Raw genomic sequence first — 71065 nt, 5'->3', positions numbered from 1 at the left:
ACAGTGAACCACACCATGTCACAGTGAGCCACACCATGTCACAGTGACCCACACCATGTCACAGTGAACCACACCATGTCACAGTGAGCCACACCATGTCACAGTGACCCACACCATGTCACAGTGAACCACACCATGTCACAGTGAGTCACCATGTCACAGTGAACCACACCATGTCACAGTGAGCCACACCATGTCACAGTGAGTCACCATGTCACAGTGAACCACACCATGTCACAGTGAGCCACACCATGTCACAGTGACCCACACCATGTCACAGTGAACCACACCATGTCACAGTGAGTCACCATGTCACAGTGAACCACACCATGTCACAGTGAGCCACACCATGTCACAGTGACCCACACCATGTCACAGTGACCCACACCATGTCACAGTGAGCCACACCATGTCACAGTGAACCACACCATGTCACAGTGAGTCACCATGTCACAGTGAGCCACACCATGTCACAGTGAGCCACACCATGTCACAGTGAGTCACACCATGTCACAGTGAGTCACACCATGTCACAGTGAGTCACCATGTCACAGTGACCCACACCATGTCACAGTGACCCACACCATGTCACAGTGAACCACACCATGTCACAGTGAGCCACACCATGTCACAGTGAGTCACCATGTCACAGTGAGCCACACCATGTCACAGTGACCCACACCATGTCACAGTGAACCACACCATGTCACAGTGAGTCACCATGTCACAGTGAACCACACCATGTCACAGTGAGTCACCATGTCACAGTGAGCCACACCATGTCACAGTGAGTCACACCATGTCACAGTGAGCCACCATGTCAGAGTGAGTCACATCATGTCACAGTGAGTCACCATGTCACAGTGAGTCACACCATGTCACAGTGAGCCACACCATGTCACAGTGAGTCACCATGTCACAGTGAGTCACCATGTCACAGTGACCCACACCATGTCACAGTGAACCACACCATGTCACAGTGAGCCACACCATGTCATAGTGAGTCACCATGTCACAGTGAGTCACCATGTCACAGTGACCACACCATGTCACAGTGAGTCACCATGTCACAGTGACCCACACCATGTCACAGTGAGTCACAATGTCACAGTGAGTCACCATGTCACAGTGAGTCACCATGTCACAGTGAACCACACCATGTCACAGTGAGCCACACCATGTCACAGTGAGTCACCATGTCACAGTGAGTCACAATGTCACAGTGAACCACACCATGTCACAGTGAACCACACCATGTCACAGTGAGTCACCATGTCACAGTGAGTCACCATGTCACAGTGAGTCACCATGTCACAGTGACCCACACCATGTCACAGTGAACCACACCATGTCACAGTGAGCCACACCATGTCACACTGAGTCACCATGTCACAGTGAGTCACCATGTCACAGTGAGTCACCATGTCACAGTGACCCACACCATGTCACAGTGAACCACACCATGTCACAGTGAGCCACACCATGTCACAGTGAGTCACCATGTCACAGTGAGTCACCATGTCACAGTGAGCCACACCATGTCACAGTGAACCACACCATGTCACAGTGAGTCACCATGTCACAGTGAGTCACCATGTCACAGTGAGTGCTAAGATTAAAGGTGTGCACCACTATTGCCAGTCTTTGTTAGTTTGAAGAAACCAAAACAAACTTCTAGAAATAAATGATAAAATAATTATAATAATGAAAATTCAAAAAAAAATCTTTAAAGTGGATGGAGCATAGCTTAAAAGAGAAAGGAAAGTCTGGAAGAGCAGGGAATTATAGTTTAATCTCTACATGTGAGCACCCCCAACACACACACTCACGCACGTGTAAAAACTTCCAGCCACGTATGGTGTCACACACCTTGGAGGATTGCTGTGAGTTTGAGACTAACCTGGTCTACATAGCAGGTTCTAGTCCAGCCAGGGCTACACAGTGAGCCTTTGTCTCACACAGCAATAAGAACCTTCTAAAATAACACAAACAAAGGGTATAAGACAGAGAGAATACGCAAGAAACATGTGTTGTTGGCTTAACTGGAAGTGTGGGAAAAGGGGCGAAGTCAGAGGTAGAAAGCGCCCCCCACGCCCACCAGACATTAATTTCCTGATTCAAAGAGTCAGATTAATCCCACTAAGTATTTTATGTTGTTGTGATAGATGCACCATGCCCATCGGGATTGCTGATGGGGAGGAAGGCTGCTCGCAGTGGGCCATGGGAAAACTCTGCCCTCTCTCCCTTTAAACATTCCTGCACAGCGTCTGTTAATGAAGAAAAATGCACCTAGACACATCAAGGCGAAACCATGAAATACTAAACACAAAGCAAAAATCTTAAAAGTGTCCAGGAAACAAAAAACAGATTATCTCCAGAGACACAGAGATTTTGAACAGAGGGGTTAGCCACCTTGACTCAGTGGACGGAGTCCAGATGCAGATTCTCAACCTGATGATTTACGAGCACGAGACTGCACTCGGTAGCTGTGGAGAAGGTCAGCAAACTCAGGCTAGAAACTGTCTGCACACACTGAGCTTATGTGCACAATTCGGCTCAACTAGAAAACAATAATGGAGTACTAAATACTTGTAAATTAAGCAATGAGCTGTTAAATAATGCATGACAAAGTCAGGAGAGAACTTCTAATTAAGATGGATATGTGAAAACGAGGGCTGTAACTAAGGCAGGCTCACAGGGTAGTGCAGGCTTTGCTGATATTACGAAAGAGAAAATTGAAAACGGAGTGGCAGCCCCAGCAATGTAGGGAGGTCAAGGCAAGCCTGGGCTATATGAGACTCTCTCAAAGGTTAAATAAAAAGGCTTCAAAAGGAGATATAAAGCACAGAGTAAGTGGAAAGAGGAAATACGCTTTAATAGGAAGAAGCAGGACGTGTTGGCTCACACCTGTAAACTCAACACTTGGAGGGCTGAGACAGGAGGCTTGCCATAAATTCCAGACCAATCTGAGCTACGGAGTGAAATCCTATCTTTTTTGTTTGTTTGCTTTTGGTTTTTGAGACAGGGTTTCTCTGTGTCCTGGCTGTCCTGGAACTTGCTTTGTAGACCAGGCTGGCCTCAAACTCCCTGAGATTCACTTGCTTCTGCCTCCCACGTGCTGGGACTAAAAGCATGTGCCACCACTGCCCGGTCTGAAATCCTGTCTTTAAAAAACAATAAAATAAAGAATTAGTTAATTAACCAGTAGAAAGTTTTAAAGTTCTTTAAATATAACTCATAATATAAATAAACCTCTAACAAGAATAAAAAGAGAAAAAAATCAGGGGGCTGGAGAGCTGACTCAGCAGTTGAGAGCACTTACTGTTCTTGTAGAGGACCTGAGTTCAGTTCCCAGCACCCTCTTCTGGACTCCTTGGAAACCACCCATACATGTAACACACACACACACACACACACACACACACACACACACACACCACATAAGGAAATAGGATGAACTTATGCCATATGATGAAACAACTTAAATGAAATATAATCAACACAGGAAGAACAGAATACTCAAGTCAGCCTTTTATCCATCAAGGTCAACCCAGCTCAAATGACATCACTGGTATTCCAACACTGAAAGAAAAATACACCAATCTTATACAAACTCAGAATATTGAAGAAGGAGACTGTTTCTCAAGATAATCTAACCATTATTTTCAGACCACAGGCCAATATCCTTCGTGCACGCAATGACAGAAATCTTTAGCAAAATGTTAGAAAAAGCGAGTTATTAATTCAGAAACAAGAAGAGAGAACAGGAGGAGATGGGGTGTGTCCTAGACATCTAAGACTGTGGACTAGGGAGAGGGCTCCATGGATCTAGGTGCTTGCTGCTAAGCCTGACAACCTGAGCTAGATCCCTGCGCTGACAGCTGAACTCAGCTTTCTCTGCCTCCCAGCTGAAGTCCAGCGGCTCTTCCAAGTCTTCCACACCAGATTGGAGCCACTGAGGCATCTGATCTCTTTGGGCTGAACCTCTCCAGTGTGCAGACAGCCATTGTTACACCACCCATCCTGTATCATGAAGTCAATCTATTAAATCCCTCCTAATATATATTCATTTTATTGGCTCTGTACCTCGAGAGAACACTAATATACTTGGGGACCACAAGCCCAGCTTCCAGCTGTGTGGGCCATCCCAGCTGACACCAGCCAGACCTGTGTGTTAAGTCATCTCTGACCCATCGCCCGATCGACGCCCGCAGGTGATTGCAGCCCATGTCATCAGTAGTACTGACCCAACTACCTAGTTCCTATTACAGGACAATGAGGCAACACTTGCCTTTATTTGGAGTGTTTTTGTGAGGGTTCCACGGGTTGTTTAAACTATGTCCGACCTTTTGTAGAAAATGCACAGATGGCCAATCAGGACAGGAGAAGGAATTAGCCAGTTGTTCGTTAGGATATTTCCCTCCCTCCCTCCCTCCCTTCCTTCCTTCCTTCCTTCCTTTGTTAGGATATTTCAAATCCCAGAATTCCAGTACTCAGGGGTCTGAGGCTGGAGGATTGCAAATTTGAGGAAGTCTAGGCTACATAGTAGGACCTTGTCCCTCCCAAAAAAAGTTTATCTAAATGATGCAACAAGCATTACTTTAAAAAGTACGACGATTTAGTATTTCATAGAACTAAAATGGCTAAAAAGAAAAATAGCAATTTTAACTTAGGAGCAATTAGAACTTTTGCACATCACCGACGGGAATGTAAGTGCAGACTGGTAAACAGATTCTTAGGAAATTCAGTGTTTATCTGCCGTACTAACTAGCAATAGTCATCTATAGGTACTTTGCAAGGTCCAGTTTCAGATCTGCAGTAAGAAATTCACAATGAGAGAGGAGGGAGGGGAAGCGAGGGAGAGCCAGAGAGAACAAATCCAAGGGTTTCCTGATGCTGAACACGCATTCGTTGCTTAGGCTTGTCAAAATGGAAAAACATATAATCCACAAATGGGATTAAGCCTGTAGTAACTACGCACCAGTAAGCAGGGAAGTCGGTGGGGAACAAAAGCCCTGCGCTGTGAGGTTGCACTTGGCAGCGATGGTGGGAAATCCTGACTAACGGCCTGCTCTCACTAACAAATGATTTACAAGAGGAAGGGAGCTAGAAAGGGAACCGAAGGCTAAACAAGGTGCGAAGATACATCAAAGCAAACACAACGCTGACTGTTCATGATCACGGGGGACCTGGTTCTCTTGCCTTCTCCAGGGACTGTTTAAAATGCGCTCTAGTTTGCTCTCAGTTACTGTGAGCAAACACTGAGCAAAAGCAACTTGGGGAGGGAAGGGTTTGTTTCAGCTTACACTTCCAGGTAACCACTGAGGGGAGTCAGGCGGGATGTGGAGGCAGGGTGGGAACAGATACTACAGAGGAACACTGCATGCTGGCTTTGCCTCCTCTGATTCATGCTCTGCTCCACCTGCTTTGTTAAAGAACTCTAGCCTGGGGTGGCACCGCCCACAGTGGGCTGGACCTCCCATCAACACTCAAGACTATTCCCCACAGTCACAGACTAACCTGATCTAGGCAATCCCTCGATTTAGACAGGTCACAGGTCACTCTTAGTTGTATCAAGCTGACAGCAGGGACTAGCTAAGACAGCTGGGATAGGAAAGTGTGGCTAAAAGTGGTTTCTTTGTGGTGGCTGGCTGGATGAGCGTAGGTTGGGAGGTTGAGGGTGTCCTAAAACTGATCATGTTCTTTCCCATCATAAAAATTAAAATACGACCCAGCAATACCACCCTTGGGAATATACCCAAGAGATGCCCTATCATACAACAAAAGTATATGCTCAACTATGTTCATAGCAGCATTGTTTGTAATAGCCAGAACCTGGAAACAACCTATATGCCCTTCAACGGAAGAATGGATGAAGAAAGTATGGAATATATACATATTAGAGTACTACTCAGCAGAAAAAACAATGACTTCTTGAATTTTGCATGCAAATGGACAGAAATAGAAAACACTATCCTGAGTGAGGTAAGCCAGACCCAAAAAGAGGAACATGGGATGTACTCACTCATATTTGGTTTCTAGCCATAAATAAAGACATTGAGCCTATAATTCATGATCCTAGAGAAGCTAAATAAGAAGGTGAACCCAAAGAAAGACATATAGTCATCCTCCTGGAGATTAACTTTCATCGGGCGATGAAAGCAGACAGAGACAGAGACCCAAATTGGAACACCGGACTGAAATCCCAAGGTCCAAATCAGGAGCAGAAGGAGAGAGAGCACGAGCAAGGAACTCAGGACCACGAGGGGTGCACCCACATACTGAGACATTGGGGATGATCTATCAGGAACTCAACAAGGCCAGCTGGACTGGGTCTGAAAAAGCATGGGATAAAACCGGACTCACTGAACATAGCGGACAATGAGGACTGCTGAGAAGTCAAGAACAATGACACTGGGTTTTGATCCTATTGCACATACTGGCTTTGTAGGAGCCTAGGCAGTTTGGATGCTCACCTTACTAGACCTGGAAGGAGGTGGGAGGTCCTTGGACTTCCCACAAGGCAGGGAACCCGGACTGCTCTTCAGGCTGATGAGGGAGGGGGACTTGATTGGGGGAGGGGGAGGGATATGGGCAGTGGAGCGGAGGAGGCAGAAATCTTTAATAAATAAATACATAAATTAAAAAAAAATAAGATACAAATTTATGTCCAAAAAGAACCCACAAGAAACAGGTGAAGTGGAATTGTGAGGATTCATGGAGGGTTTCAATATGGAAGCATCTAGGGTCTCCTAGGAGATGAGCTCTGGGCATGTCCACAAAGGAGTTTCTAGATTGGGTTGAGGTGGGAAGACTCACCCTAAATATGAGGAGCACCATTGCCTTAGCTGGGGTTCTAGACTGAATGAAAACGAGAAAGCCAGCTGCACAGCCGCAGTCTGTCTCTCCCTGCCTCCTGACTTCAGGTGCAGTGAGCAGTTGCTTCCAGCTCCTGCCACCATGTCTTCCCCGAGTGATGGGTGGTGGCCTCAAACTGTGAGCCAGGTACATCCTTCCTTCCTCAAACTGCTTTTGTTTTGTCCCAGCAGAGAAAGTGACTAACACAGAAATTGTACAAAACAAAACCAAAACCATACACAAAACAGAGGCAAAAGAGAATTTGGAGGGATGGTTTCTCTATGGGTACAGGGGAGAGAGTCAGGGAGGAACACAGGGTGAGCATCTGGGGCAAACAGCAGTGGCCTTCAGACCTGAGCAGCTGCAGGAGACTTTTTTTTTTACTGTGATTTTTTTTTTAAAGATTTTGATTTTTAAAGTGCATGCATGCCGCCCACACGATGGTAGGAGAGAACCAACCCCCACAAGTTGCCCTTTGACCTCCCAAATACATGTCACGGTATACGCCCACTCCTGACAAAATAAACAAAGAAATAGAATTTAATGTTTAAAAATAAAAGTTCCATTTGTAGGGTTTTTTGCTTTTTACTTTTTAAAGATTTGTTTTTATTTATGTGTATGAGTGTGTGTGTGCGCGCACGCGTGTGTGCACACACTACACACGTGGAGTGCCTGCAGAGATCAGAATAGGATGTCCCTGGAGCAGGAGTTATAGGGAGTTGTAAGTCACCTGGTATGGGTTCAGGGAACCGAGTTCAGGTCCTTTGCAAGAGCAGTGTATAGTCTTGACTGCTGCTGAGCCATCTCTCCAGTCCTTAGATTTTTGTTTTAAAAAGAGTCTTCCAGACTACTTGTTAAGCATGCAGTCTCCTGTCTCAACTCCCAGAGACTCTGATACAGTGAGTCTGAATGAGGATTCCAAGTGTCAACTTTAAGAGACTAAGATATTTGGTAGATTGTAGGTGCTGGAGACCGACCTACAGGGTCAGAAAAGATGTCAAACTTCTGCTAAGTAGAGAGGTGGCCTTAGGGATGGGAGAGGAACACAGATTCAACAGATGTTAACAGGGGTCTGTTCAAAAAGACCCCCAAGGGGCTGGAGAGACAGCTCAGTGGGTAAAGATCAGAATCTGGATCCCAGTACCTGGGTTAGAAGAGCCAGGGTGGTGGCTTGTACTTGTAACCCCAGCACTGGGGTGGGGGTCATGGAGCTCACTGGCTGCCAGTCTAGCCCAGTGCAGTGAATGAGTCCCAGGTTCAGAGAGAGACACTGTCTCAAAAACCATAGTGGAGAGTCACACTGAGGAAGACAACCAGTGTCACCTCTGGTCTTCACATGTATGCACACACACTCTCACATGAGCACAGGAGCACACACACATGCACACACAGGAACACACTCAGAACACACACACACATACACACACACACACATGCATGCACACACACAGTCTTTAAATTCCCAGAAGATATTAATTGAGGGATTCACGAACAAGAAATCAGGATTGTAGGTAAGTCCCAGGAATTCTTAAGACAGGCTGTATGTAATATTGGGGAAACAATTGACCGCAACAATAATAAATAGCAAGCTTGCTGAATGAGAAAAAGAAATAAAAGGGAAAGGAACATAACTGGTCCTTGGTTTCAGCACCAAGTGAAACAAAAAAATAACAAACAAACCAATAGAAAAGGAAAGGAAACAGGACTGCTCCTAGGTACAGCGGAGGAGAAGGTTTATTGTAGCTATATGGAAGAGGATCTCCAGAGTCAGGGACATCTGGGAGAGTCCAGAGTGGATGTGACCAGACTGAGCTAGGCCACGTGGAGAGAGGGGGAGGGGAAGGGGAGAGAGGGGAACCAGGTGCAGCAGCCCAAAGGTACAAAGAGAGTGAGTAACCAAAATGGTTAGCTTACATAGGGAAGAGCAGGTCAGACCCTGGGCTTGAGAGTACAGAGTAGGGGGTGGGTGTACCAGCCAGGAGGACCCTGTAACAGGTAGGGACTGAGGGATGCAGGGGGAACCGGGTGGCCAGGTCCACTTTGATAAGTTAAATAGTCACCTCAGGCATTTGTCCTAAGAAACTTAACTCTTGCTAAAGAGTTTTCTGACGAATCCTGGTGCCCACAGCAATGTGGCCCGAGCTGAGTGTTCAGTAAGCATCATGAATGAGTTGGATTAAGTGGAGAAGACAGACAACTAAAAGACATCTCTCCAGGCTCCTAAGTAGAGCTCTTGCCGAGCATACACAAAACCCTAGTTAGAACCCCAGAACTTGGGGGCGGGGAAGGCAGGGGTTGCAAAAGAAAAAGAAAATAAAGAGCCGCGGGGTGGCAGGGGGGGGGATATCTACAAAATGGATCAGGGGGGTGGAATCCTGATGACAGGAGCTCAGTTCCCAGAACCCACATGATGGAAGGGGAGAGGACCAACTCCTTCAAGTTACTCTCCTCTGATCGTCACATGATCGCCTTGGCACGCGCGTGTCCCCTATATACACACTCACGCACATACAAAATAATAAAAAGGGAAGAAGAAAAAGACAAAAGAGCATCCTCCCAGCCTTTTTCAGTCGGCCATTGTTAGCTGGAGCCTGGAAACCATAGTGGCGCTCAACGCAGGCTCTACTCCGATCACGGTCAGTAGGTGGCAGAGAGGCATCATGGCTGAAACCTAGTTTAAAACCGTGCGCCGAGTACCCGCGTTTACCCAAGTCACGCTTCCTGTGCGCAGGCCTTGCTGCGGGATGGAGGGCACCGAGAACAGTAGACTTTAGTGCCTGGCTTTGGCACTGGCTAGGTGACCCACGTGGGTAGAGCCTGGCTCTGCAGAGATCCTGCGCCCACCTCAGGCTCCAACCATCTCCCTGTCCTTGCACCTCCCGCAGCCTCCACCCACTCTGCACCTGTGCCCACGGCAGGCCACGGGTGAGGGCGATACGCCAGCTCGCTGACTCCCGTAGGTCTCCAGCTGTCCCTGCACAACCCGCAGCGCAGCGCGGCTGCATCCTCTCCCAGCCTTGTTCTGGCTGTCGCACCTGTTCCCTTCTGGGAACACAAAACTCCTCCTGCCCCCTTCTCTTCTCCGTGACCTTGGTACTTGAATCCCTGGGAAGTGAAGCTGAAGAAAATGCCAGTTTCCCTCGACCCCAGATTTCCTCAGCCTGCTCTCTAAAGAGCTCTGCACAGGCGCAGATGCATCGCGCGCCCTCCAGCCTGTCCTGCCTGGCTTGAGGGCTCACCACTCCCTGCAGGACTTCTAAAAGTTCTCATCCACAATTGGTTTTGCTCTTGAAATTCAAACCGTGGTTTCCCGCCCAAAAATGAACCCTCAGTCTCCCCTTGGTCCCCGCCTACCTGCAGCCCTCGCTTCCTCTTTCAGGTCGCCTCTGTAGCACACCTGCTGGAGAGATGGCTTGAGCTGGCAGCCCCTCCCCCACACGCCTTGGACCCTGCAGCCCTCAATGGCATCAGAGTTCTTCACTCTCGTCTCACCTCCTCTTACCTCAGCAGCCTTGGACACAGCTGAGCATCCTTCCCTTCCTTGGCCCCAAGACTACGAAGGCCACCAACACTGACCCCTCTCACTCCGTGTGTTTCTCCCCTTGACCTCTCCTCAGAGATCCACTTGGAGGCCTGGGCGTCTTATAAAACTTGAAGCAGAGTCTTGATTTTTACCCTCCTAGCCCTCTCAAGTACCCTGTCCATGAAAGGGCAGGGCTGACCCTAAACCCCCGAGGTCCACTTTTACTTCCCCTCATCCCCACTCCTTCTTTTCCAGGGCTGCCAGGAGCCTCCCTGCGGCCTCTGTATTCCCCTGTACTCTGCCTTCACCTGCTGGAATTAACATAAAAACTCTGACTTAGTGAGATGCTTGACGGGCCAGCCTGGACCCCCTTCCCCCTCTGCTCCCTCACACGGTCTTCCAACCTTTACTTGACGGTCATCATCCGGACCTTTGGACTTGCTGTTTTCCACGGATGCGCTACTACACTTCCTTCACCCAGCCCCTGTGCTGGACACTGCTGCTCGCTCGCTCACTCCTCCCCCTTTCATTTCCCCTGTGCTCCCATGCCACTTTGTCATCTACCTATGTGTTTCTTTATGCCGTTTCTTACCTGCAAGGCGAAGCTTTTCCTCTCGTGTTGAACATGGGTCCCTTGGGGCTAGAACAGCACCAGGCAGGTGGACAGATGGATGGATGGAAGGATGGATGCATGGGTAATGGACAGACGGATGGTAGATTGATGAATGGTGGATGGACACATGGATAGGTGGGTAGATGGATGACTGATGGCTGGTGGATGGGTGGGTGGAGTGATGGATAATGAATAGAGGATAGATGGATGGATAGATGGATAGTGGATTGCTGGACGAATGAATGGATGAACAGGTGGGTGGATGGTTGATAATGAATGGATAGATGGATGACTGATGGCTGGTAGATGGGTGGATAGATGGATGATGGATAATGGATGGATGGATGGATGATGAATGGATGGATGGATGATGGATGGATGGATGATGGATGGATGGATGGATGATGGATGGATGGATGATGGATGGATGATGGATGGATGGATGATGGATGGATGGATGATGGATGGATGGATGATGGATGGATGAATGGATGATGGATAGATGGATTGATGGTGGATGGATGGATGGATGATGGATGATGGATGGATAAAGGATGGATGGATGATGGATGATGGATGGATAATGGATGGATGATGGATGGATGGATGGATGGATGATGGATGGATGGATGATGGATGGATGGATGGATGATGGATGGATGGATGATGGATGGATGGATGATGGATGGATGGATGGAAGTATAGTAGGTTGATGGATAGATGAATGGATGAACAGATGGGTGAATGATAAGTGGATGGATGGTTGATAATGAGTATTTGGACAGTGGATATGGAAGCATGGTAGGTAGATGGATGAATGGATGAGAGACGGATAAATGATAAATAATGGGTGGATGATGGCTGACTGGCTGGTGGGATGGATGGATAAATGGATGGATGGTAGATGAATGAACAAATAAATATGAATATTCATAATTCTAAAGAATAAAACCCACAGAACAAGCAGAACACACCAGGTCTTGCATCTTAACACAGTTTTATTATTTTCACCAAAGCCAGGTCATATTTGTATTTTGAAAACTCCTTTGATAGGTAGAGATCAATGTTTCCACTCCCAATTTGCAAGCTCCAGAGAGGTCCAGTGAGTAGCACACTATCCTGAAGGCCGAGCCTTTCCCACATCCATGGGAGGTGTCTGCAGCCCACACCTTCCATGGGCTGTCTGGGGGGAGAATTCGCTTCAGTTCAAGGATGCTGGAAGATTCATTCAGATGACGGAGGTAGGTTGTGACATGACTCTGGCAGGTTGGGAAAGCCTTGGCAGAGACTGTGGGTCCCAGAAATTCTCATCAGGCAGAAGTTTGGAAAGTACACAGGAAGTGGTGGCTTTGCCCCTGAGGACATTCTCCTCCCCCCATGCTCACCACAAAAAGTGGTCCCGAAAGCACTCCTAGGTACCCTTTTGCTGGTGTCCTCCCTCAGAAGACACAGTCTTTTTTGAGGTTAAGGTGCCTAGCCCTGAAGGGGATACTCCTGTGCCCACACAAGTCCCACCGTTCCTTTTTCCCTCATTCCCCCAACACCATGGGGATATTGTTGCCTAGGGGGATAGAGAGCCAGAAGGGATGCCAAGTCAGCCACCTAGGACATCCAGCTGGTACTTCAAGCCTACTCAAGAAGGACAACTTTCAATGTGTAATAGGGTCTCACTAATGCATAAGAGGCCAGGCCTCTGTTTTCCCCCAAGGGCCTATTCCACCACCCTCTGATCTTAAGTTTTCCTCATAGCATACCAGGTGTGTCTCCATTCTGGCCATGTGCTGGCCTAAGGTGCTGTCTCCAGTAGGCTCCTGTAGAAAAGTTGCTACAGTTCAAGAGGTTCATAGGACTCCCCCTCTCTCTCTGGTGGTGAGTCCTGAGCTGGGTAGAGCAGGGGCTCTGACAATTGGGGAGCTACTACTACTACAAGCTGCTAGAGCCAGCAGGTTTTGGGCCATGGCGCTAAGGACTAGCTGGGTCCATCGGCTGCTTGATTCTACTCCCACTGAGGCATCCATAAGGTGCAGCTGCCCAGGCAACCTGTGACTTAACCTCAGGAGAGGCTGAGACCCCGTCAGCCCCGCAGGCTCATGGCAAAGTGAGGTGAGACCCACTACTAGGGTCGTGTGAAGAGCAGTGTTTCCTAAGCCCAGGGCTCCTAAGTTCAGCTACCAGCTCACATTGCCAGGCCAAGGGTCTGGAGAAAGCACCCCACATCTATCCCTCCCATACCTTTCCCCTTGGTCACCTGAGCTGGGGGCCCACGGCATCGTAGACCGTTATGATCGGGAAACCATTGAAGGTGGAACTCATGGAGATCTTGTATGCACCCGTGTCAGGGAAAATCAGCCAGTCGCCCACATCCAACTCCGGCAGCTGGACCTCCTTCAAGGAGAGCTTGTCAAAGGCATCACATGTGGGGCCATAGAGGGTGCAGGGGAAGAGGCGGGGCTCTGAGGGGAACTCCTGCAGGGAGAAGGAGATGGGGTCAGAGAAGGAAGGGTCTTACTAGGATGTTAGACATGGTTCCAGGAGACGTGGTCATCCAGTAAGGACAGTACCATTCAACCGCAGTGAACAGTGACAGAGTGGCTGTTCTGTGCCAGCCTTGAGGGCACACCCAAAGGCCTTTCCTGGAGCTCGCATTGCATCGGGGCCATGTCTCAGCCCACTGGCTCACAAACACATCACGTGTACATGCTGAGGACCCGAAGATGGGGTCTCAGAGTCCACTGCACACTGGAGCCACCTGGAGAGTTTTAATGATGAATGGATGCTGGATCTCACCTGGGGCTTTAAATCTATTTTTATATATGAGAGCATGGCCAGGCGGTGGGGACTTTGACAGCTTGGCAGGTGGCTCTAATGTGAAGGGAGCTTGGGAACCAGTACTCTCCAAGTCTCCTGCTCCTCCAACATTCCAGAGTGCATGCGCGCGCGCGCGCACACACACACACACACACACACACACACACACACGGAAGCATCCAGAGCTGATCAGACCCACGCAGCCTCCACAGACATGCACAGTCATGAGTCACCAGGTGTGCACCAGGAAACACAAATGTGTACGTGCTATGCCTCACACCCATGCCCAACATGACAACCTGCAGAGCGTGGGTGACCTGAGACCCTGCCTCTCAGGTCAGCGACTGAAGTTGATGGTCTCAGGACACAAGGTCCCCTTACCTTCACCACAATGGGTATCCTGGGGACAGGTTCCCTGAGGAAGATCCGGAAGGAACCATAATAGCCCTCATTGAGATAGTATGCCATCTTCCTGTGGCCTCCTGGGGACAGGGAGTGGACAGGATGAAGTGTGTTTGGTTATGTCTCCCTGATGAGTCCCAGTTCCCTTGGGAGAAGTGGCTGCCCAGTGAGGCAGAATTCCTGCCTTGTCCTAAGGGTCTTCCCCAACCCACCTTCTGTCATGGCTAGGGGCATGGCACTAGGCCCCACTGCCCTCCGCTCCCCACATAGGAACACTGAACAGCAGTAACCGGCGTGGGATGGTCTGTTTTAAGCTCCTCATGTGTGGAGTACATGGATGCTCTTGCCTGTACTTATTGGGTATCATAAGCCCTGCATTACAGTTGGAGAAACTGAGTCTTGCCAGAAGTCCACAGGAGTAGGCAATGCCCTCGGATCATCCCCAGACACAGGTTCAAGCGCTTGGAGTAGGTCCCCGAGTGCCTACTGTGTGAGACAGGGCAGGAGCAGTGGCTGTTTGATGTTCCGCTTCAGGGCGCGCCGGTGGGTGCATTGCCTTCCTTTCAGAGATGCCTTTGTTCGCTGCCCTTCCTTCCTTCCATCCTTCCCTCTATCCCTCCCTCCTTCTCTCCCTCCTCCCTCCCTCCATCCCTCCTTCTTTCTTTCCTTCTTCCTTCCTTCCTCCTTCCTTCCTTCCTTCCTTCCTTCCTTTCTTCCTTCCCTTTCTGCTCTCTTATTTACAGGGTGTTGGTGGATTGAACCCAGGGCCTTGCTTTTGCTAGGCAAGTGTTCTACCACTGAACTATATCTGCAGATCTTGGCTTTTGAGATGGGATCTTACCACGTTGCTCAACAAGGCACTGAAGTTGTGATCTTTTTGCCTCGGCCTCCCGAGTGCTGGGATTGCAGACATACGCCACCGCACCCTGCTTTATCTTAGGCTTGTGTTTGTTTGAGATAAATTCTCCTAGCCCACACTGGCCTGTGTGGTGTAGACTTCTCTTGAACTCATGATCTGCCTCCTCAACCTAAGTGCTGGCACTACAGGTGGGTACCAGCTTGACACTCTGGCATCTGGGCTCTGCAGACACAGAAGAGTCTGACCTTCCCTGGCTAGCTAATTCCTAGAGGCAGTAATTATCCCCCAAAATGGCCTCCCTCATGTACAACTACTACCTTGACTGTAGGCTCTCAGTCAATAGAACCAATCCTGAGGGGAGATGTCACACGTACTTTGTAGCCTGCTGACCTCTAAGGTATTGGTCAGAGACCACACTAGATTCTAGGCCTTTTGGCTATAGAATCCCCACCCCCACGGTCACGTGTGTTTTGTACAGGAGTTCCTATGTAGTTACACCCTCAGCTTTATCGTGCACCTGGAATTATGATGATGGCTGCCTGGAAACCTTTCTTCCAAATAAATTCTTTTGTGTTTAAATATGCCAACAATAAACTGCCCACCATTAGCCTCCCTGAAGCTTGATCCAGGCCGACGACATCAATCTGAACCATGTTTTCATTCTCACCTCTTCAAGATTGCTTCGCTGCCTGCCTTGACACCTGCAGAGACCCCAGCACATGGCAGGAGCCAGGTCAGCCCAGACTACACAAGACCCTCTGTCCACGAACATCCCAGTGAAGATGCTGACCTACTCTCCCTTCTCACCTAATCCACTCTGTGTAGATAATTCATGCAGAGTCTCTTGTCTCTGGGAAAGTGTGTGTAAAAATTTATCTGAGACAGCTGTCTCCATGTAAGCAAGCCTTGCCATAGCTAATTAGGACAAATCCTTAAGACAAATCCTGAGTGTGCTATAAAACCTTGGCCAACTCCTACAGCACCAACGACTGCAGATGGCTCCCTCCCTCAGAACATGCCGCCCCTATTGATACTGTATTGATTACTCATTTAAGCAAGTGCCAGCTTTCCCCCAGCTCCTTCACACTCTTTTCTATGACTCCCAGATCCTGCAGATACGAAGGCCTACCAAGCTTGTCCTTCACAGCCATCTTAGCCCGTCTTCACATCCTTGCTCCTGAACCTGCACGCAGAATTCCAGTCAGACTCTGTCAACCTCTGGGCGATCGGCGGCCATTTGGAAGCTGACTCTGAGTACGGATTTTTTCACCTCTGGTTTTCCTTCTTTCTCTTCCCTATCTCCTTAACCCCAATTCCAGTGATACCCAGATCAATTCTGGATTGAGTTCCTCGTGATGCTAGGGATGAGGGGTACCAGTCCTGGAGTCAGGAAGGCATAGGCTGGTTTATCTACTGACTAGTTGTGCCACCTCGGACAGGGCACTGCCCCTCTCTGAGTCTCCATGTCTACACGTGTTCACTGGGGGTGACCCAAAGCGGCCTCACGGGATCGGTGAGCAGACCTGAGGTAAAATATGTGTTTCAGCTGTCGCTGACTTGCGCAGATTAGCAGCTCTTGCTTTTGTTTATGTAATGAATAACAAAGCTCCCAAATCCTTGTGATTGGCTGTGGTGAAATGGGTGAGGACAGGTGCGCTCCACCCCAGCATCCTCCGGTGAGGCGCTTCATCAAAGGCGGATAAGGGAGGGCATCAGAGTGACGGTAAATATTTACCTGTGGGTGTCACTCAGTCCCGAAGATCAAAGAGGGCTAGTTCAGTGGATGCCGACCTGGGAATAGTCTCAATTTTGCCATGAAAGCATCTCTGGTTCATTCTCTGGGAACATGGCCACCCCAGGTCCCTCCCACACTCAGAGGCAAAATAGCTGAAGAACTCCCCTGGGAGGCACGGTGACGCGTGTCAAAAGGTCCTGTCACCGGAGGATGTCAGCCTTAGGGACGTGTCCTATCACAGCAGTCAGCCCTGCTTTATCTGCTGAGGGAGCTTGTGCTGGAGTTCTCCGTCACTGATAGAACCTGTCACCTCCTGCACCCAAGGGTCTTGACTAGGCTTAGTAATGGGTATGTAGGGCCCTGGAGGCCGAACCTTGCAATTGCTCCCTCAGGCCAGCAGACTTACCCACTACCTAGAAGGGCACGTTGGCCTCTGTCCTTCACCTTCCCCTCTTCTGGGGCACAGTAAACAGTGCCCAGACAGGGCCAATCCAGTATGCAACTCTGATCTCAATTGCTACAATTAGGCACCCAGGGTATACCCCAGAATCATGCTCCAATCTCTCCCCAAGTCCTGGGACATCTGGACAGTGGCTACACCTGGCACCCACCTGGCTCCAGGGAGGCCTTCTTGGCTATGATGTTCACAGCAGCTGTGCATACGGACTCCGCATAAAAGCGGCCAGGCTCTGCGATGACCTGGACACCAGTCCCCTCCGGGAAGTACTGGGTCCGGGCAGCATTGATCACTGTAGCTATCTGTGGAGACAGATCCAGCCTCTGCTGTATCCTGAGTCTATGCAACTGCCATGACCCCCTTTCCTTTGACCCTATAATAGCCTTTCAGATAGCAAGCTCACCTCCTCTTACTCAAGAAGAAACAGGTAGAAAGGAAGTCAAGACAGGCCAGAGCACACAGCCAGTGTTTGGGCCCTGGCACCCTGAGGATATGACCTTGAAAATAATTGACACATGGTCAGCAGAGACAGAATGTCTTCATGGTCCCCTGAAGCTAAGGGACCATGAGTGTCTACCAGGGTTAGGGTCTACGGCTAAAGGACATGGAGGGGTTGTAGGGATAGCTGGGGGGGGGGATATAACGCCTACCTCATGAGAGGCTGGAGATGAAAAAGAAAAGGACAGGAAGAGGGGGAAGAAGGAGCATGAAGAAGAGGGATGGAGGTGGAAGGGGGACAGGAGGGGAGGAGGAGGAAGAGAAGGAAGAAGAAGGGGAGGAGAAGGAAAAGAAGGAGGAAGAAGGAAGAGGTAGAAAAGAGCATTGTTGGATGTGACTCCTGATCTTGGACCAGAGCTGTGAGGCAACAAAAAAGCACAGCAAGCAGGTGCACACACTCAGACACACTCGGGTGCACACACTCAGACACACACTCAGACACACTCAGGTGCACACACTCAGACACACTCGGATGCACACACTCAAACACACTCGGGTGCACACACTCAGACACACTCGGGTCACACACTCAGACACACTCGGGTCACACACTCAGACACACTCGGGTGCACACACTCAGACACACACTCAGACACACACTCAGACACACACTCAGACACACTCGGGTACACACACTCAGACACACTCGGGTCACACACTCAGACACACTCGGGTGCACACACTCAGATACACTCGGGTGCACACACTCAGACACACTCGGGTGCACACACTCAGACACACTCGGATGCACACACTCAGACACACTCGGATGCACACACTCAGACACACTCGGGTGCACACACTCAGACACACTCGGGTCACACACTCAGACACACTCGGGTGCACACACTCAGACACACTCGGGTGCACACACTCAGACACACTCGGGTCACACACTCAGACACACTCGGGTGCACACACTCAGACACACACTCAGACACACACTCAGACACACTCGGGTCACACACTCAGACACACTCGGGTGCACACACTCAGACACACTCGGATGCACACACTCAAACACACTCGGGTGCACACACTCAGACACACACTCAGACACACTCAGGTGCACACACTCAGACACACTCGGATGCACACACTCAAACACACTCGGGTGCACACACTCAGACACACACTCAGACACACTCAGGTCCACACACTCAGACACACTCGGGTGCACACACTCATACACACTTGGGTGCACACACTCAGACACATTCGGGTGCACACACTCAGACACACTCAGGTGCACACACTCAGACACACACTCAGACACACTCAGGTGCTCACACTCAGACACAGTCACACACATAGTCAGGTGAAGATGTCTGTCAGACTCAAACCACAGTGTCTGCAAACAGACCCAGTTATGCGAGGTTCTATGTACAAACACACAGGCATGCGCACACACTTGTCCCCCCACCCCCACCCCCACCCCAAGCTGCTATACTCAGACTGCCACTCTTACTCTGGGGCCATCCAGCTCACCTCCTCAAATTTAGCTTCAGAGCCCTCAGTTCCAGGGAAGCCTCCTCCGAGATCCAGGAGGCTCATGCAGTGACCCACCCTGCGGCCCATCTCAAATACACGATGGCAGTCAGCGATGGCCTGCCTGTAGCTCTGGGGTGCCTGGCAGTCGGAACCCACGTGGAAGCTGAACATGGCCGATGGTGTGGAAGACACAGATTCAAGTCAGTGTGAGGCCAGATGCACTGAAGAACACTCACCCAGGGGCTGCAAGACCAGTGCCAGCCTGTGCCAAGATGACGCTGGCCCACTTGGCACCCGTAGATGTATGTGGCCTTGGTCATACCCGGTGTCCTCCTGGACACGCATATCCCATAGTCACCCAGTCAGGGATAACGACAAAGTAACATTTTCTTCCCCAGCCGCCCACTCCCCATGCCTTTGTTGAAGGGGCTCTCCTTCTCTTACCTAGAACCCCACAACCCACTGCCCCCTGCAGGTAAACAGAGAAACCAGTTCAGGTTAGAGGGGATGAGGTAAGCAAGAATTTTCTAACCAGATACAAAGTCTGGCTGGTCAGATGGCCCAGAGAGTAAAGGCACTTGCTGCCAAAACCCACTGAGTTCAATTCCTGATCCCCACACAGTGAGAGAAGAAAACTGGTTCCTAAAAACTGTCCCCTGACCTCCACATGTGCACCATGGCATGAGCACACACACATAAATATAAAAAAATAATTGTTCCAGGGCAGGCTCCTAAGCTACATTAGAAACCCTGCCCCCCCCCCAAGAAAAAAGAAAAAAAATAGTATCTCATATAGCGCAAGCTAGCCTCCAACTCATTATATAACCAAGGATGACCTTAAACTTCTGACCCTCCAGCCTCCATTTGTAGAGGGCTGGGATTGCAGGGTACTTACTACCCTGGTTTTATTCGGTGCATACTAGGCAAGAACGCTACCATTTGAACTATGTCCCTAGCCCTGCTCCTCCTCCCCTTTTTTTGGAGTCTGGGTTTCCTGTTGTTCAGCCTGCTCTTGATCTTGTCCCTGTCCTCCTTCTGCCTCCTGGAGTGCTGGGATTACAGCTGTGTGTCCCTACACCCAGAGCTCAGAATCCCTTAAAGAGGAAAATGAATGCACGTCTCCTGGAGGGATGAAATGTACAAAATTCCCACCCGAGACTCGATCTGTAAAGTGATTAGTCCCCAAGGGAAGAAAGGGAATCAGCGACAGCGATCCTGACTCCATTTAAAATTCCAATTTTTCTCATCATGGAGATTTTTGGATTTGTTTTGATTGTTTTAAATACTGTTTGAAAATGTTGCATATCTAGAGCGTTAAGTTTCTGATGTTTACTTCAATTTGTCCCCTAGGCTATTCGTGCCTCCCGTCCTCTAGGCCTGGAAAACACACAAAGCAGAGGTGTCCCCGAGAGTCCGTGGCTGCCTAGGGACAGCAACAGAAATCAAGACAGAAAAGGCCAGTGCTCACGTACGAGGCCCCCACCACGGCCAACCCCAGCTCTCTGGCAGCCTGAAGCAAGTGTGTGCATGCCTCCAGCTGAGCTCCAAATTTGGCATTCAGTGGAAAGGTGCTTTGACTGTCCCGGGCCTGTATCCGGAGGACCAACCTGGAAGAGGAAGGACGGAGTGGGGCATGGGTGCACCGGAACCCTGAGGTACTCCAATCTTCCCACTCACCCCTGCCTAGCTGCTCCCGACGACCCAGCATGAAGACCAAGTGTGTTCTGTAAAAACACACTTTTTACAGAATTTTTCCAGGCAAGAACAAGTGGGATAGAATCACACAGTTAAGCTTTCTAAAGAATCTGAGGTATAGGCTGGGTGGTGGTGGTTCATGCCTTTAATCCTAGCTTTTGGGAAGAAGAGGTAGGCAGGTCTTTGAGTTCGATACCAGCCTGGTCTACAGATAAGTTCCAGGACAGTCAGGGCTACACAGAGAAACCCTCTCTTGAAAAACTAAACAGAGATGTCACATGCTTTCTTAAGATCACACAGCATAGGGGTAATGAATCTGAAATGTGAGCCTTGGTATGACCTAGTATAGTTTTTCTATGACGTCATGGATGCCAGACCTTCTCATGATGAGCTCGGTCCAGTGCCAGAGCAGTGTCAAGGTCTATTTGGTACTAATATGATCCTAAGAAAGCACTGGGCCTCCTGGCTCAACCCTTGTACCTGTAGTCCCAGAGGTTTCGAGACCCAGATCCATCTGTTGGAGTCCCTTGGCCCACTGTTTCCAGTTGTATGTCTGCCATCTTACCTGGCCCCAGGGTGGTGCTGGGCCACCTTAGCCAGTTCCTCCTCACTGTCGAAGGTCAGAAGCTGCACCCCACGGCGGGCTGCATACTGGATGTGGGAGATGGCCTTGCAGGGGTTGGCGAAGATGATTCGTGAGGGGGCTACGCCCAAGCCCAGCACTTGCTCCAGCTCCGCCTGGTGTGGGTGAAGGTCAGAGCTGGGGATGCACTGCAGTCCCTGCCTTCCCTGACTCTTTGGGGATAGAGCCTTAGCCTGAACTAGTGGGGATACCTTCTAGTGAACCCCTTCTGGGACCAGATCCTTCACTGAGAGAGTGTCAGGTCCCAAAGAAACCTGGGACAAGTTTCACTCCTATCGGTAGCTCATCCTGCCCCCTACCCTGAACCTCTCCCACCCTGGGTCTGAGCTTTGCTTCCCTTCCCCCAACTTCTGATTCCTATGTGTCTCAGGCATTTTGCCTATTTGCCCTCTTGGTTCCCATGTGCCTCTTGGTCCTCTTCTCTTCTCTTCTCTTCTCTTCTCTCCTCTCCTCTCCTCTCCTCTCCTCTCATTTTCTCTTCTCTTCCTCTCTCACTCCCCCTCCCCTCATGGACAAGTTTATTCTGCTGGTCATGTTCAGCCTTAACTCCTCCAGACCCCGCTGACTGTTCTCTTCCTCATATCTACAATAAAACCTTCTCTTCAACCAAACCTAGGAGCCGTCATGTCCTCATTAGCACTCAGTGTTGGCCCCATTTGAAAGGGGGGAGAAGCTGAGGCTCAGAAGAGTAACTAGCTATGCTAGGAAGGGACCCGGTTCCTTAGTTCAGGTTACGTGGTCTTGTCACATAGCCCCGTGCAAGGCTGACCACAGCATTCGAGGGACCGGGGCTACCACTCGGTTGGTAGAGAGCTTACCTATCAGGCACAAAGCCCTCCATCCAACCAGCACCGGGTAAACCAGGTGGTCTGTGCCTGTGATCTCAGCATTGGGAAGGTAGAGGTGGAAGACCAGAGGTTCAAGGTCATCCTCGGACCTGGCAGTGAATTCTGAACTAGCCTGGATTCCATTAGATTCAGAGCAAATAAAACCACCAATGCAACAACAAAAAGTCTTGAGCCCTCCACATGCCAGTCACCATCTTGGGGGCCAGAGTCCCCATTCCTGATCTCCTGACCATCGGGCAGTATTTCTCCAGAAAGTGACAGGCCGGTGGGGAAGATTGGCAAGCTGGCACAGGCTCACCTGACTGGCACAATCAAAGCCAGTGCCCAGGGCAGCCAGGATGAACAGCACCCAGGGGCTGCTGTTGCACTTCACTGCATAGAAGGGCTGGACTTGGGGCAGGGCCTGGAGGAAGGTCTGGTGGCGGCGGGCCAGCACATCCAAGTCAGCCACCATGAAGGGGTCTTGGCGGCCCTGTTAGGGCAAGAACAAGAGAGCGAGGTGGGGAGAAGGTTAGGTCCTGGGATCCTCTCCACTCTATGACAAAACCATTACTGATCCTCTAATTTTCTTTCCCTCTCCTTCCATTTCACTTTGTGGGAGTTTTGTTTGTTTATTTTTTTTGAGACAGGGTTTCTCTGTGTAGCCTTGGATCTCCTGGAACTTGCTCTGTAGACCAGGCTGGCTTTGAACTCACCATTGCCTGGTGTTGTTTCTTCCTTCTTAAAAGCCAGGGAAAACAAAGGCTCAGTTAGAAAATCGATGGCTTGAGGTTACACAGCAAGAATATGACAGAGAATTTGATTTTTTGTTTTGTTTTGGTTTGGTTTGATTTTGGCTTTTCGAGACCAGGTTTCTCTGTAGCTTTGGAACCTGTCCTGGAACGAGTTCTTGTAAACTAGGCTGGCCCTGATCAATTTTATATTTTTAATTTAATTTTTTTTTTGAGACAGGGTTCCTCTATGTAGCCCTGGCTGTCCTGGAACTTGTGTAGACCAGGCTGGCCTCGAACTTAGAGATCCACCTTCTGAGTTCTGGGATTTAAGAAGTACACCACCATGTCTGGTAAAGAAAGGATTTGAACTCTGGTTTTTATATCTCTTTAAAAAGGTGCAGGGAGGCAGCTATCTGTAGACCAAAGCCAGAGATAGGATGGCTTCAGCCCCAGACAATGGTGTGGTTGAGGGTAAACCCAAGTGCCGAGGGAACAGAACAGCAGAGCTTGCTCAGGACCCCAGCACAGGCCCTGGGAAAGCCTAGTCTGATGGCCTCCAAGCTGTAACCAGGGAAACATTCATGAGTACCATCAAGGAAGGGGTGGGACTCACCCTCCCTCCTTACCGCAATGGTGAGTTCCTGGATCTTCCTCAGGACCAGCTGCCGGGCAGATTCCTCTGGCCCCAGAATAATGGGCTCTGATGGCCACAGGCTTCCTGTGGTTCCCAGCTGCTCCCTCGGGCCCCCAGGGCGGGTGCTCATTCCTGAGACAACAGCTGAGGTGTTCTCTGGGCACAGTTCTGGCACCCTAGAAAGGACAGCTCTGTGGGCCCAGTCTTTTCCTTCCTCATCTCCTGCTGTCCCTTCCCCAGCCTCAACGGCCAAATCCTTGAAACCTGCGAACCTGCGTCCCATTCGGCCCAAGAACTCCACCAAACCCTGTGATGGTTTACTGATGGCACATGACCTGAGGCACAAATGCAGGTGACAAGCAAGGCCATTCCCTCGGAAGGGAAACATAGGACTCTCCTCTAGGCTCCTTCCCACATGCACCCCATTCAAGATGAGAAACTGAGACTCAGTCAAGCAGTCCAACTGTGTATCATAGAACATCAGAAGTGAGGCCCGTGTCCACTCCCACGGGGAGAGAAGGGAACTCGCCTCAGATTGAGTAGTCCCCTGGGTCCCCTGGAACAACCAGAAAGCCCTCAGACTAAAGTGGAGTCACCGGCATCCCGAGAGTATCCGGTCCATAAAAGGGACTGTGTCCATGACCCTTCCACGCAGGACTCACCTTGCAGCCATTATGACCTGCTTCCTTGAGTACAGCACAGAGCTCTGGGGTGATGCCAAAGTACCTGTGGGGAAATCTGGTCCCAACAAGACCCCAGGGTGCAGGAAGCCTACCTTCAGATCAAAGAGAGATCACACCTTCCAAGGTGTTCAGGGATGGGGACACCTGTCGAAAGCAAGCACTGGCCACCTCTAGAAGCTGGAGAGCCAGACAGGCAGTGGTGGCACACACCTTTAATCCCAGCACTCAGGAGGCAGAGGCAAGTGGATCGAGACCAGCCTGGCCTAGAAGAGCTAGTTCCAGGACAGGCTCCAAATCTACAGAAAAACCCTGTCTCGGATAACAAAACAAAAAGAAGAAGCTGGAGACCCTCCCTCTTCCCCAGAAGTATCCAGATCACTCCAAAGAGGGGGTGCGTCTGGGAGTAGAATCAAGTCTCAAAAACTTATCAGGGGACCGTGGAGCTGCGCTTGGCTCCCAAGGCACGTCTTCTCTCTGCGGCCAATTTAACTGGGACGATGAGCCTGTCTGGGTTACTCCATCTTGCCCCACCCCACCTTACCCTCCCTTTCTGAGGGAGCCTCTAAGGCCTCCCTGTGACCTGATGACCCTCCCAAGATGGAACTACCATCTTGGGGTAGGACCAACTCTAGGGTGTCAGCTGTCACTTTCTGAAGGCTTTCACCCCCACCTTCAAGTACAACCCAAGTAAGTCAAATATTGTTTCAGTAAACAATGACTAGGCTCCTGTTTATTCTACCCTCCCTTTCTGGGTAGAGTGGATACACCAGGGGCTAGTTACGCTAGAGACGTGATCGGTCTTAACCCGGAAATAAACCTACTCAGCAGTCCCTTCCTACAGTTCACTTCTTCACTTCTTGCCTGCAGCCCCTTTGTGGTCCTCCCTCCCCAAGGAAGCAGATGACAAAGCTGCCTTCTCACTCTAAAAATGTGGCCACGGGTACATCAGTTAATTGTTCTGAGCTTCAGTTGCTTCGTCTAGAAAATGGGACCTCAGGGGACAAGGGAAGGGATTGGTGAAATAAGAAGTATTCAAGGCCTTGCTGTCACTGCTACTATCCAGATGCCATTGCTGTAGGATGCCTTGCTTGAGAGGAACACGCATACACACACACAACACACACACACGTGTCTTTTGAGATCATAGAGTCTCCTGTGTTGATTAAAATGGGAGCAGAATAGAAATAGCATGTTTCTCCCAAAACACATCCTGTTAGGATTATGGGAAAGAATGGATAGTTCAGAGACAGAACAAACTGTGGATGGTAAAAATAAAAAAAGAAAGAAAGAAAAAGAAGAAGAGCTTGTGCCAATAAAATTAATGTGAAATTGTTCAGAGAGCCAAATGTGTGTTATTTTATTGTATGTGTTCGGTGTTTTGCCTTTGTGTATGTCTATATATCAAGTGCATGCTTTGTGCCCACAGAGGTCAGAAGAGGGCCCTGGGTCCCCTGAAACCAGAGTTACAGAAGGTGTGAGCCACCATGGAGGTGGCGGGAATCAAATCTGAGTCCTCTGAAAGATGGATGTTACAGGTTCCTAGTAGCAGCTGGCCAGCAGGATCCCTTGGCCACTGGACAGGGTCAGGGTGTGCCTGTGGCTCTTAACCGCTGAGCCATCTCTCCAACCTCTAAATATGTGTTTTTAGACAAGTCATAAAGCATATTTAAGGAAGCATAAGGAAGTAACATGTCTACAGAGCATGACCTTTTGAGTTCATATATAACCAAATAGAGGACACTGTAAAGGTCTAATTATAGCCATTTATGAATAATACAATTTCACAATCATAAAGCCCAGTGCTTCTTGGCATTACGGGATTTGGGAGTTGGTTCTTGCCTAGCTTGGACTTAATGGTGGAATGGATTAAGTAGGTGTGCCTTTGATTTTAGGGATGTATTATTTTGATGCCTCAAATATCAGATACTTCTTGGTTTGGGGGCTGAGAGTAAGTGTAGAATTGACTCTTTCTGTAAAAGATGTGTTTTATTTATTTAAATGTGTGTATGTCTGTATTAGTATAAGCACATGTGTGTGTGCCTGGTTGCACACGCCTGCACAGGTGTGAGGTTCTGGGCAAGTGAAGAAGCCAGATGATGTTGGGTCCTCTGGAGCTGGAGTTCCAGCTGTTTGCAGGATGCCTGGCTCATTCCATGTGTGCAAACACTCTTAGCTTCTGACCCATCTTTCTAGCCCCCTAATGTTGAATCTTAGACTCTAAGGAGCATTGGATAGTGACAGGTTCCTAATAGCAGCTGGCCAGAAGGATCCTTTGACCACTAGACAGGGTCAAGGTGCTCCTGTGGGCTGAGGAGAGGGACCTGGTGATCCTTCAGTTGAGAACCTCCAACCCTTTCCTCTTCCATCAGGGGCCAAAGCTCCCAGGCTCCTAGGGACTCAGCAGTACAGGCAGGGGCAGCAAGAGGAGACTGAAGTTGAAGGAGGATGTTCAGTGGATCAAGAGAAGATCGCTTAGCCACCAGGGCCTCCTGATTCCACTGTCAAACCATGGAGGAGCTGAATAAGACCTCCCGCTTGTGGCTCCACGCAGGAAGGTGAACAGGCACTTGTTTTCACAGCGATAATATCCTCCCCTAGCAGAGGACTCTGGAAAAGCCTATCTCTAGCTCTGCACCTCCCCAGCTAGACCCTGGGGAGCTGCTTTTGTCCCCAAAGCCTCAGTTTCATCCTCTAAACCACAAGAAGGTGCTGAGAATAGGTTGGGAGGGCACGGAGTGGGATGGGATGAGATGGGATGGGAAGGGTGGGATAAAGTGGGATGGGATGGGGTGGGATGGGATGGGGTGGAATGGGATGGGATGAGGTAGGATGGGATGGAATGGGATGGGGTGGAATTAGGTGGGATGGGGTGGGATGAAGTGGGATGGATGGGATGGGATGGGGTGGTGGGATAGGGTGGGATGAGGTGGGATGGGGTGGGATGGGATGGGGTGGGATGGAGTGGGGTGGGATGGGGTGGGTGTATGGGATGGGGTGGGTGTATGGGATGGAGTGGGATGGGATAGGGTGGGATGAGGTGGGTGGGATGAGCTGGGATGGGGTGGGATGAAGTGGGATGGGTGGGATGGGGTGGTGGGATAGGGTGGGATGAGGTGGGATGGGGTGGTGGGATAGGGTGGGATGAGGTGGGTGGGATGAGGTGGGTGGGGTGATGGGATAGGGTGGGTTGAGGTGGGATGGGGTGGGATGGGATGGAGTGGGATGGGGTGGGATGGGGTGGGTGTATGGGATGGGGTGGGATGGGGTGGGATTAGGTGGGATGAGGTGGGATAGGATGGGGTGGTGTGATAGCTAATGTTAAATTCTTGGGTCTAGAATCACCGAAGAGACAAGTATTGGGGCACATTCGTGAGTTACTTTCTAGATTAGGTTACTCGAGGTGTGCAGATGCCACCTGAATGTGGGCGGCACCATCCCATGGGCTGGCACCCTAGACTGAATAAAAAGGAGAAAGTGGGGGCTGGAGAGATGGCTCAGTGGTTAAGAGCACTGACTGCTCTTCCAGAGGTCCTGAGTTCAGTTCCCAGCAACCACATGGTGGCTCACAGCCATCTATAATGAGACCTGGCGCCCTCTTCTGGCTTGCGGGCACATATGGAAGGAATGCTGTACACATAATAAATAAATAAATATTTTTTTAAAAAAAAGGAGAAAGTGAGCTGAGCACCAGGGTCCCCCTCTCCCTGCTTCCTGATGGTGGGTGTGACCAGCTGCCTCACACTCCTGCAGCCAAGATGGACTGCACCCCCAGACTGTGCGCCAAAGCAGACCTCCTTTCCTTATGCTGTCTTTGCTGGGTATTCTGTCATAGCGATAGGAAAGTAGCTAATACAGATGGGATGGGACAGGATGACATCGAATGACATGAGCTGACACGACGTGACAGGTGGCAGGTGGTCTCCCCTGTGAGAGCGAGACCTGGTCCTACTAACGATCAGGACAACGACGTTGACAGCAACAGTGACAATGGCTTTTAAGAATGACCAGCGCACACTTTCTTTGTTGGAGCTTTTAAATTTTTAGGTTTTATTTTACTTTGTTGGAGTGGCCCCTGGAATCCCAGGGTCTCCCACCTGCTAGGCAAACACTTGAGCTACACTTTCAGCCCCAAACTTTGATTTTCGATTAACATATAAACAATTATTTATGGAGCACAATGTCATTTTGTTTTTGTTTGTTTGCTTGTTTTTGTTTTGTTTGTTTGCTTTTGATTTTTTGAGACAGGGTTTCTCTGTAGCTTTGGAGCCTGTCCTGGAACTCACTCTGTAGATCAGGCTGGCCACGAACTCACAGAGATCCTCCTGCCTCTGCCTCCCAAGTGCTGGGATTAAAGGCATGCGCCACCAGTGCCTGACCTGCCTGACTTTAGATGAGTTCCAAAGATCTGAACTCTTATCCCCACGCTTGTGCGGTGAGTGCTTTACCTATTGAGCTGTCTCCCCAGCCGCTTAAAACGCATTTAAAGCAGCTCATCAATCTAAGAAGACAGAAGAAATAGTCACAGTGATAATCAATGGATGAGAGAAATGAAAAGCTAAAGGCACAGTTTACCAACTTCTCTGTCTGGGCGACGCACGGAGTCTCCATAGGAACACAGAGAGGCGGGGCTTACCTGGGGCCAGCTACATAGCAGACAGGACTCAGAGCATCAGCAAAGAGCCATGGCTAAGATCCTTAGCCCCACACTGGCTCAGTGCTAGGATGGAGAATAGGCAAGAGGCTCCTCGTGGGTCCCCTGCACAACACTCCATGATACTGCCAGCAGGAGGACAGCCATTGCCTGGCTCTGCCTGGAGAATCTGTGGAGCCCCAGCATCTTGTCCTCAGAGAGACAGAAATGGATGGAGCTGAGCTAATCCAGATCTCTGGGTTGTCTCTCTTTGGCCTGGAATTTGTCAATGAAGCTAGGCTGACTGACCACTGAGCGCCATGGGACTCCTTTCTCCCTATTCCCAGAACTGAGATTACAAACACGGACCACTCTCCCCGGCCCCCATGAAACTGTCATTCTTTAGAGTAAGACTGTAAATCGTAGGAGCACTTTGAGAAACATGCTGATGATATCTGCAAGCTAAATTTTGCACACGTTCCCTGTTTAAGACCTCCACTTCTGCCTTTAATCCCAGGCCTTGTGGGCAGAGGCAGGCGGATTTCTGTGAGTTCAAGGCCAGCCTGGTCTATAGAACAGGACAGCCAAGGCTATGCAGAAAAAAAAAACCTGTCTCAAAAAAAAAAAATCTAAAAAAAAAAAGAAGAACTCTACTTCGGAGCAGATGTCTATTAGAAATAAGTGTATGTGTCTATCAAAAACATGCACCAAATGTTCATTCATAGGAGGGACATTTATAATATCCTCACAGAAATGCCAGCCAAAAATCCATGAGCAGTAGAATTTAAAAGCAAATTATAGTGTACTCTATAGACGAATACACAGGAATGAAGGAACAGGCTAGTGCTAAGTGTAAAATCATGAATGAATCTTGAGAATAATTTTGAGCCAAAGAAGCCAGGCTCAATACACTACTAATAGTGGTAATAATATCTGCTATACATATACACTTGCTATAATACTTTATGATTCTTTCTCCTTTTTGACGTGCTAGGTAAGCATGCTACCATTGGCTGGCATTACCAGTCCTTCATTAAAAAAGTTTTATTTTGAGTCACACACCTTTAATCCCAGCACTCAGGAGGCAGAGGAAGGTGGATCTCTATAAGTGAGGCCAGCCTGGTCTACACCAGGAATTCCAGGGCTACATAGAGACAAGGTCTTACTACATTGGCCAGTTGTCCTTGAATGCTCAATCCTCATGCCTTAGCTTCTAGAAGAGTTACAGTTTCTCGTTCCACCATGGCCAGAATGTGTGGTATTTTTTAATATGAAGTTCAAAACCAAGCCAGCTCTACTCTGTAACAGTAAGAGGAGTCATGACTGTTGGGCAAGATCTTATTGACAAAGAGGGAACACCAGGGACCCTTTTGGGGTGCTACAATATTCTATGGCTTATATCTTGTTCTGGGTGGTGATATACAGATTATATCTTCTTTGAGTGGAATGATCAAAATTTAAAAAAAAAACAACAACGAAAAACAACTGTTTAGAGACTAGGAAGACAGCTGTTAATGAAGGGCTGCCCCACGAGTATGGAGAGCCAGGCTTTGCTCTTCAATATCCACATAAAGAACAGGGCATCCCAGCACATGCATCTCATTCCACCTCATGGAAGGCAGGGACAGGAGGTCCCTGAGACTCATGGCAAGCTAGCTTTGCTGAGTTGCTGAGCTCCAGGCTCAGTGAGAGATCCTGGCTCACCAAGGACAGTGGAGAGCTGTAGGGGAGGGCATCTGATGTGGGACACAGGTACATGCACCCACACATAAGCACACACATGTGCCTGCAACCACACATAGACATGCAACAAGTGAATAAGCCTTCCCCCCACAGATTATTGTATTAGACTCTTGGACTCTTAGATGAAATTAGAATTGACCTGGTTGGCGGCATCTCAAGATGTATAATGTGGCCGTTCGGGAAGATTTACAGGCCTCATGAACCTCTAGCCCTCAGATCTCAACACGCCTCCCTTGTCAGCACAATTAATCTTCTTCCTGGGTGGATGAGCTGCTTCTGACTCTCTAGAGCCCTGCTGTGACCTTGTAAAGAGCTGTAAATGACAGCCGTTCCCTCCCTGCTCCACCCCACCACCCCTCCTCTTCTGGGAATCTATGAAGGCTGTCCCCCAGGGGCAATGGCCACATCAATGCCAGCAGGGAAAGCTATAAACCCTATAATTGCAAGTTTCATGTAATTTACATTAGTAAGTTCCTGCAGGATCTGAGACGGTAAACACTAAAGACAGCCAGACCCAGGGGCACAGTTAGATCAGACCCCTTCCTTCACAAGAGCTCCGTCACGCACAATTCTGTCTTTTAAATGCTAACTCAGCTGAGACAGGATCTGTCTGGGGTGTCCAAGCAAGGGTCTGGGGGGTCACACGAGGATGAGGAGACCTTGATTGTAGGTCAACACAAAACTGTAAATTCAAGGAGACATTATGGGTTAGTTTTGGTGTGGTGTGGTGTGTGTGTGTGTGTGTGTACTCAACTTCCTGTTTCTCTAGAACGACGACTATGGGTGACAGCAGCCTGTGGCAAAGTCAAAGGGGTTGGGCGTGCCTGCTTGAACCACTTGCTCAGCTGACCAGCTACACCTTTACTGAGCAGTGACCTGCAGTAAATGAAGATGAATGGCTTCAATTGTCTAGCACGAAGGAATGCAGAAATATAGGGAAATGATTCCGACAGCCCGGCCGCCACTGTGTCGCCACACAGACTCTGAGGTGAAGCTTCTCTGAGTGTTAACTTGACACAAACCTAGACGTCTGTGAAGATGAAATTTGATTGGTCTGTGAGCCCATCTCTGGGACATTTTCTTGGTTAATGGTTGCTATGGAAGGGCCTGGCCTACTGTGGCTGGTGCCACCCTTGGGGAGGTGGTCCATCCTGAGAAGCATAGGAAAGGAGGCCGATCACCCCATGGGAAACACACCATGGGTCCCTTGAAGACCTGACCATTCTGACTTCAGCTGCATCTGGCTGGCCAGCATGGCAGCAGCCACCTTGCCTCTGGGGCCATGTGCCTCTCCTGTTCAACGGGACCTCGCCTTTCTTTTGAAGTTAAAAGTCCCTCTGTTTCGGGTACAGACTCTTTCCCCTCTGCCTCCTACACAAAGGTTGCCAAAGATGTGAGGTTTCCCCACACTGATGCGAGCCAGGTACAACCTCTCTACTCTCAGGGTCCTGCTTCGACTTCTTTTGCTTTGATCAATATCACATTGTGTACCAGCATGCCTAGGAATAATAAAGAAAATTCTACCTATTTAAGTTGTGTGTGATGTTCTGGTATACATATACAATGAAAAATGATTTTTCTCTCTCAAGCTACTCATTTCCTACAGTAGGTAATCACCTCCCATACTTACCGTGTGTGTGTGTGTGTGTGTGTGTGTGTGTGTGTGTGTGCCATGACTTTTCTTGGATGTGATCATTGTCTATTCATTCCAGACAGGCAACTGATGATGGGCCAAATTGTGTTGAAGGGAGCTGCAGGTTGCATTCCTGCCACCCTGCTTGCAGCCACCTGGCTAGCTTATGCCCCGAAATAACAACACACAAACTGTATTCATTTAAACACTGCCTGGCCCATTTCTATTAATGTGTGTAGCACCGAGGTGTGCTTACCGGGAAGATTCTAGCCTACATCCATCCTGGGTCAGAACTTCATCGCATCTGCCCCAGAGAGCAGAGCTAAGGCAGATGAGCTCACTTCCTCTTCCTCCCAGCATTCTGTTCTGTTTACGCCACCCACCTAAAGACTGGCCTATCAAATGGGCTGAGGCAGTTTCTTTATTAGCCAATGACCTTCCTCCATCAAAATTGGTCTTCCCTGGTCCAGACTCATGAATCAGTGAGTCTATTGGCGTCCTCCGCAGGCACGTGGATGAGGGTTACTTACGGGAGCATCAGTGACTGGGACAGCTGCATTGCTGAGAAACCCACAAGGGTGCAGTCACCAGAGTGCATCCCTAGAGCGCTCTGCCCAACTTGCAGGCAACTCTGCAAAGGACCCTGCTGTCTCCAACAGTTATTTACTGAGTATACAAACCCAGGAGAAGGCCTTGAGCCTTGTTAAGTTTCTTGTGAGGTTTGTGAATTTCCCAGCTCGTCCCACAGAGGAATGTTGAAAAACATTCCCTGGAGGAAACAGGGGCAGGAAGATTGATGGGAATATTTAAGATTATTCTCAGCAAACTTCAAACACACAATCAGCACTGTGCCATCATCCCATGCAGTATGCCAGGTCTCCAGGGCCTGCTCACCCTACAGAACTGGAAGTCTGTGCCCACTCCCCATCCCTGCAATCCCCCCAACCCGGTTCCTGCCTCCCAGTCCAGTCATGTGACCTTGTGTCTCTGACTTGAGTTTCTGAATTCTACATATCAATGATGCCCTGAAGTGTTTTGATGTCACACTTCACTTGGCATGACATCCTCCAGGTTCATCCATGCAGCACGTGAGGTGGCTGCCCTCTTTTCTGGGGAAGAGTGACATTCCAACGCACGTACACACCGCTCATTCATTTGTAGATGCCCAGGCTCACGCCCATGTCTTGGCTGTTGTGAAGACCATTGTGATGAGCACGGAGAGCAGACGCACCTCAACGTGCCAACGTCATTTCCTTTGAACACACACGCAGACATGGGGTTGTGGGGTCACACTGCGGTTCTGTTGCTAATGTTTGGAGAGTTTCCACGTTGCTTGTCATACTGACCGCACTATTTACATCCACGGGGATCCCTCGTGCAAGAGGCCCCGTCCCTCACACCCTCAGCTGCACTTGCTCTCTTTTGACTTTTGATAATGGCTATGCTAACGGGTGTGAGGTGACATCTCACTGTGGGCTTTAACCACGCTCACAGGTGTGAGGCGAGCTCTCACTATGGCTTTAACCACGCTCACAGGTGTGAGGTGAGCTCTCACTGTGGGCTTTAACCACGCTCACAGGTGTGAGGCGAGCTCTCACTATGGCTTTAACCACGCTCACAGGTGTGAGGCGAGCTCTCACTGTGGGCTTTAACCACGCTCACAGGTGTGAGGCGAGCTCTCACTATGGCTTTAACCACGCTCACAGGTGTGAGGCGAGCTCTCACTGTGGGCTTTAACCACGCTCACAGGTGTGAGGCGAGCTCTCACTATGGCTTTAACCACGCTCACAGGTGTGAGGCAAGCTCTCACTGTGGGCTTTAACCACGTTCACAGGTGTGAGGTGAGCTCTCACTGTGGGCTTTAACCACGCTCACAGGTGTGAGGCGAGCTCTCACTATGGCTTTAACCACGCTCACAGGTGTGAGGTGAGCTCTCACTGTGGGCTTTAACCACATTCACAGGTGTGAGGCGAGCTCTCACTGTGGGCTTTAACCACGCTCACAGGTGTGAGGTGAGCTCTCACTATGGCTTTAACCACGCTCACAGGTGTGAGGCAAGCTCTCACTATGGCTTTAACCACGCTCACAGGTGTGAGGCGAGCTCTCACTATGGCTTTAACCACGCTCACAGGTGTGAGGCGAGCTCTCACTGTGGCTTTAACTCACATTCCTGGTGATCTGTAGCCATGAAGATTTTTTTAAGTAAAATATTTCTTTGAGATTTTCTTTATCTTCTTTTATGTGTGAGAGTGTTTTGCATACATGTATGTCTTTGCATTACATTTGTGCAGTGGCCTTGGAAGCCAGAAGAGGGCGTCAAATCCCCTAGGACTGGAGTTACAGATGGGTGATGGGAACTGAACCCCAGTCCTGTGAGAGAGCACTGAGCCTTCTCTCCATGAATAGTTTTGCATGTACTTGATGACCTGTTTGTTGTCTTCTGAGAAACATGTATTCTGGTTACTTCCCTCATTCTTTTTAAATCTTTTTTGAAACTAATTGTTACTTTAAGTAAAACTATGACCAAACCCGAGGAGCAGAGAATTAAAGCCCAGACTACAGTGTTTAAAGCAGAGTCATGAAGTGACGTCACAGGTGTGGACACAAACACAGAAATGCAAACCATGAAGCCGGAGCTGGATTAGCAAAACCTTGGGTTCAATCCCCAGCACCGCATAGACTGGCCCTAGTAGCTCAACGCTGGAGAAAGAAGGGTCAGGAGTTCAAGGTCATTCTGGATTACATAGCTTTATACATGAAACCCCATCAAAGAAAGAATGAGGAATTGTGTTCGCAGCCGTCCCCGCGCCGCCGCAACTCTCTAACGCCAGCGCCGACTCTCGCTTGCCGAGCTCCAGCCAAAGGAGAAGGGGGGTAAGTAAGGAGGTGCCCATACCATGGCTCGTACAAAGCAGACTGCTCATAAATCCACGGGTGATAAAGCACCCAGGAAACAACTGGCTACAAAAGCCGCTCGCAAGAGTGCGCCCTCTACTGGAGGGGTGAAGAAACCTCATCGTTACAGGCCTGGTACTGTGGCACTCCGTGAAATCAGACGCTATCAGAAATCCACTGAACTTCTGATCCGCAAACTCCCCTTCCAGCGTCTGGTGCAAGAAATTGCTCAGGACTTCAAAACAGATCTGTGCTTCCAGAGTGCAGCTATTGGTGCTTTGCAGGAGGCAAGTGAGACCTATCTGGTTGGCCTTTTTGAAGATACCAACCTGAGACCGGACCAGACTGATCTTGACCAATTCAGACCGGACCAGACTGGTGTTAGCCGGTTCAGACTCGACCAGACCGGTTTAGAGTGGTCCAAACAGGACCAGACCAGTCTCAACCGAAACAGACTGGTCTGGTCTGGACCGATCTGGTTGTGACTGGTCTGGTCCCGTCTGGACTGGTTGGGACACATCTGGTCTGATCTGGACTGGTCTGGTATGGTTGGGACCGGTCTGGACTGATCTGGACCCATCTGGTCCAGTGAGGACCGGTCTCAAACGGAACAGACCGGACCAGACTGGACCAGACAAGAATATACTGGTCCAGACTGGACCGGACCAGACTGGACAAGACCAGACTGAACAGGTCTAGACTGGAGCAGACTGCTCTTGACCGGATTCTACCAGACCAGTCTTGACCGAACCAGGCCAGGATCCAACGGAACAGACAGGACCAGACTTGTTTTGACTGGTCCAGACAAGACCAGACAGGACCGGACCAGACCAGAGCAGTCTTAACCAGACTAGACTGGTCCAGACCGGAGTAGACCAGGGTAGTGAAGGCAGGGGGAGCAGAAGGCCATTGACCACTACATAGTGAGTTTGAGTCCAGCCTAGGCAATGTGAAACCCTGTCTCAAATAGCATTCCCTATGCGGCGTGGGCACACACACCCACACAGAGTACAAAAGACAAAGCCAGGCTCTCTGCCGAGTCCCTGTAACTCCCTCCAGGGGTAACGATGGACACAGAGCGTGTGAACATTCACAGATACTGACAAGCTGCTGCCGGAAACAATGTTACAGTGTCATTGGAGGCCAGTTACTAGAAAGTCATTTCCTCCTGGTCAGTAAGAGGTATCTCAGGTGGGCCAGGGATTACCCCTTAAGAAGGCAGATTTTCCCAAAGCCATACAGGATGAATAATTAACCCCATAATCAGTTAATGTGCTTTCCTTTCCAGAAACCCCAGAGCTATTCTCAGGCTCTGATAGGTCCGCCCACTGCTCTGAGCCCTCACTCACTCTGAAAGGTGAAACTTCCTTTTTCCATCCTTTCTGTCCTGAGCCTGGCTGTGCCCTCTCTAGCAGGTTTCCTTCTTTCTCTGGAGCTCTGCCCCACTTGCCATGGGGCTGCTTACTCGCTGTGGGGCTGACCTCCATTGCTGGAACACAGAGGATTAACTCAAACTTCATGGTTTTCTCGCTTCCTGGTCTCCATCTCCTTCCTCTGGGATGCTGCCAAGGTTTACAGCTTGTTTACCCTGCGGTTTTTCTTTTAAACACATACTTAAGTGGCCCCGATCGATGGAAACTGTTAACTAGAGATCCCCAGATCCAGAGTCTGAATTGGGGCAAACGGCAGGTGGCGTGGCTTCCTTACCGGTGGCCCTCAACCTTCCCTTTAATACAGTTCCTCATGCTGTGGTGATCCTCAATCATAAAATTATCTTTGTTACTGTAACTTTGCTGCTATTATGAATTGTAATGGAAATATCTTCCATGTGACCCCAGCAGGGTAGCGGCCCACAGGTAGCGGCCCACTGCCTTACACAGACAAGGTCAGAACAGACCAGAGAGCCAGAATTTAAAGCTGAGTTTGTCTAACCTACCCTGGTCAGAGGCAGGAGTCATAAGAAATGGGTTTGGCCTAGAATTCGGTGCGGGACACTGGGCCAGTCCCCTGGCCCTTCAGCCGTGTGAATGAGGATAAATGGAAGAGCTTTGGGACTGAAGAGGTGGCTCAGCCAACTCCAGCTCCAGGAAATTCCGGCACCTCCCCCTGGCCCACAATGGCACCTACAGACACATAAAAAATAAAATAAATCTTTGAAAAACGAACAAACAAAAAAGTCTTTAAAAAGGACCTGTGTTGGCTGGTTTTATGTCAGCTTGACCCAAGCTAGCATCAACTAAGAGAAGGAAACTTCAATGGAGAAAATGCTTCCGTGAGATTGGGCAAGTGGTCCTGGGTGCCATAAGAAAGCAGGCTGAGAAAGCCATGAGGAGCTGATGCATTGTAATTCATCCTCCACTAAGGAGAAGGAACATTTATTTAACTGTACCCATTTCTCCCTGGAGAGGCTTTCAATTTGTTTCCAGTTTGGTGATGAACAATGCTGACCAACAGCCTCTTTGATATTTCCATCCTGCCATGCTTGTATGTGTTGTTTACTGACATTTTAACTACCATCTGTGCCTTCCAGTCCTGCCAGCACCAGTTTAGCTGTGGCTGGAGCCATGCAGCCCGAAATGTTGTTTTTATCTAAGTTGTTTTGTTTTCCAATAAAGATTCGGGAGTCAGATGTTGGAATGAAAACCTACTAGATCAGAGAAGCCCCAAAGCAAGCAACTGACCTTTCTTTTTGGCTGGAGACCCAGCAAGAGACAGAATCTCTCCACACCATCCTAAACCAAAGAGACCAAGAAATCTCTAAATCCCTCCATGCTCCTTCCTGTGTCTCTCTATCCATATGGCTGGGTCCTCCATACTCTCTATGGCTAATTCTAGTCAATTAGTCACTGGCTCTGCCCCCTGATCCAAGGCTAATTTTATTAACACAATCTGGGTTTTCACAGCATGATCAAATAATCTGCAAAAAGTGTGTGGTACCTGCATCCTTCCATGCTTGTATGCATACTACATCCTGCCATGCTTGTGTATACTGCATCCTGCCATACTTGTGTGTACACCTGCATCCTGCCATACTTGTGTGTGCACCTGCATCCTGCCATACTTGTGTGTGCACCTGCATCCTGCCATACTTGTGTGTGCACCTGCATCCTGCCGTGCTTGTGTGTACACCTGCATCCTGCCGTGCTTGTGTGTACACCTGCATCCTTCCATGCTTGTGCTTTGTACATCCACCCTTCCATATTTTTGCTTTGTTCTATTATGAATATTACAAATTAATTAATTATGAAAGTACAGGGCGACTTTCATTTACTCAGTATTGTAAGATTGCTATGGCAGTATACAGTAAGTTCAAGGCCAGTCTGTGCAACTTGGTAAGATCCTGTCTCAAAAAATAAAAGCAAAATGGATAGCTATATATACATGATATATATCATATGTATATAGTAGATCACTTGCTTGGCCTGCCAAAGTCTCTAGCTTCATTCTCTAATATTGAAAAAAAATTGCCTTGACCATACTGAAAAGAAAAATCACCTTCATAATTGTAAGGATCAAGTGCCACCAGCAATGGGCATCGGTTCTTCTGCTCATCCTGTCTTAGCCCAAGGCTCTCCCTATCACCACGTATTGGCGGAGGTTTCTTTTGCTTCATCTGGATAGAAATTGTGGATAGATACAAAGTCTACAAATGCCGCTCCAGGGAGGCTTCCCATCCCTTTTGGGTTTGGCTACAGAGAGCCATAGCGGCAGACAGGCAATGAGCAGCGGTAAGGAGCGCCCTCTAGTGTTACACTTGCTGTGCAGGCTTCGGAATCAGGCCTGGGTCGTTGGATCAGTGGGTGGTCACCCGCAGCCTCTACCAGCACAGCGGGGGCAGATTCAGATCTGGGGGTGCAGCTGGTGGGTGATTCTGAGTCCTTCACAGCTGCTTCTTCAGCTGTCCTTCCGCTACTTTGGCAGTTGTACAGCAATTACGGACACTGTGCCGAGAAGCCAGGGCCTTGGGCTCAGCAACCAGGTGCCAGTCCCAAGAAGGGTTCTTTGGAAGCCCAACCGCAAAGATTGGAATCTAGGGAAGAGGTGCCGTGCCAGGATTACTTTCAAGGCCACCAGGACCGCTGAGTGTGTCAAGCAGCTACCCTGGCTCTCCAAACTGTCAAACAGCCACGGCTTCAGTTATCAAGCCGCTGGGGCGCCGCTGCTGTAACGAAGGTGTCAGCTGCCTTTACTGCTGCTGCCGCCTTCACGTGTTACAAGCGGGACCTGCGGAACTGAGAGCAGGTAGCTCCAGAGATGCCTCTACCCAGCGTTGCAATCTCAGGAAAGAGGCTCCCTGCCAGATAAGTCAGCGAGCCGTTCATTCTAGGTCAATCACAGCACTTGTTTGGGCTAGTCACAGCTGTGCCTCTGTGGCACCAATCAGTCTTTTTTTTTTTTTTTTCAGAATTCTAACTAGTCTTTTTATTTATTTATTTATTTATTTATTAAAGATTTCTGCCCCCTCCCCGCCACCGCCTCCCATATCCCTCCCCCTCCCCCAATCAACTCCCCCTCTCTCATCAGCCCGAAGGGCAGACTGGGTTCCCTGCCCTGTGGGGAGTCCAAGGACCACCCACCTCCATCCAGGTCTAGTAAGGTGAACATCCAAACAGCCTAGGCTCCCACAAAGCCAGTATGTGCAGTAAGATCAAAACCCAGCGCCATTGTTCTTGACTTCTCAGCAGTCCTCATTGTCCGTTATGTTCAGCGAGTCCGGTTTTATCCCATGCTTTTTCAGATCCAGGCCAGCTGGCCTTGGTGAGTTCCCAAAAGAACATCCCCATTGTCTCAGTGTGGGTGCACCCCTCGCGGTCCTGAGTTCCTTGCTAGTGCTCTCTCTCCTTCTGCTCCAGATTTGGACCTTGGGGTTGTAGTCCGGACCAATCAGTCTTAAAGCTTGTGTTTTGGTGTTTGGTGACCTTGCACCTGACACAGTTCCTCCAGCAGAAGGGCTTTCCCTCTGGCCAGGGAAATGATTGCTGGGAAATGATTGCTAGAACACCACTTCCCCATTGCCTTCCCCTCCCTGTCACTCCTGGTCCTCCTACTTAATGCAGAATTGGACTGAAGCTTGTTAACCAGCTAAGGGTGACCGTGTGTTTCCCATCCTCCTGTGTCTACCTGCCAAGTGCTGGGATTAAAGATATGTGCCACCATGCCCAATTTTATTCAGTGCTGGGGATGAAACCCAGGACTCCATGCTCGCTAGCCAAGTGCTCTGCCAACTGAGTTACACCCCCAGTCCTAAAGTACAGCTTCTTGTGTGTTCATTTAATTTTTTTTTACATTTTTATTTTACATGTATGAGTGTTAGTCTACATGTATGTCTGTGCACCACATATGAGTCGGGTGCCCTCAGAAATCAGCAGAGGGTGTTGGATCCCCTGAGACTGGAGTCACAGATGGTTGTGAGCTGCCCTGTGGGTGCTGGGAATTGAACTGGGTCCTCTGCAAGAGCAAGTGCTCTTGAGCCTGGCGGTGGTGGCGCACACCTTCAATCCCAGCACTCGGGAGGCAGAGACAGATGGATCTCTGTGAGTTCGAGGCCAGCCTGGTCTATAAGAGCTAGTTCCAGGATAGGCACCAAAAGCTACACTGAGAAACCCCTGTCTTGAAAAACAAAAACAAACAAAACAAAACAAAAAGAACAAGTGCTCTTAACCACTGAGCCATCTCTCCAGCCCCAAAGCAAAGTTTCTTGAACTGTGGCTAGTGACCTCGTATGGAATCGCATAACTGAGTAGAGAGACCACAGAATATTTGGCAACAGTAAAAGGTTTCTGACAGGAAACCAAAACTTAATTCAAAATCAGATGCATAATGAATTTGAGGTGTTTCTGCTGTATGTATGTAGCTCACCTGTGTTGCATTGTGAGCCCCTGCGGTATCCTGCCCAGGGCGTGCCATTCGGCCCCACAGCTCCAACGCTGCCTGACAACCTCAGCTCAGATCCCAAACTGTTGTATGTTATGAGCTGCAGCACTTTCATTGCACCTACAAAAATCTGGTCGCTGGGAGGTGGCGGTGCACACCTTTAATCCCAGCAGCACTCTGGAGACAGAGGCAGGAGGATCTTTATGAGTCTGGGAACAGCCAGGACAGCCAGGAAACCCTACATAAAAAAATAAACAACTAACTAACAAAATCTCCTGCTCATAGAGAAACAGCCGAGCCCATCCTTCCTATACTTAGACCTTCTTATGGTTACACCATTTTATACTGTGTACTTATATGAAGATGTGTTCTCAACATTGACAATTATAAAAGCAAAATGTGAATGGACCCTGAAAAATGTTGAAAATACTCTGTGTCCTATAGTCTCAAAAATTTAGCCAAGATTTAACTCTTTGTATAAAAATAAACACCTGAATATGTTTTCGTTTTAATAATTGGAAAAAGTATATATGTGCAAAGAACTGTTTGGAAATAATTGTTATATAAATGTTTGACTATAAATATCTGTGTATGTATATATATGATAACTATATAAGCGGAGTCAAGTAAAACTTCTTGGATAAAAAGGGTGGTGAGTGGAAAACCATAGGAAGTCTTAATCTAGACTCATACATCAAGCCTTGTTAGAGCGAAAAGTCTGGTAGGAATTGTGCGAGCAGCCCTGGCTAGGACTGTGCCCTCAGGAGCCAAGGCAATCAGCTGCCTTTGTACAGTTGTTCGAGGATCTGTGGAGAGTTCCAGAAGTCTGGTGCTGGCATACGGGCAGCCAGGCTGGCTGTTTGCTCAAGGCGGCTGGGACAACAGGCAAGTTCAATAGACGCTAATTAGGAAATCGAGTTGCCCATTGCCAGTGTCTTGGCTGATTTAAAGGGGAATGAATATCAGAAGGGGTGGCCCCAACACTTGCCACTAACACTAATCATGATTTTTTAAAATTTAATTTTTTTAAAAAAAACATTAGCTGGATGTGATGGCACATGCCTTTAATCCCAGCACTTGAGAGGCAGAGGCAGGAGGATCTTTGTGAGTCTGAGGCCAGTCTGGTCTACATAGTGAGTTCCAGGACAGCCAGAACTAAGAAAACTCCTGTCTCAGGAAAATTTTTTTCTGAGGCAGGGTTTCTCTGTGTAGCCCTGGCTTTCCTGGAACTTGCTCTGTAGACCAAGCTGACCTCAAACTCAGAGATCCCCCTGCCTCTGCCTCTCAAGTGCTGGGATTAAAGGCATGTGCTACCGCTGCCCAGCTTAATATTCTATTTTTAAAGATTTGTTTTTATTTTTATGTGTACAGTTATTTTGCCGGCATGCGTGGCTGTGCACCACATACAAGCAGTGCCCACAGAGGCCAGAAGAGGGCATTGTATTCCCCAGAACTGGAGTTGCAGGCTGTTGTGGGTGCTGGAAACCAAACTCAGATCCTCTGCAAGAGCAGCAAGTGCTGTTAACCACCCATCTAGCTCACAGGCCCGTCTTTAAGATTTAAACACAAAGCAGTCCACACAACACTGCACCATCTCTGGGTGTCTCAAGAGGAAGGGGTTTTATGGGTCTGCACTTCATTTGCTTTGTGGCCTCAGACATGGGAACAACAAGAAATCACCTTGAGGCTTGGCTGGGCATCTGTAAAAAACATAGGCATCTTTCTGTGCCCAGTGCTGAGTGTTAAGTATTTTTCGACCAACAAACCTTTCCGCCAACGTAGTAATCCAAATCAAACCAGATCAGACCGAATTAAAAGATGCTCAGATTTAATGAATGGCAGCGCTCCCTGGTGGCCCCCCTGGAAACACGGAGAGGGGGAAAGGAGAACCGAAATGACCACGGAAAACCAGGAGACCACATGTTCATTCTCTGGGAGGCAGTTTAAATAGCCTGTGGGAGAGGTTCTGACCGTTTGGTGGGCTTTCTCAGAGGTGGAGTTTGGACTGAGGCAACTCCCAGGGGAAGGGGCTTATGTCAGGAGCTGGGGTGAAGCTCCCAGCCAAACACTGAGGTCTGATGGAGTCTGGGCCTCAGGAGAATAAGAGGCATCAAGAGTCCATTCCTTCCCAAGTCACCTGCTCTGGGACTGCAGGGTAACATTGACTACAACATGGGTCACCACTGGGCATCGGCAACATTCTGGGTTTGCTTGCCCTTCACGACAACATCCTGGCTCTTTTGTCTAGCTGTGTGATGGCTGCAAAAATTAATGGTGTTTCCTGGCTGGGCTCTGTTCCCTCTGCACGCACTGGATTCCCTCCTGCCTGAAACTCTTCTAGTAGAGCAGAAAGTCGGGTGCAATTGCTGAAAGAGCAGGAGTTCCAGACCCAGGAAAAGGCAGCCTTCATCTGGGCTTGTTGGCTTTTAACTATGCCTTCTGTCCTGGCTAGTTTTTACCATCAACACAGTCAAGAGTCACCTGGAGAAAGGGGTTCCCAACTAGGGATTGCCCAGATCTGACTAGCCTGTTTTTTATCACAACGGAAAAGTGAATTACAATATCACACACACATACATACACACACACAGAGAGAGAGAGAGAGAGAGAGAGAGAGAGAGAGAGAGAGACTGCTGTTTTTCTTCAGTTGCTCTTTCTCAAATGAGTTGAAGATTAAGTCTCTAACAAAAATAAATTAATAGCAAATATGTTTCTAAATGTGTTAAATCCTTGAGTAGTTATGAAAATTCCATGATCATAGATTCTAGATAGTTAAAACATTTTGCTTTAAATTGAGGTAAAATTTACATAACATAAAATCAACCATTTTATTTTTATTACATTTGTGTATTATTTATTTGGGGAAAGGGGACACATATCCCTTGGTATGCTCATGAAGGTCAAAGGGCAACTACATGAACCTGACCCCCTTTTACCAAGCGGGTTCCAGGGATTGAACTCAGACCTCAGGCTCAACAGCAGGCACCTTTACTCACTGTGCCATCTTGTGGCCCCAAATAAACTATTTTAAAATGTACAGCTCCGTAGTGTATATTTTTGCAGTTTTATCCCATTATCACCTCCATCTGACTCCACATAATTTTCATCACCCAAATGGAAACCTCCTGCCGGCTAAGCAATCGCTCCACACCCTCTTCCCAGGCCCTGGCGACCACTAACTGGCTTCCCCTCCCTCAGGACCTGTCATTCCAGGTGCCTCAGAGCAATGGAAGCAGACAGCAAGAGACCATTTATTTATCCATTCATCATCCACTCGAAGCTGTTTCTACTTTTAAAAAATGTCTTTGTGTGGAGGCGGGAGAGATGGTTCTGTGGTTCAGAGCACTGACTGCTCTTGCAGAGGACCCAGATCCAGTTCCCAGCATCCTCCAGTTGCAGGAAAACCTTGTGCCCTCTTCTGGCCTTTGTGGATACTGCATGCATGTGGTATGCGCGCACACACACACACACACACACACACACACACACACACACAAAACATTGAGCACAGAACAAAAATAAATCACTTAAAAAAAAAAAAAAAGCAGCCAGGCAGTGGTGGCACACACATTTAACCCCATGAATTTGAAGGCAGAGATAGATGGATCTTTATGAGTCTGAGGCCAGCCTGGTCTACAGAGTTCCAGGGTTTCCAGGGCTACACAGAGAAACAATGATATGTCTGTCTGTGTGCAGAGCTCCACCGAGCGCATGTGGAGGTCAAAGGTCACCTCTGTATGCCAGATGCCAGTCTTCACCTTCCACCCTGCTTTTTTTTTAATTTTTTAAAAATATTTATTTATTATGTATACAATATTCTGTCTGTGTGTATGCCTGCAGGCCGGAAGATGGCACCAGACCTCTTTACAGATGGTTGTGAGCCACCATGTGGTTGCCGGGAATTGAACTCAGGACCTTTGGAAGAGCAGGCAATGCTCTTAACCACTGAGCCATCTCTCCAGCCCCCCACCCTGCTTTAGACAGGATCCCTGTCATTCATTCACCGACGTCTAGTCCAGGCTGCCTGCCCACAGAACTTTCAGGGATCGTCTGCCTCCACTTCCCATGCTCAAAACCATGTCCAGCTCAACTCCTAAGGACTTGAACTCAGAACATCACAGTTGCATGTGAAACAGTTTTATTTACATGATCATCCACCCACTTCTACTTTTAAAAAGTTATTTTCTCTGTGTGTGTGCACACACACGTGCGTGTGCTCACACTCACTCGTGGGTTCATACACAGATACATGTGGGTGCCTGAGGCCAAAAGAGGTTGTTGGTCCCCTGGAGCTGGGGTTATGGCACCCAACATGGAGTGCTAGGAATCAAATACAAACTCTGGTGTAGCACAAATGATTAAAAAAAAAAAAAAAACCAACAACCCAGAGACAGATAATTGGTTCAAGCTGAAGATCAGAAAAGCAAAACAGCCAAGTCACTAGAGAAGTCTTATCTCTACCAAGGCTGGGTGACTAGAGACTGAGCCCTGAGCCTCTGTCTCTTCCTGTTTTATATTCTCTTTAGTGCTGGGAGTAAAGGCATGTGACTCCCTAGTACTGGGATTAAAAGTGTGAGCCACCATCATCCGGATCTGTTTCTGCATTGATCTTGTGGAGCCCAGAGTGGCCTTGAACTCACAGAGATTCGTCTGCCTGTCTCCCAAACCCTGGGATTAAAGGTGTGTGACATCACTGCCTGGCCTTTAGTGGATCAGTTTTACCCTCTGATCTTCAGGCAAACTTTATTTATTAAAACATAAATAAAATATCACTATACTCTGGTCCTCTGCAAGAGCAGCACACACTTTTGTTTGTTTTGCTTTCTTTTTCGAGACGAGGTTTCTCTGTGAGGCTTTGGAGCCTGTCCTGGAACTCGCTCTGCAGACCAGGCTGACCTCGAACTCAGAGATCCTCCTGCCTCTGCCTCCCGAGTGCTGGGATTAAAGGCATGCACCACCATCACCTGGCCAGCACACACTTTTAACCACAGAACAATCCCATGCCTTGTTGGTACACTCTGAGGCAAGATTTGCAGTATATTCTAAACTAGCCATTCCTTCCACCCTAGCCGCAAGTGTAAAGCTTACACCACCAGGCATGTACCACCTGTAGCAGGCTTCTCCATGTTCATTGTCACAGTGAACTTCCACATACTCTGCCAGCCTCAGCCTTAAAGTCATTTCTTAGGAAAGTCCTCTGACCTCTCAATAGCAGAATTTGGGCTTCCTGGCCCAATGGAGCCCTCCATGCCCACTCCTTCCACCACAGCCTTCCCGTGGCTGTTCCAGAATCAAACGGTGCTCATTCATCTAACCTGACTTGTTCTGAGTGCTTCTCATCATCGGGGTTCTGGTCTAGGTCCCAGGGGAGCCACAAACAACCAGTGAGCATAGGTTCTCATTTGTCCTGGCCTTGGGGAGAGTTGGGCCATACAGTGAGTCACACAAGGGGCTCCAAGGGTCATACAAGAAATAAACAGAGTACTAGGAGAAATGTGTGCTAATTAGACTCGGGGTCAGGGTCCTGTTTGCTATTCTTGTTATCCCTAAAATTAAAGACCAGTAAATTCTATCAGTGTGGGTTTTGAATGAGAGTGGCCCTCACAGGTTCATATGCTTGGATTCTTGGTTCCCAGTTAGTGAACTGCTTGGGAAGGATTAGGAGGTGTGGCCTTACAGGAGTAGATGTGACACTGGGAGTAGGCTATGAGGTTTCTCTCCCTCACTGCTTCCTGGGGGTCAGGAATTAAAGCTCTCAGCTATTGCTCTAGTACAATGCCTGCCTGCTTCCCGCCAGGATGATCCTGAACTAAGCCTCTAATCCTGTAAACAAACCCTCAGTTAATTAGAGTCATCTTGGTAATGGTGTCTGTCTCTTCACAGCTGAGAACAGTAATTCAGATAGCAACGCATCCAGTCGCACGGAGCTGATACCTAACAGGACTTAGACATACAGAGGTTGGTTTTCCTCATGTAAGTGAAGTTGGAGCCAGGCACAGCAGGTTTGTCATCTCATTGTCCCAAGAAGGTTGTTGTAGCTTCAGGCATTGCTTTGAGTTGAAAGACAGACACAGCAATACCTTGTAACAGGAAGGCAACGGTTCAGCATTTCCTCTTATATCTGATGAGCTCAGAGCAGCTGCAGCATGACCAGGTAGGAAAGGGAGAAGGGACTATGGATTCCACTGTGTGCCTACTGTGTGCTAGGACAGGGAGAAGGAGCTATAGATGTCCAATGTGTTCCTACTGTGTGGTAGGACAAGCAGAAGGGGCTGAGGATGTCTACTGTGTACCTACTGTGTGCTAGGACAGGGAGAAGGAGCTATAGATGTCCACTGTGTATCTACTGTGTGGTAGGACAAGCAGAAGGGGCTATGAATCTCCATTGTGTGCCTACTATGTGCTAGGACAGGAAGGAGCAGCTGATGATGTACACTGTGTACCTACTGTGTGCTAGGACAGGAGAAGAGGCTGAGGATGTCTACTGTGTACCTACTGTGTGCACAGTAGACCAAGAAATCCTCCAGACCTGCCCTAGTGAGAAAGCCTTCCTTAGCTTCACCTAGTTGGGCTTTCCACCCACCCTACCTCACCCAGGAAAATCTGTCTAAAACATCATCTGGGAGATCCCAGTATCAACTCACCCCTCTAGGGATGCCCCTGGCTCAGCACCCCAGCAGCTCCCCTCTGTCTTTAGGGTACCTAGTTTCCCCACAACCCCTGAGAGTCTGTGCCAGGCCACCCATCTTCTCATGCTCCTCTGACCCCACAATGCCCTTTGCACCCCAGTAAGTTTGTATTAGCTCTTGAGCCCCAGCAAGCCTCCAGCAGTTATTCCCTGTGCTTTGAGCGCTAGGCCCAAGTGAGTTTCCCGGGTGTCTATTAGACTCATCCATTCCCAGGATGCCTGCTCTATTCCCGCACTCCCTAAAACCCTGGGCTACCTGGGAGGTGGTCGGGTCTCAGGCAAGCCTGTGAAACTTTGTATTTATTATGTATACAGTGTTCTGTCTGCAGTCCAGAAGAGATAAATTACAGATGGCTGTGAGCCACCATGTGGTTGCTGGAATTGAACTCAGGACTCTGGAAGAGCAGCCATTGTTCTTAACCTCTGAGCCATCTCTTCATCCCCCTCCAGGGAGGGCTGTAAAGGGTACCTAACCAGACTATCACAAAAACTACCTACAGTCCACACCCACGAGCACCACCACACCACGAGGGATGAATGGCCTGCACTGGAGTAACAGAAGCCTGTCTCTGACCCTCACACCAGCACCTCTGGCTGAGTCTGCTGCACAGGCCACTCCTTGGGCCATCGCAGAAGCCACTGACCAACCAGGCAGCACTGCTCTCCTCGAATCACTGGGGAGAGTGACCCAGCCTCCTCAGAGCTAGGCTTGGTGGCTTCAGAGCACGAGCCCTTCCTTAGGTGTTCCAAGGCCTAGGAGCATTCTGGGTCTTCTCTGGATTCCCACGGCATCAAGCCCTAAGACCGTTGCAGCAAGAAGAGAAATGAGCATAGCGATGAGGCCCAGACTGCGAACAGGGGTCAGAGGGGAAAAGAGGAGAGAGCAGACGCTAGAAAGCAGGGTCCAGAGTCCAGCCCTTTTGGCTCCCTGACAGAACCCCTGCTCTCCAGCCTGCCTACCATACTCTCCAAGACCCTTATTCCCAGGCATGGCATTCTACTCCCCCACGGTGAGGAGCACAGGACATGGAAGTCACACACATGGACAGGTGTGTTTATTGGGTGGAGTCTCAGAGACTCTGTAAGGCACGTGGTCTAGGAAAGAGGGTTGGCTCTGGAGGCCTGGAGCACAGGCCTTGGTGTGGGCACCCCAATGGGGTGGGTACCCCCTGCCAGCTGAGCAGCTCTGGGCCACTCTCCTTCCATGCCCTCTTCTGGGGACCCTGAGAACAGGAGCTACTTCTGCCCCAAGGGTGAGTGTGCATGGCCACGGGCAGCAGAAAGTGGGGCTTGATCAGAGCCTAATATTCCACAGACCCCAGAGGCACTGAGAACGGAGGGTCCCCTGACTCTGGCAGATCTTGGAAGAGGGTGGGTGGGTGCGACCGAGGGTGGGCCGGCCCTTGTTGAGCCCCAAGGCACCAGGTGAGCGGGCTGCAGGGCCTTCTCAGCTGAAGTCTCTGTTGGGCAGGAGCAGGGGGGCCACCAGGGTCCACAGGTAGAGGAACAGCCCTGCCCAGCTGGCACAGATCTTCACCCACACAGAGGTCCACGTGCTGATCATCTTCCGGGTCTCACCAGGGCTGGAACACACCATCCGGCTCATGAGCTTGGCCCCCAATCCTGTGACCTCAGTCCTGTTCCCTGACTTGACGAGCCAGTTGACACAACTAAATCCAACCCTGGCTCTTACCCTGAACCTCCAATTCCTGTGTCTCACACGGAGACACCCTGGCCTTGGGACCCTGGACCACAGAACCAACTTTGACCTCAATTCCCATCTTGACCATACGTCTAGGTTTTGACTTGACCTGTCTCTTGGTCCCTCACTCTGTCATCCTGAGCCAAGCATAGTGATGCTAATAATTCAAGCACTTGGAAGGCGAGGCAAGAAGAACAGGAGTTAAGGACCATCCTTGGCTATATAATAAATCTGAGACCAGCCTGGGCTACATGAGACCTTGTATCAAAAGCAAAACAAAAAAGTCCAAGGGCCAGCGGCCCGGGCCTGTAATCCCAGCCTCTCAGGAAAGTGAGGCAGGAGGATCTCAAGTTCAAGCATACCTGGGCAATACAGAGAAACCCCATCTTCAGTACTTTGTCACCCAGTTCTCTGGCCTCACCCCTCACCCCTAAGGACCGATGAACTCTGACCTTAAGCCTTCCTGGTCCTTAAACTGATGACTCAGCCTTGGCCCCTGACTTAGCTCCTTGCCCCTCTACTGGTTTGATTGCCTCTGAACTTCCATTTTAGCCAAATGACCTATCCCCGGTGTACACTGATACATGATTGCTCCCCAATAGTCCTGACAAGATGCAGCTCCCCACTGTCCCAACCCCAACTCTAGACCTCTTGATTCCAACACTTAATTCCGTGGCTTCCATTCTGATTGCCGTACCCTAATCTTGCCTCTCCCTGCACCCCACACTGGGATCCCCCACAACCCAGCTCTGATTTGCAAACACGGTCACCCTGCTAAAGCCCAGCCCCATCTCCTGTTTGTCCATTCTGGTCTCTTAGCTAAAGTGTGAGAAGCTGGGCTGATGAAGACACAGCAGGGAAACTAAGGCAGAAGAGTCGGTTTTATGGGGGCCTAAGACAGGCTCTGCCACCTAGGTTCCCAAGCCTGAACAGAGACCGGAAGACCCAGGAGGGGCTGGAGAAAATACTCAGAGAGTCCACCCGGGGCTGGCTGGGTCCTCCCACCCACCAGGCTGCCACAGCATACCTGTACCAGTTGGTAAGTGTCATCATGACATGCAGGGAGGCCAAGACCAGGCAGAAGTGGAAGAAGGAATAGCTGTAGGTGACACCATCCTGCTCGTTGTCGTAGGCGCGGCCCTCACTGATGGTCACCTGCTGCTGCTGTATCGTCTCCACGGGACACTCCTCCGTCTGCATTAGGCTGTTCACCTGCCGGTGGTCAGAGGATCGCAGACTGCGGGAGAGGAAGGCAGGCTGTTAGGGCCACTAACGGAGATGGGTAGACACAGCAGGGCGTGACTTGTGAGCCAGGGTCACAACACTAGACTCGGGTGGCCCAGGCTTCTTGGACACCCAGGAGCCAACACAGTACAGTCTCTCAACTCTACTCCGATCCTTACGACCCTGAGTAAAATATAGCTCTGTGAGCCCTTGATTCCCTCAAGCATCTCCCAAATGTCCGGTCCAGGGTATAAACTAAACAGTCACCTCACCACTTCCAGAACAGGTACTGAATACTGAGTACTGAGTACCAAGTACTGAAAGCACCAAACCAGGAGCTTCATTCATCAAGGTTCTGCTGGCTCAGTTTTGGTCATGAACTAGGGAACCTCAACCAAGGAATTCCTTCCACCAGATCAGCTTGTAGGCAAGTCTTTGGGACATGATCTTGGTTAATTATTGATATAGGAGGACCCAGCTCACTGTGGGCAGTGCCACCCTGGACAGGCATAAGAAAGCCAGCTGAGCAAGCCATCCAGTAAGCCAGGAAGCAGTGGTTTCCCATGGCTTCTGCCTCACTTCCTAATTCCAGGTTTCTGCCTTGAGTTCTTGCTCAGACATGTTTCCGTGATGAACTGTTTCCTGTCTGGAAGCATAAGCCGAAATAAATCCTTGTCTCCCAAGTTGCTTTTGATCCATGGTGTTTATCACAGCGACAGAAAGAAGATTAATACAGGCTGTTTTCATTGGGTGGAGGGTGTTATGTATATGTGTGCATGTGTGTATGTAGTGTGCTTGCCTGTAAGGGACATGATGCATGTGTGTAAATGTGTAGGCAAGAAGATAACATTAGGTTTCTCTCTCAACTGCTCATCCACTTTCTTTTTTGAAACAGGGTCTCTCACTAAACCTGGAACTTGACATCTCAGACACACTGGCTGGCCAGCAAGCTCCCGAGCCCCTCCTGTCTCCACCCTGCAGTGCTGGGGTACAGCAGTGTCCTGTAGTATAAGCTGGGGGTACAGCACTGTCCTGTAGTATATGCCGGGGTACAGCAGTGTCCTGTAGTATATGCCGGGGTACAGCAGTGTCCTGTAGTATATGCCGGGGTACAGCAGTGTCCTGTAGTATATGCCAGGGTACAGCAGTGTCCTGTAGTATATGCCGGCGTACAGCAGTGTCCTGTAGTATATGCCGGCGTACAGCAGTGTCCTGTAGTATATGCCGGGGTACAGCAGTGTCCTGTAGTATATGCCGGGGTACAGCAGTGTCCTGTAGTATATGCCGGGGTACAGCAGTGTCCTGTAGTATATGCCGGGGTACAGCAGTGTCCTGTAGTATATGCCGGGGTACAGCAGTGTCCTGTAGTATATGCCGGGGTACAGCAGTGTCCTGTAGTATATGCTGGGGTATAGCAGTGTGTTGTAGTATATGCCGGGGTACAGCAGTGTCCTGTAGTATATGCCGGGGTACAGCAGTGTCCTGTAGTATATGCCGGGGTACAGCAGTGTCCTGTAGTATATGCTGGGGTATAGCAGTGTGTTGTAGTATAAGCTGGGGTACAGCGGTGTCCTGTAGTATAAGCTGGGGACATAAACTCGGGTCTTCATACCTGCACAGCTTATACTTTCGCCCTGACCCATCAGCGCAGCACTCTGGTTGTTTTGTGTGACAGTCTCACAAGTTCAGGCTGGCCTGAACTATGTCACTATGTCGCTCTGGTTGTTCTGAAACTCACAGCAATCCTCCTGCTTCTGCTTCCCAGGGGTGGGAATTAAAGGCATGAGCCATGTCTGGAAACTCTGAGCTTTGTTAGTCCTGGGCATTTGGTGTTAGCAACTGCCTTCGTGTTTAGGAAAAGAAAGCAGAGGGGAGGTCAGTGCAGAGCACTGGCCTAGCACGTGCAAGGCCCTGGCCAGATCCCAGCACTGAAAAGAAAGACCAAAAAAATGCCATGGGTCCCCAAGGTGACTCAATGAGGTAAATGTCCTTGCTGCTCAAACCTGGTGAGTTTCACCCTCACAACCCATGTAAAGGTGGAGGCAGAAAACTGACTTCACAGCCTTATCCCCTGACCTCTACATATGTGCCATGGTACATACACAACATGCACATATATGCACATATATGGTACATACTCATACATACACATCATGCTCATATATGCAGGAGTAATTTTTAAACATCTGTGTTTTATTATCTGGGTACTGGCCTTTCTTGAGCTCTTGGTTGGCTAATGAATAACTCAGTACATTCAACATTTTGGAATTTTACTTGGGATTTTTTTTTTACAGCTTGCACCTTAATACTTTGATTCTTTGCTGTTTCTATTGGCCCATAGCATTGTTCTAATAAATTCCATGAAAAAGTTTTCACGACAATAATAAACAGGACCAGGGACATGGCTCAGAAGGTCAAGTCACCTGCTGCCAAGCCTAGTGGCATAAATTCAATCCCAAAGGAGAGAACCAACTAAAAGGGGCATTTTCTTGATCTATCATTATAGGGGAGAAGGGGAGGGGGGGAGGAGAAAGCCCACCCTATTGTAGGTGACACCACTGTTGGGTAGATGAGCCTGGATTGTAGAAGAAAGAGAACTGAACAAGCCACCGAAAGCAAACCAATAGGCAGTATTCCCTCCGTGACAGAATGTGGCTGAGACACACAATTGTAATCCAAATAAGCCTTTTCCTCACCGTGTTGGTTTTAGTTACAGTGCTTATCACAGCAATAGGAAGTTCCCCAGTCCTCTCTCACTCCCCCACTCAGCACCCGTCCCAGAGCCCAAGTCCCTGGTACCTAATGAAGAAGGTGCACAGAATGAAGATGACAAGGCCCACGATGCTCGGAGCATCCCACCACACGGTGCTGTAGTCCTCCAAGTTCATCTGGCCTGTTCCATTTCTGATGGGCAGGTGAGGGTTGCATTTTTGGTCTGGGTATGGAACACAGATACCTTTAACCTTAGCTGACTGGATCTAGGAGCCAGGGAACTCTGAGGAGAGGCAGAGAGCTGACCCAAGAGGACAGACAGACATACACACTCACAGGGTGGCAGACACAATAAAGACAGATAAACAACTCCAGGAGCAGATGGGGCCCTCCTTTCCACCCCCAGTACTGAGGTGTCCCACACCCCTGTGATGTCGCTAACACTTCAGCAGGCCACTGCTGGACCAGTGCCTGCCTCACACTCACCAGGGACGTTGGATAGGGCCGACCAGGTGACAAACATGGTATACAACGTGATGACGGAGGCCTGCAGCAGGCCTGAGTTAGGCTGGGCATCCTGGCAATGACAGTTCATAGGTAAGAGCTCAGCCTGCTCACCCCGCTAGAGCACCCGCCACTCCTCCCTACCCAAAACCGGAGCCCCAATTCTTTCTCTTGAAACCCCAGATTACCATTACCCTTTCTTCCGCAAATGCTCGGGTCAGCCCCTCTCTAGTTTGCTCAGCTTCACCTGCGCCCTACACCCCACTGTCACACTCCAGACTCTGCAGCCCCCTCTTCTCCCACCTCACCTGGCCCCTCTGCCAGGGATGGTTGGGGCAGGAGGGGGGACTGGAGAGGGAAAATGAGGCCCTGAGTACCCCCCCCCACGGAAGCTCCTGCCCCACCAGATCCCTGCCTTTGCCCCACAAAGCTCACAAAGAAACTGGCTTCGTTCAACCTTGACTCCTTACTGGATTGCCCCACTCCTCACTGCCTGCAGGAGCTCTTGGTTCAAATCTCCACTCTGCTGTTTACTAGCCTTGGCTAAGAATCTGCATTTTGTAGAAGTGTGTGTGTGTGTGTGTACATTTGTGTGTATGTGTGTATGTTGTGTGTATGTGTGTGTGCATGCATGTGTGTATGTTGTATATGTGTGTTACATGTATGTGTGTATGTATGTGTATGTACATGACCATGGAGGCCAAAGACACTTCACCTGTCACCCCTCAGGAACTATCCTTTTGTTTTTTGAGAGACAAGGATTCTCAGTGGGACCTGGTGCTTGCCAGTTTGGCTAGGCTGGCTGTCCCCACCTCCCTAGCTCTTGGATAATAAGCACACCTGACCTTTTTGACATGAGCACTTGTAAGAACCAAAGCCAACCTGCAAGCCCCACCTGCCCAAGAACCAGGTGACTTGCTGGAATTCTGGGAGTTGTAGTTCTTGGAAAATAACGGTCAAATGGGAAATACAGTGGCCATACAGTTTTGTCTTTTAAAAACCCCTACAAGGGGCCGGGCAGTGGTGGCGCACGCCTTTAATCCCAGCACTCGGGAGGCAGAGGAAGGTGGATCTCTGTGAGTTCGAGACCAGCCTGGTCTACAAGAGCTAGTTCCAGAACAGGCTCCAAAACCACAGAGAAACCCTGTCTCGAGAAAACAAAAAACAAACACAAACAAAAAAACCCTACAAGGGGCTGGAGAGCTGACTCGGAGGTTAAGAACACTGTCTGCTCTTCCAGAGGTCCCGAGTTCAATTCCCATATCCACATGGTATCTCACAACCATCTATAATAGGATCTGGCGTCCTCTTCTGGCCTGCAGGTGTGCATTCAGAGCACTCATAAAGCATAAATAAAATTTTTAAAAAAGCACTTTCTCAAAGATGCCTAGCTTGTAGATATGACAGCCAAATCAGGAGACCAGGAGCTTAGATGCTATAACACAGGCCAGGTCTCGTTGACCTGTCAGTGCCTGTCCTGGGACCCAGCTTCATCCATGAAGTCCCACCTGCAAAGAGACTGGACCAACGGGCAGGCTCACCTGGACCTTGGGCAGGACGGCAACGATGGAGACGCAGACGCAGAAGGTGAGATTAAGGCTGATGAAGACCTTGCCCTCGTGGCAGGCGCCAGACTCGGTGTAGTAGACAAACATCAGTGCCACAGCAGCAATGGACAGCAGGTAGAAGAGGAAGGTAAAGAAGAAAAGGCCTGGGCAGCACGGGGATGAACAACAGCTCAGAAATGTGAGGCAGAAACAGGAGCGCCAGCTTCCCCAGCAGGCTGCAGCTGCCCTCCTGCCATAGGCCTCAGTTCCTTGATGTGAGGCGTGGCTCCCCATGGCACCCTTGTGAGTTCCTGCCCAACCCAATCCATAATGACTCCTACGCTGTAAGGAGGTGACTGTCACTCTAAGGACAGTAAATCAAAACAGGGTTGTACCGGATGTCACTGCACCGCTATCATCTGAAAGAATTTGCTGGTAGAGCTGGAGACAGCTCAGCAGTTAGGAGCACTTGCTGCTCTTACAAAGGACTGGGGTCAGCTCCCAGCACCCACATGGTGACTCACAACCATCCACGACTCCAGTCCCAGGTGATGTGTCACTCTCTTCTAACCTCCAGAGACACCAAGCACACACACACTGCACACACACACATGCGGACAAAAACCCATACACACAAAATAATTAAAGCCAAAATAATGTGCTGGTAAAGCCCACAAGACGATATAAGATATGAGAAATTCAACTTTTACGCTCCATTATATGTTTCACCCCCGCCTAAAGTTCTAGTTTGGGTTAGCCAACTTCAGCAGCCTTGGGTCTTGAATATGATTAAATTTTGAAATCTAGAAAAATGACTGATGAACGATCCAGCAATAAACCCAGGCTCCAATCCGAACTCAAAACATCCCATTTTCTAAAATACTCTCATCAATTCTCCTCTTCTTGTTGTTGTTCTTTTTTGTTTGTTTGTTTGTTTTGTTTTTCGAGACAGGGTTTCTCTGTGGTTTTGGAGCCTGTCCTGGAACTAGCTCAGTAGACCAGGCTGGCCTCGAACTCATAGAGATCCGCCTGTCTCTGCCTCCCGAGTGCTGGGATTAAAGGCGTGCGCCACCACCGCCCGGCTTCTTCTTGTTGTTCTAAGACAGGGTTTTTCTATGTAGCCCTGACTGTCCTGGAACTTGCTCTGTAGAGCAGGTTGGCCTCCAACTCACAGGGATCTGCCTGTCTCTGCCTCCTGAGCACTGGGATTAAAGTGTGCACCACCACACCAGGACCCTTACTGTGGTCAGGCACTGACACGCACACACATTAGTGAATATTAAAAGAAATTGTTTTTAAAAAGTTTGAACAGAGTGCCCAGCATGGGCGCATAATAGTGATCCCAGAAGCCATGGGTTATTCAATGAGGAAAGGGATGCCAATCTCCAGTCACAGTCAACCATGGCCTCATGGGCTAGCCTGGGCAACCTAGTGAGAGTATGCCTCAAAATAACAAGAAAGAAGTGGACTGGGAGTGTAGCTCAGTGGTACAGTGCTTGCTTGACTAGCATGCACAAGATCCTGGGTTTAGTCCCCAGTAATATTTTTAGAAAAGGTTGCTGGGCAGTGGTGGCGCACATCTTTAATCCCGGCACTTGGGAGGCAGAGGCAGATCTGTGTGAGTTCGAGGCCAGCCTGGTCTGGATAGCTGGGACTGTTATATAGAGAAACCTTGTCTTGAAAAAAAGAAAGAAAAGGTTATACTAGCGAATTGTCATTAGTACGTGGCAAGATTCTCATCAGTTGCTCACAAAACAAGGGTCTTGTCAATAGCTCATGAGGTCTGATGATTGGACAGAGACCAGCAGGCTCAGAAAAGTGAGAAGGGCAATGAATGCTGGCCCAGACTTTCTTACAGACTTAGGAGAAGTGGAGGGGATTCAGCAGGGATTCCAATAACCAGACATCACTTAAAGTATGGTTGAGCCACCACCAAAGGGCCTGGCACATTCCCTGCTCTGTGTAGTCTGTCTGTCGGAAGCTATGGATCTCAACCCCTCAGGGCCCCTCAGGCAGCTTCTCAGGGCCCGTTCCCTCCTCCAAACTTCAACTCCAGACCCCATCCATCAGGCTCCCAGCCCCTCAGTGTGGAGGCCAGCCTGGCACTGACCTGCATACCAGGCTGGGGAGTCACACTCCTCGGCCTTGCACAACCACCGCTGATTCCAGGAGTGTGCAAAGTCGATGAAGAGGATCAGCTGGATGAGGATGAAGAGGAAGGAGCCCACGACGCCAAAGTAGAACCAGACTGTGGGGAGAGAGCAATGGGGTGGGTGGTTGGGCCGTAGGAGCGGCTACGGGGACAGCAGGTCCCCAGGGTTCCTAGCATGCCTTCACTCAGCTGTCCTCTCTCAAACACACAGACTCATGCAATAGTCACTCGTGTCCTACTCTGCGTGGGTACATGAACAGAAGAAGAGTCCTCCTCTCAGTGTGGCTGAGTAGGGTCCAGGCTAGGTGGTCCCCCACCCCGAGTTACCCCAAGGCTTCAAAGCCCAGCACTAGGATGCTATCTAGTGAAGAAAACGCAGAGGGCTGCCAGCCACCTGGAGTCAATGTGATGCCAAGGCAGAGCCACCCCCACCCTCCCACTCACCCCACCACCCTCCTTGCTGCCCCTCCCGTGCCCTCAGAGCCACCTACTCTTGGGAAAGGAGCCATCAGGGATGTAGAAGGCACCCACGGTGATACCCACGAGGATCAGGAACTTAAAAAACCAAAACCTACAAGAGAGATGAAGGGGGAAGCTGAGTGGGGGCCTCGATAGAACCGGAGCAGAGGCAGCCCAGAACCTCCACCCAAGGGACAGGTCCTAGGAGAGAGGAAGGGGCATACTGGTGACCTGACAGACAAGGTGTTCCCCACTCCTAGAAAAAACCTGGAACTCAGGGCAGGGGGAAGAACCAAGCGGCGAGACTAAAACTGAACTGTTGTGTGTGTAGCAACCACTACCATCTCTGAACTTTATCCTCCATTCAAAACGGATTTGAGTAGGGGTAGCTCAACAGGTGACTTGTCACGCAAGCATGAAGACCAACTGGTGATCTTCAGCCCTCCCATAAAAACCCAGACATGCTTGTCGCTGGGGACCTGGCCAGCCAGGCTAGTGTAATCAGCCCCAGGTGAGAGACCCTGTTTCCTGTTTCACAAAAAAGAAAAGGTGTGGATGGTTCCCGGGAACAGCTGAGGCTGACCTCTGGCTTCTACCAGTCTGAGGGCAGGGTCTAGAGTCCCTGGGGATAGGCAGAGGGGAGAAGAGCCTTCCAGGGAAGTGTGCAGGTGCCTGTGGTTGCCCCTCACCCATTCTGGATGGCCGCTCGTGGGTCCCGGCTGCTGCGGACGCAGATCATCAACAGCATGAAGAAGAAGAAAAAGGCCGCTGTGGCAAAGCACATGCGGTAGACGGCGCGAAAACCCAGCAGGGAGCCACAGTCCACGGGGCCCTGCAGGACCAAGGGTTGCTGGGTCCTGTCTTCACACACCCAGGGTAGCTGTGGAGACAACAGGGCAGCCTGAGAGCCCCATCCACCAGAACCCTGCAGCCTCCACTCAGGCCTGTTTCCCTAAGAGAGGCTGCCCAGACCCCTATCCCATAACAACCCCTCACAATCATCGCCCACATCCCACACCCCCATCTCAGGCGGTCTCCACCTCCTGCCTTTAGCAGAACCACTAAGAGGCTTGCGGGACCCCCGAGAGAGTTGGCTTCTCTAAGGACTCTGCAGGGATCCGCACCTCTGCACTGGTTAAAGTCTTGGGCCTCAAAAACCCTCGTGGGGGGGGGGGGGCGGGGGGCGCTAAGGTCAAGTCAGGCTTCCCAGCCCGGGCTTCAACATCCAAAGGGAGACGCACTCCCAGAACCTGCCTCTAGAGGGCAGCAGTGATGAATAGGCTTTTTTTTTTTTTTAAAGATTTATTTATTTAGAATATACCATTCTGCCTGCATGTATGGCTGCAGGCCAGAAGAGGGCACCAGATCTCATTCCAGATGGTTGTGAGCCACCATGTAGTTGCCGGGAATTGAACTCAGGACCTTTGGAAGAGCAGGCAATGCTCTTAACCTCGGAGCCATCTCTCCAGCCCTGAATAGGCTTTTCCAAGGGGAACCTGCTCCTGTAAGATCCACCCTATAGGAAGCTCAGGTGTCCTCCCACCCCTGGAACTTCAATCATTTTCCCTTGACTGTGAAGGGTGGGGCGGGGCGGGGCGGGGCGATCCGGTGCCTTCCAACACCCTCGCAGACACTTACCTTGTAAAGCTGACTCTCCACTCCGGGGCTCAGCATGATGATAGACACCAGCACCCCCAAGAAGAGAAAGCTGGTGAAGAGGAGGCGGCTCACCGTGGAGTTCCGGGTTGAGGGGCAACAGCCGCATAGTATACAGGGTGCAGAGCCGCAGAGGCAGGATGCCTAGGGGAGGCAGGAATAGGCAGCCCCGTCAGTTTCGTTTCATACATGGGCACTCAACACCCTCCACCGGCCCCACCTCAGTCTTGAAGTCTGTGCTGAGCTGGGGAAGAGGACCCCCATTTAACTTTCTAGTTCAGTACTCAAACTGAATCCATATAGGACCACAAAGCCTATAGCTGCAGAAGTGAGGGCTACTATCACACTATCGCTTAGGCAGAGGGAGTGATTAAAAAGAAAACCAGAAGGCCAGCTGCCACTAATGAATGACCTGTGTGACCTGTCACTCAACCTCTGAGCCCGTGTCCCCATCTATAAAATAGGGATCATGAAGGTAGCCACTCTTCACAGGGCAGTTGTGAGAATGAAGTTGAGTGTTCAAATTGTTTTGTTTTTTAGATTTATTTAGTCTATGTATACTGATGTTTGCAGCCTGCGGACCAGAAGGCATTGGCTCCCATTGATGGTTGTGGGCCACCATGTGGGTGCTGAGACATGTGGGTGCTGAGAATTGAACTCTGAACCTCTGGAAGGGCAGCCGGTGCTCTTAACCACTGAGCCGTCTCCAGTCCTGGGTGTTTAAATTGTAAGCCCCAGTCAGGTGTGGTAGCATATGCCTGTAATCCCTGGGACAGAAGGATCAAGAGTTCAAGGCCAACCTCAGCTTTCTAGTGAGTTTGAGACCTGCCTGGGCTACGTGAGACCTTGTCGCAGACAGACAGTCAGACAGAATGCAAGCTCCTTGAGACCCCCTATCTCTTCCCCAGCTCATGAGTCTCCATAGTTCTCTACTACTCTTTGTATCTTACTTGTCTGTCTGCATCTTCCGTGTAACAAGAATGGATTTTTGTCTGCTTTGTTCACTGGGTCAGACCCAGAAACAGTACTCAGAACCTAATAGGGGCTTATGAACTATGTGTTCAATGAACATAAAGTGTTTGGAGTAGAACCAGATACATGTTAAGCCCTGAGAAATCAGGATGTTCAAAACATCTGAAATTGAGACTCCCTGGAGGCTGTGTTTTGTCTGGGGCAGAACCCATGCTGGACAGCTGATGGTGGCCTAGCGCCTCTCACCATCCACTATGTAGGCTGCAGCCTTCCTAGGTTGAAACCACTGAGGGATTAGGGAGGCGACACACAGCTGAGTCAGTAGAGAAAAGACTCAGTCCTCTGGGAAGCCAATCCCAAGCACAAGTCTTGAGGAAACAGCCCAAGTTCTCACCCAGGTATTTAAGAACCCAAGAGAAACAGTCTTCGGTGGACCAAAAAGACCTTAAGCCAAAAGTTACTGACATTTTAAGCTATTCAAATACTGAGAGATTCCACGTCGGTGACAGAGCAAACCAGACTGGTTTTGACTGGGTTATGGCAAGTCCTAGAAGGCCCTCCTTGAGGAAGTGAACTGGGGGCTGAAGGATCAGGAAGCAATACCAGACACAGAGGGAAAACGTTCCTGCCTGCAGCAGCAGAGACTGTTGCATTTGAGGAAGGAAGGTGAAAAAGGCATGGTGAGGTAGCAGTGTGATGTCTGATGGGCAGATGGGAGCAGACAGGGACCATCTGGACCACGGCTTCCATCCATAGGACAGTGGACACCCTCTGTGGGTACACAGCCCCGACTGCAGAAATGACCTCAGCCCACTGGGTCAGCTTGGCTGACCGAAGCTTCAGAGGTTCTGGCTTCTCTGAGAACTTTCTGAACCCGTGGGGGACATAACTCTCTCCACGTGGCTGCCTTCCTATCTGCCTCTTCTCCCAAAATGAAATATCCCTGGAAATACTGTCACCCATGAAGTCAAGAGCAACAAGGATGCTAAACCAGCAACTTCTGGTCCCATATTCCGGTTTTTCCTGAAGCCCAGCCTCCTGGGCTTTGGGGAAGCCAGAGAGATGTCTCAGTTTACACATGCAGGTGATGAGGTTAAACATTACAGGCTTAGCAGAGGTCACAGGGCAACACGGTCACACAGCACGGAGGCCAGGAGACAGAAGTGACAGGAAGAACTAACTCGGGGGGGGGGGGATGGAAAGCATGCTACCCACCCATGGGATGCTTCCCATCTAAAATATGAAGAAAGCGAGACCCAAAAAGGTGACAGGAGCCAGAGCATGGCCACACACACCTAGAATCCCAGCACTCCAGAGGCGGAGGGCTGAGGGAAGAGGATCATGACCTTAAGACCAACCTGAGCTAAACAATGCATTTGAAGCCAGCCTGTCCATCCCCATCACCACCTCAAAAAAGTTTCATATGACCGAGATCTATACATCAGCCTAGGAGCAGGGATTGAAACTCAGGTCTCCACGGCCAGCGCCAGGCTTTGCCCACAGACACACCACTTCCCAGCCCACAGGCTCGCGGATGGGAGTGTCCTTTAATTTCTAAATGCCCCAGCCCTGCAAACAATCCCCGCAAGGCTAGAGCAAACCGCGACTTCCCTCCCACCTCAGGTGCCTCTTCCATTAGGCCCCGCCTCCGGGTCCTGGCACTTTCAGTTTGTGCCACTAGGAACAGTCAGAGGCGCGACCAGGTCCCAGCGAGAAGCTGTTTCAGTTCATTTCGTCACCAAGAGGTCAAAATACAGAAGCTTTTCCAGGAGCTCCTGAGACCTCAAACGTCAGGGTGTCTCAGGTCCTGATGCGGAGCCAGAGGGCCCAGGTTAAGAGAGATACAGGCCTAAAACCCTGCTCCCCAGTGTGCAAGTCCACACACCACTTGATCAACCTGCCACCCTGGCCTGGCGTGGACCAGGTCCCACCAGAGCTGCTTCCTACAGACACCCTGGCCTCTGGGCAGGAGGAAAAGCAGCATGAGCTCACAGGAACACCGAAGTGCATGTGTGCTGTACAAGGCTGGAAATAACCTAAGGAGGCTGACAACCAGGTGCCCGTCATGTATAACACAGTCCTCCACAACAGGACTGCTCTATGGTGTGTGTGTGGGTGTGTGTGTGGGTGTGTGTGTGCGCGCGCACGCACTGCAGCACGTTAGATCACCATCTGCTGATTTCACAAATATAAAAATAATAAAGGTTTTAGTCACACGTGGGGTGCACTCTTGTCATCTCAGCTGTTCAAGAAGCTAAGGCAGAAAGGTTGTGAGTTCAGAACCAGCCTGGGCTGCAGAGTGAGGTCAAGGCTAGCCTGGAGAACTTAGTGAGACCCCATTTCAAAGTAAAAAAAATTTAAATGTCTGAAGAGGTAGCTCAGTAGTAGAGTACTGGCTTGGCACAAGATCTGAGCTTACTCTCCAGCATTGCAAAAATAACTTAGTCATTCTTGCTGAGACTGTCTGCTTGACCAGGCTGGTCTCAAACTTCCTACATAGCTGAGGATAGCTTTGAACTCCTGATCTTCTATTTTCCAGCCTCCACCAAAACCCATCCATTTCTCTTCTTCCTTCCTTCCTTCCTTTCTTTCTTTTTTGTTTTTGTTTTGTTTTTCAAGACAGGGTTTCTCTGTAGCTCTAGTTGTCCTGGAACTCTGGAACTTGGAACTTTCTCTGTAGACCAGGCTGGCCCAGAACTCAGAGCTCACCTGCCTCTGCCTCTTAAGTGCTGGAATTAAAGAGTGTGCACACCACCACCCAACTCTTTTCTTTTTTAGATAGAATCTCACTTTGTAGCCCTAGCTGACTTGGATCTTGATATATAGACCGGGCTGGATTCTGTTCACAGAGGTCTGCGTGCCTCTGCCTCCTGAAGGCTGAGATAAAGGCATGCACCACCAGGCTACAAGGTTTCTTAGTATCTGACCAATCCTGGGGGAGTCTCTACAGTGAACCCCAGAAACCATGCTGACAACAGTGGAGAGCTTACTCCCTCCCCCAGCGAGTCACACAGCTTTGGAGCCGGGTGGATAGAGGTATCCCTAAGACATTCATCTGCCCTCCTGGTTGTTCCTAGAAACATTTGTAGGGCGTTGGGTAGGCATAAGAGAGTTCGGAGGCCACAAGTTTGAGATGTGTTTAAAATAATCACTCCTAGGTGTGCATCAAAAAACAAAACAAAAGCCGGGCGGTGGTGGCGCACGCCTTTAATCCCAGCACTCGGGAGGCAGAGGCAGGCAGATCTCTGTGAGTTCGAGGCCAGCCTGGTCTACAAGAGCTAGTTCTAGGACAGGAACCAAAAGCTACGGAAAAACCCTGTCTCGAAAAATAAAAAAAAAAAAAAACAAAAAAAAAAAACAAAACAAAACCGAACAACCCCTGAACAGATAAAATTTGGTCTAGATGCACACCGGAGTGTTAATGTAACTCTTACAAAGGAAACGCTGGGTGTGATGGAGCAAACCTGTAACCCCAGCAATCGTAAGGCAGAGACAGTGCAAGGCCAGTCTGGGCCACACAGGGAGATGTGCCACAAAATGATAAATAAACAGATTCCATTCCAACACATGCCACAACCTGCACAGCATGATTCGGGACGACATAATCCAAGCACAAAGGACACGAACGGTATAAGGAACCCAGAATAGCTGAATTCATCGAGAGGAAGTTTCGGTGAGCTGGCGTGGTGACCAAGGACTGCACTGGGGTTTCGGTCTGGGGAGAGGGGAAAGGGTGTGATGCTGGCAAATCACTGTGAAGCTGATGACCTTGAACTGTAATGAAATCTGAGGCCAAGGGCGGCTGATGGGGGAGAATCCATAGCACTCTGGTGCCCAAGATCGGTCAGGGTCACATATCGAGTCCTCACCCTAAAGAAACAATGACTGCAGAGGCAGACCATGTGTGAGAACATGTGTGTATTTCAGCACAGTACAGGGGGTGGGGCGGAGGGGCGACTGTGATATAGCTCAGCTGGTGCCTGGTGTGCACTAGGCTTTGGTGTTGGTCCTGGGAGAGGGGGTACAAGTGTCTGTACTCAGGAGGCAGAGGAAGAAGGGTCAGGTGTTAGTCTGAGGCTAACCTGGGATACATGAGACCCTGAAAGGGTGAGAAGAAGAGGTGAAAGTGAGTGGGGGGAGAGGGAGGGGACGGGAGAGGAGAAAAGAGAAGTGGAAATAAAAAGAAAGGAAAGGAAAGGGGGGCAAACCATTTCACCTCCCTGAACCCGGTGCCCCAGCGGGGAAATAAGACTGTAGCTCAGAGGCCACAGCACTGGCCTAGTGCACAATGGCCTTGAGTTCAATACCCAACAAAACAGACAGACAAAGCTGGAGGTGGTAGCCCACGTGAGTACTCCTAGCACTTGGGAAACAGAAGCAGGAGGATCACAAATTCAAGGTCATCCTCGGCTATGTGCTGAGTCCAAGACCAACCTGAGCTACGTGACATCTATCTCAAAAATCAAAACACAATACCAAGGAGGAGAAGGTGGAAGGGGAGGACAAGACAGTAGAAGTATCAGCCAAAACACCACTGTATTTTCTGGACTTCTAGAGTGGCTGGAGCCGTACTGGGAGGTAGTCACTGTCCTCCAAGCTTGTGTCAGAGAGTCTGGATCCCCCCCCCCCCCAAAGGCAACGGGACTCACTGTCAAAGAAGAGAGACAGCAGATTTATACTTAGTGACAGAACTATGGTCCCAAAATGAGGAGGCAGACAGTGGAGCAGGGGTGTGAGGAGAGAGTCACTGGCTGCTCTGAGTCACCCAGAAGTGAGAACTGACATCAGGAGACAAGTCGGCAGTTATCACCGAGAGCCTGGACTGGCGATATTCATTCTGACAACGCCACTTGCCTGGGCTGGGTCATTTAACTAGGACTGTCTGGGAAGAGAAATGACTAAAACAAAGATCAAAGATCCAAACGGTAGGCATTATACTATATATATACGGTAGGGTAGGATATGCATTTCATCACTATATAATACGGTAGGGTAGGATATACATCTCATAACTATTTAAAAGTTAAAACTTGGCACAGGGATGCACCCCGAAGCCTCCACAAACCATCCAGTCATGTAAGCACAGAGGGAGAGACAGCTGAAGGCTCCCACTCTTCTCCCTGCTGGCTCCTGGAGCCGGCTTGATGACAACTCTTTCAGCGTTTCCCTTCCTGGACTCTCAGTATCCTTATCTGGGAAATGGGCTCTTGGGCAGGACACTAACTTGGCCAAGTTCAGGCTCTACATATGGACAGCCCTGAGTTTCGTGGTGTTCCCTGAAAGTGGAGTGTCCCCACTTCCTCATTGGCAGTCCTCAGTAATTCACCGCTGTGTTGTGTTTGTGGCTTGGCTGCTGCACACCAGCTTGATGCAAAATGTATCCATGCACCCCTCTCGCGACTGTTTAATGCCTACACAGGTGAGGGGTGGGTCCCCCTCTTCCTCCAACTCTATGGACACGGAGAGGGTATGTGCTGCCCACGGTGGGCAGATGAGAAGATGCCAAGTCAGGGTTTAAACCCATGTCTTGGACAGTCCCTCAAATGTACAACCCTCCCTAAAAATCTGCTGGCCACCCAGACTGTGTGGCTTGTCTAGTTACTCCCCACCCTGTGAACCCAGCCTATCTTCCCACCTAAGGCAGGACTCACTGGTCCAGTGCAAATGCCAAGCAGAAGTGGACAACTGAATCACAGCTAGGAGAACACAGAAGTCTCCCACCAACCCAGGCACCCAGAAACACTTGGGGCCTTCCCATCAGGACTTCTGTGTGAGGCCTGCCTGGTCTACAAAGCAAGTTCCAGGAGAGCCAGAGCTGTTACACAGAGAAACCCTGTCTCAAAAAAACAAAACAAAACAACAACAACAAAAAAGAACTTCTCCTGTGGACTGGAGAAATGGCTCCATGGTGAAGAGAGCTTGCTGCACAATCACGAAGACCAGAGTTCGGATCTCAGAACCCATGTAATAAATCATGGGTCCCATGAACACCTGGAACCCAAGCTCCTGGGCAGAATGGAGGCAGGAGGATAGCTGGGGCATGCTGGCTTCCAATCTAGCCAAGAAAACATGAGTTCCGGGTTCAGGGAAAGACCACACCCCAAAGGAATGACAGAGAACATCTGCCACTCTCTTCTGGCTTCTGCAGGAGCACACATGTGCACCTGCACATACACTCACACGTATGGATAAGTAAATCTTTAAAAACTTCACTCCTGCTGGGAGACAGAGGCAGGTGGATCTCAGTGAGTTCCAGGCCAGTCTGGTCTATAAGAGCAAATTCCAGGACAGCCAGTGCTGTTACAAGAGATAGCCTGTCTGGAAAAACAAGCAAAGAACAAACAACAACAACAAAAACCAAAAAGCTTCACTCCCACGGGGCAACGTTTCCTGGAAGCAGAGTACTGGGCATCAAGAAGTGCCCCTCTCTACCACCTATTACTGTTTTGCTGTGAGGAAATCACTGAATCCCTCTGCTCCAGCTTCTTCATCAGAAAAATGGAAATCAATTTTCTGAGACAATTCCAAAGCCTAGGACTCAAGCTAAGGAGAACCTTTGAACTTCAGGTCCTTCTTCTTACCTTTTTTTTTAATTTAGTGGGTTTGAAGTGTTTGGTTGGTTGGTTTTGGTTTTTTGAGACACGGTTTCCCTGTTTAACAGTCCTGGTTGCCCTGGAACTTACTCTGTAGACCAGGCTGGCTTTGACCTCAGGAATCCTCCTGCCTCTGCCTCCCAAGTGCTGGGATTAAAAGTGTGTGCCACCACGGCCTGACCGGATCCTTCTGCCTCCACCTTCCAAGTGCTGAGGTCATCAGGCTCAGTTTATGTCTTACTGAGGATGGAACCCGGGGCTTCATCATTCTAGGCAAGAACAACCAAGCTACAGCCCCAGCCTGAGATGAGAATAATACCAAGCACACCGCTGGGGTCTTTGCGAAGATTAAACACAAGGGCACATTTATAGGATGACAGTTCCTGTCGACTGTCAGCTTGACAAGATCTAGAGTCGTCTCAGAGACAAACACGTAGGCCTGTGTATAAAGGGGCATCTAGATTAGTTCACTGAGGAGGGGAGACCCGTGTAAATGCAGATAACAACATCCTGTGGGCTTGGGTCCCTGACTGAAGGAGGAAGAAAGTTGAGCACAAACATCCACATCTTTCCACTTCCTGACTGTCGGGGCAATGTGACCAGTGGTCACAAGTTCCTGCCACCAAGCCTGCCCTGCAGTAACGGACTGAGAGCTAAAGCTGCTTTTGCTGGGTATTTTGTTGCAGCGAGGAAAGTAAATACTCATAAATACATAAATATTTTTTTTTGCAGTGCTGGGCCCGTGCCACAAGATAGCTCCGTTCCTGGGTGCTGACCTACAGTAAGGACAGAGTGAATGGTGGCCACTGTGGGCATGGTCACTTGTAAAATGGAGTAACAGAGCCATAGGAATTCTGGGAGAATCATTGAAACAGCATGGCCAAGAGCTTTGGTGCAGGACATGACCTGGCATACGAAACATCAGAGGGCACCAAAGGCAGGGGCAGGTCCCTTACAGATCCTGGATAGTAGCTATCTTCCAGTTCTCCCCTAGACCAGGTCTGTCTCTAGGCAACCAGAAAGCACTTGTGGGGAGGGGGTGTAAGAGAAGAAGCCTGGACCAAAATCAGATTAAAAAAAAAATTGTATCCCAGGCTTGCTTGGCACTCACTATGTAGTAGAAGCTGACCTGAACTTCTGATTCTTCTGCCTCTGCATTCTGAATACTGGGACGATAGGCATGCATTACTGTGTCTGGCTTCAGACTTTTAACATTTATTTTAGATTCATTTTTTTTATTTTTATCTTATGTGTATGAGTGTTTTTACCTGTATGCATGTCTGTGCACTGTGTGTGCAGTGCCTGAGGGAAACAGAAGAGGATGCTAGCTACCTTGGAACTGGAGTTACAGACCATTGTGAGCTGCCCTGTAGGCACTGGGAATCCAACTCAGGTCCTCCAGACCAACAGCCAATGCTCTTAAGTGCTGAGCTCTCCAGCTCTCTGGCTTCAGGTTTGAACTGACTGTAATTCCCTCCTATTTCCACTGGGCAACCTGAGACAAGAGAGCTAACCCCTGGAATGAGCGTCTGAGCAAGCCTGGCTGGCCTCAACTCTGTCCTGCAGACTGGGTGACTCAGAGAAGTTCTTGGCTCTGTTCTCCAGATGGAATTCTCCACCTACATTTCCTCCAGGATAACAGCAGCTCCCACTGATGCCTGCTCGCTATACACAGGAGCTGGGTGGCAGTTTCCACCTCTCATCTGTTATCTCCCCAATAGTGTACCAAGGAAAGCACTGCAGGGGCCTTCAGCTCACAGATGGGGAGAGCAAGGCATAGGGAACTGGCAGGTCTGCCCTCAGAACCCTCCCCCAGCCGGGCATGGGTAACCAGGCAAGACCAGATGGGAATCTTGTGGGCTGTGAGTGGGACGGTCTCCCTCCCTAACCAGGAAGCAGTGCCTGGAAAAGGGCAGGGGCATCAGCAAGCAAATATCCTTACTCAGACTGGGGAGCAAGAGAACACACACACACACACACACACACACACACACACACACATCTTTCAATGGAAACAAGCCCAACAGAGGACAAGAGCTGTGTCCAGGGACCCACTCCATTTCCTCCCTAGGCTGAGCGCACTCTCAGAAAAATGGCTACAAAGAAAACCTCTAGATGCCCAGCTCTGGCCTGGGCACCCGCTCCTAACACGCACACAAATCAGGGACAAAGGAAGCAAGTCCTGAGCGTTCATTTTGCAGCCAGCCGCTGGAGCCCCTCTCCGCCCCTCTTTGTGTGGGGCCAGAAGGGGAGGGAGCAGTCTGAATGAACCTCAGATTTAATGTGAAGGGGGGAAGGGAAGGGGGCTGGGAAAGGGAAAGTACGGGCCTCTCAGCCGGGTATGGCTGCATTCCCTCCCCTCAGTTCGTTGTTGCCCCAAAGCAGAGCTGGCCACCCGTCTGGTCCCCAACACAGGCGACCAGGTGGGCACATACAACCTCCTTCTATTTCTGGGTCTTCCCGAATCCAAAGTTTGGCCCGGGTGGTCGGTGACAATCGACACCAACCTCGTTCAAGTGGAGGGAGGGCTTCATACCCAACCCCCAACCCCCATCCCCTTCCCGGCTCGGGCTGGAGGGGAAGGGTCCGTAGCTTTCGGGGGGGGGGGGGGTGCCCAAGAGTGAGCCGGCCAGACTGCGCGCAGAGAGAGGATGCAGACGGTTCTGACGCTCAGACAGACGGACTAAGCCCGAACCCTAGAGACGCGGACAGGACAAACACAAAAGAACAGACTGAGCCAGGCGACAGGGACAGACAGAATGACAGCTCTGCCAGAGAGAAGCACAGGCAGAGGGGAGCCGGGACCCTGCTAGTCACACACAAAGAGTCCCGCGCCCCGGAGAGAGACGCGCCACGCTCCCGGGGGCCGCTCTGTGATGGGGCACGCGCGGTGGCGGCGGGGCTCCCCGCACTCGCTGCGGGCCTCAATGTCCCGGTTCCCGGAGCGGTGGCGCCTAGGGCACCCAGCCGCGCCCTACCCCTCCCCGCGGTCACCCGAGCGGCGACACCAGCTGTCCAGAGCCCGGCTACCGAAACCGAGTGACTGCGGAAGGAGGTTTAGAAGGGCGCCTGTGGGGTCCCAGAAAGACAAGTTTGGAGAAAACAAAAAAGAAGAAAGTACTTGGAGAAGGTAGAGAAAAAGTGAGCGGGGGCGCAGCAGGAACGGGGTGGACACTCACGCAGCTGAGCAGGGAACAGGCCCCCAGACAGGCTCCCATGGCTGAGAGCGGCCCGGGGCGCGGGGCGCTGGCCTCGGATCCCGGATCCGGTGAGACTCCAGGCGCTTGGCTGGCCCCACCCCGAGCCCAGCCCCGCCCAGGCCCCGCCCCCACCTGCCGAAGTCGCTCGACACTTTCCGGCGACGCTCGGCGGCCTCCTAAGACTCACCTGGGACAGGTGCTTGGGGCTAGACTTTACCGAAAGAGGTTGAGGTGGGGAAAACTCCTGTAATTACGCGGGCGGGCGCAGCCCCACCCAACTCTGACCTAGGCTTGTATCCTGAACCGTGCGAGAATATGGAAATACACCTGGATTTGAACTTCACCAGGGCCATTGTGTGACTGACCCCAGGAAGGATCTAAGAGGTGGTCCTCTGTGACTCCTTTAGACCTTGGCGCAAAA

At 49.9% G+C, this 71065-nt stretch overlaps 3 protein-coding genes across 3 annotated transcripts; 1 reads left to right on the top strand and 2 right to left on the bottom strand.

Annotated features, from left to right (window-relative positions):
* Positions 1-11980: 11980 nt before the first annotated feature.
* On the bottom strand, positions 11981-23929 carry LOC121447817 (antizyme inhibitor 2-like). The gene is made up of 10 exons (XM_041651105.1): positions 23770-23929; positions 22729-22902; positions 21505-21677; positions 20717-20851; positions 19242-19407; positions 17410-17557; positions 14184-14284; positions 13243-13460; positions 12749-12805; positions 11981-12282 (listed from the first exon to the last, which is right to left on the bottom strand). The coding sequence occupies exons 1-9, from the start codon at positions 23905-23907 to the stop codon at positions 12781-12783; spliced, it is 1278 nt and encodes a 425-aa protein (XP_041507039.1). The 5' UTR covers positions 23908-23929; the 3' UTR covers positions 11981-12282; positions 12749-12780.
* Positions 23930-35363: 11434 nt separating this feature from the next.
* On the top strand, positions 35364-35846 carry LOC121448748 (histone H3.3A-like). Its single transcript, XM_041652949.1, has one exon. The coding sequence runs from the start codon at positions 35364-35366 to the stop codon at positions 35844-35846; it is 483 nt and encodes a 160-aa protein (XP_041508883.1).
* A 10255-nt stretch (positions 35847-46101) lies between these two features.
* Serinc2 (serine incorporator 2) lies at positions 46102-70747 on the bottom strand. Its single transcript, XM_041653021.1, has 10 exons — positions 70624-70747; positions 59862-60023; positions 58913-59103; positions 58256-58335; positions 57723-57860; positions 55607-55776; positions 54048-54138; positions 53649-53784; positions 50653-50862; positions 46102-49506 (listed from the first exon to the last, which is right to left on the bottom strand). Exons 1-10 carry the CDS (start codon positions 70660-70662, stop codon positions 49371-49373), a joined length of 1353 nt encoding a protein of 450 aa, XP_041508955.1. The 5' UTR covers positions 70663-70747; the 3' UTR covers positions 46102-49370.
* Positions 70748-71065: the final 318 nt, after the last annotated feature.

Source organism: Microtus oregoni, unplaced genomic scaffold (assembly GCF_018167655.1).
Source record: "Microtus oregoni isolate MIOR12 unplaced genomic scaffold, Mior012 000005F_ref0000423, whole genome shotgun sequence".
In the NCBI taxonomy this organism is placed as follows: Eukaryota; Metazoa; Chordata; class Mammalia; order Rodentia; family Cricetidae; genus Microtus; species Microtus oregoni.
This window is presented reverse-complemented; position numbering and strand designations above follow the sequence as displayed.

Bases quoted from the DNA above. Each gene is read 5' to 3' on its own strand.
- LOC121448748 (XM_041652949.1), top strand. From the start codon at position 35,364: ATGGCTCGTACAAAGCAGACTGCTCATAAATCCACGGGTGATAAAGCA.
- LOC121447817 (XM_041651105.1), bottom strand. From the start codon at position 23,907: ATGAGCACCCGCCCTGGGGGCCCGAGGGAGCAGCTGGGAACCACAGGA. The intron at 17,558-19,241 runs GTGAGCTGGATG...CTGTCTCCACAG, and splicing joins CTGAAGCTAAATTTGAGGAG to ATAGCTACAGTGATCAATGC. The intron at 13,461-14,183 runs GTAAGGGGACCT...TTCTCCCTGCAG, and splicing joins GGATACCCATTGTGGTGAAG to GAGTTCCCCTCAGAGCCCCG.
- Serinc2 (XM_041653021.1), bottom strand. From the start codon at position 70,662: ATGGGAGCCTGTCTGGGGGCCTGTTCCCTGCTCAGCTGC. The intron at 59,104-59,861 runs GTAAGTGTCTGC...TTGTCTCCACAG, and splicing joins TGGAGAGTCAGCTTTACAAG to CTACCCTGGGTGTGTGAAGA. The intron at 55,777-57,722 runs GTCAGTGCCAGG...CGTGCTGCCCAG, and splicing joins CTCCCCAGCCTGGTATGCAG to GCCTTTTCTTCTTTACCTTC.